At 36.7% G+C, this 72089-nt stretch overlaps 6 protein-coding genes across 6 annotated transcripts in view; 2 read left to right on the top strand and 4 right to left on the bottom strand.

The window, feature by feature from the left end:
• The window catches only part of LOC782262 (olfactory receptor 2H2), a 2763-nt gene extending 1073 nt beyond the window's left edge, over positions 1-1690 (top strand). The window contains 1 exon segment of the mRNA XM_059880481.1: positions 1601-1690. Coding sequence (XP_059736464.1) covers positions 1601-1690 — 90 coding nt within the window.
• Positions 1691-6343: 4653 nt separating this feature from the next.
• OR2U5 (olfactory receptor family 2 subfamily U member 5) lies at positions 6344-7291 on the bottom strand. The gene has a single exon (NM_001390318.1). The coding sequence runs from the start codon at positions 7289-7291 to the stop codon at positions 6344-6346; it is 948 nt and encodes a 315-aa protein (NP_001377247.1).
• A 10197-nt stretch (positions 7292-17488) lies between these two features.
• OR2U2 (olfactory receptor family 2 subfamily U member 2) lies at positions 17489-18427 on the bottom strand. Its single transcript, NM_001390320.1, has one exon. It carries the CDS (start codon positions 18425-18427, stop codon positions 17489-17491), a length of 939 nt encoding a protein of 312 aa, NP_001377249.1.
• A 21444-nt stretch (positions 18428-39871) lies between these two features.
• OR2Y3B (olfactory receptor family 2 subfamily Y member 3B) lies at positions 39872-50562 on the top strand (the record flags this gene model as incomplete). Its single annotated transcript, XM_002697421.3, has 2 exons — positions 39872-40936; positions 50544-50562. Coding segments are annotated over exons 1-2 (960 nt in total), but the record flags the coding sequence as incomplete, so codon positions are not given.
• Positions 50563-52300: 1738 nt separating this feature from the next.
• Positions 52301-53251, bottom strand: OR2G7B (olfactory receptor family 2 subfamily G member 7B). The gene has a single exon (XM_002697420.1). It carries the CDS (start codon positions 53249-53251, stop codon positions 52301-52303), a length of 951 nt encoding a protein of 316 aa, XP_002697466.1.
• A 13935-nt stretch (positions 53252-67186) lies between these two features.
• On the bottom strand, positions 67187-68119 carry OR2H19 (olfactory receptor family 2 subfamily H member 19). Its single transcript, NM_001389985.1, has one exon. The coding sequence runs from the start codon at positions 68117-68119 to the stop codon at positions 67187-67189; it is 933 nt and encodes a 310-aa protein (NP_001376914.1).
• Positions 68120-72089: the final 3970 nt, after the last annotated feature.

Below are 72089 nucleotides of genomic sequence, written 5' to 3'. Positions count from 1 at the left end.
CTTATTTCCTTCATGGTGCTGATTTAGGCACAGTATTTGGTCATGTATGGATGTGAGAGTTGGACTCTGAAGAAGGCTGAGCGCCGAAGAATTGATGTTTTTGAACTGTGGTGTTGGAGAAGACTCTTGAGAGTCCCTTGGACTGCAAGGAGATCCAACCAGTCCATTCTAAAGGAGATCAGCCCTGGGATTTCTTTGGAAGGACTGATGCTAAAGCTGAAACTCCAGTACTTTGGCCACCTCATGCGAAGAGTTGACTCATTGGAAAAGACTCTGATGCTGGGAGGGATTGGGGGCAGGAGGAGAAGGGGATGACAGAGGATGAGATGGCTGGATGGCATCACTGACTCGATGGACGTGAGTCTGAGTGAACTCCGGGAGTTGGTGATGGACAGGGAGGCCTGGCGTGCTGCGATTCATGGGGTCACAGAGTCAGACATGACTGAGCGACTGAACTGAACTGAACTGATGTGGTAGAAATGAATATATTTATTAGTCATATTAAAGAGCACATAATATAGTTGAATTGGGGCAACAAAAGAAACATAAGGTTGCAAAAAAAAGACCAAGTAAAATGTCTCGTGCCTTTGCATTTATTTCTTTTTGCTTTGGTCTATTTTCCTCCAAACCCAACCACTACTTTCATCTAACCATCTCGTCCCAACAAGGCTCCTAACATTTTCAGAGATTGTTTAATAAACACTCAGGACATCTAATCAGTGCTTCTTGGTTCTGAGTTACTTCTGCCTCCTTGCCTCAGTCTGTCCTTTATGTGTAATGTACTAGAAATCCCCACTGCAAATGTACTTGCCAAGCAGAGGTCAGTACTTATTGTTCCTGGTACTGCTGCTGCTCTACAACCCGGTGTGTCCAAGTTTCTCAGTATGGGCCACCAATTATGGGAATAGACTTCTTTTTTCTTCATTCTGAGTCTCTGTCATAATTTTTATCCGATCCAATTCTTATTCATTCATCTCAGAGATATTTATTGATTTTTTAAATTAGGCTCCTATTTTGTACTAGATCCTGGGTATATAATGGTAGATAAGATACAAATATTCATCAACGTCATGGAACTTACTGTCCAATGGTATGAAGAGATATTAAGCAAAGTATTTTTAATTTATCAGCTTAATAGAGAGACTTGTTCTTCATCTCCTGCCTATGTCTGATCACTATGCCATGTGCCTTTTGAATATTATCCACCAAAATTTATTTATTGATGCTTTTTAGCTACTGTTTATAAGTGTTCACTACTCTAGTTTATTTCACTGAAATCCAGGTATAAATTGTTGATTCTCCTGTAAGATTGTCTAATCAAATATGCCTCCTATCTGCTTATGCCTAATTCATAATAGATGGAATTAGTATTAGGCTGTATTCCATCCCATTTTCTGTACTGATAAACTGTACCACTTGTTTCTGATTTGGAGATTTCATATCAAAATTTTTTAAAACTTAAATTCTTATTTGCAAACTTAAAAAACTATTGTTGCTCAAACCAACAGTAAACTGGTTAGAAATAACATAATATTTCTCACTGTTGATAAGAGAACAATGGTTATATAATAATTTTGTTATCTTTTTATTCAATTCAAAGATTAAAAGGAGTAAATGGAAAGAAATCTAAAAGGATAGAGGTTGTTTTGTGATATTTTGCTTTAAGATTGTACAGCTGGAGCAGCTCTAGGAGTGATGAGATTTATGATGTGGACATAATAATGAGTTCCTGAGACTGAGAAGTCCTATCTACCTTGGAGATGGAAACAGGGATTCTGGCATATTCAAAAGTTCATCTTACTTGTGACACAGCCTGAAATGATACCAAGGCCTTTAGTAAGAGGAAAGCTGTGCCTCTGATGCCAAAATGTAAATGCATGTAGAGAGAGGCCATGATACCAGTTAATGATAGCAGTAAGAAGGGAAGATATACTGTTCCCCAGACTTTAGAATTCATAAGATTCACATGGTATACTTGTTAAAAATTAAAGTATTGTGTTTCATACTCAGAATTTCTGATTTAAAGCATCTGATTGTGCCCTGGGATGGACGTTTTAAATAGCACCATGAGTGATTCTTTTTTTTTTTTTTTTTCACTTTCTTTTTTTTTTAAATTTTATTTTATTTTTAAACTTTACATAATTGTATTAGTTTTGCCAAATATCAAAATGAATCCACCACAGGTATACATGTGTTCCCCATCCTGAACCCTCCTCCCTCCTCCCTCCCCATACCATCCCTCTGGGTCGTCCCAGTGCACTAGCCCCAAGCATCCAGTATCGTGCATCGAACCTGGACTAGCAACTCGTTTCTTACATGATATTTTACATGTTTCAATGCCATTCTCCCAAATCATCCCACCCTCTCCCTCTCCCATAGAGTCCATAAGACTGTTCTATACATCAGTGTCTCTTTTGCCGTCTCGTACACCGGGTTATTGTTACCATCTTTCTAAATTCCATATATATGTGTTAGTATACTGTATTGGTGTTTTTCCTTCTGGCTTACTTCACTCTGTATAATAGGCTCCAGTTTCATCCACCTCATTAGAATTGATTCTAATGTATTCTTTTTAATGGCTGAATAATACTCCATTGTGTATATGTACCACTGCTTTCTTATCCATTCATCTGCTGATGGACATCTAGGTTGCTTCCATGTCCTAGCTATTATAAACAGTGCTGCGATGAACATTGGGGTACACGTGTCTCTTTCCCTTCTGGTTTCCTCAGTGTGTATGCCCAGCAGTGGGATTGCTGGGTCATAAGGGAGATCTATTTCCAGTTTTTTAAGGAATCTCCACACTGTTCTCCATAGTGGCTGTACTAGATTGCATTCCCACCAACAGTGTAAGACGGTTCCCTTTTTGATGCAAGCTGTCTAGACCTATTGTGGGAAGTTCCAGTCTAGATAGTTGCTCAGCCAAAATGACATGAGTTTCAAATTAATCCATGTGTTTTAAATATAGGAGCAAAGGGAAGAATGGTCTAGAAGTAGAATAAAACCGATAGCTCAAATCCCGCTTTCTGAAGAAGTGAGGGTGGGATTATTTTCTCATAAGGGAGATGTGGTTGAAATGTTGTCTTCAAGAGAGGGTCTCAATTCAGTTAAAACTAGGAGGTATAGAAAATGTTAAGTAAATTATTTGAGGATATAGGTGAATTATTAATTACGGGATAGGAGATCACAATGGTAGCTTGGAAGGTTTTAGGAAGGATAAGGGCAGGCATGTGGGAAAGGAAAGGGATTCCACTATGGGAATAACAGCATGGAAAATGTAGATGATAAAAATGCATTTACGTTTTGGGAGATGAGTGAGGAAATAGTGATCAGAGGCACTGTGGACTTAGCTTTGTACTGTCTTTTTTGTTGATATGATTTTTTTTCACTCTAATCACAAATTTGTATGGAATATATACTGAGACCCAGGCACTGTTATAAAACCACAAAAAAGTCAGAAAATATTGATTCCTTCATAGATAGTCTAGATAATCAATATTTCCTTGTATAAGTGACTAATTCAGGAAAAGGCAGGCTATATTATGGATTCAGGCATTCTATTCCTTTGAAATTTAGTGTCATATTCTGGCACGTGTGTTGTAGATGGTGGTAGATTGAACCTTCTGATGGTTGCATGGTAAGTTTTGTTTATATATTGTCCTGTAATCCACCCGAAGCCCTGAACATAGGACCTGCTAGAAGGCAGGAATATATGTTCACCAGTATAAAAACCATAATCAGTAGTATGTTCATATATGTACCTGTGTATGTTTGCATGTGTGCCTTTTTTAGTGTGTAGCCATAGAAACTCAGATATACGTGAAAAAAGTAGCACTTAAAACGTGGCTATTATAAAAGTTATAAATCTTGCCCCTTTTCAGGTGAATAGAAGGAGAATTCAGTAAGAACAGCATTTGAAAGAGCAAATAAGAACAATAAAAGCAAAAGTCACTAGTCATCAGAGAAATATTTGAGAGTATAGACTCCACAGTTTTTTAACAATCGGGCTTAAATTTACCTTTTGGATTCTTTTCTCTCTCTCTACCAAGATAGCCTATACTTTAACAACAATATTATTATTCTGCAAAAACATTCAAATACCTATTTCATCTGCCTTTGAATGTTACTGGATTTTTGTATCTGTTTATTTATTGTTTATACTTAAAACCCGATTCAGCTGTGAAAATGTCTTATGCCCTCCTCAATGCATTTTATTCTTTTATTAAGGACACTACGTAGAAAATTTTATCAAAATTCACGTTTCTGTGATACTATATTGAGGATGGAATCATCTGACTCATACTGTGTGGTCAGTGCTGAAATATTTCAGCCTCTTGATAAAGCTTGAATTGAACTATAAGGAAAATGCTTAAAGAATGGCACATGATTTATAGACTAGGAATGATGAGTGAGGACGTTTTCTTTTACTTTTCATCCATTTTTAACTAAATTGAAATATAGTCAATTTACACTGTTGTGTTAGTTTCAGGTATACAGCCAAGTGATTCAAATATATATGTGTGTGTGTGTATATATATATATATATATGTATACATATGTATATATGTATGCTGCTGCTGCTGCTAAGTCGCTTCATTCGTGTCCGACTCTGTGCGACCCCATAGATGGCAGCCCACCAGGCTTCCCCGTCCCTGGGATTCCCCAGGCAAGAACACTGGAGAGGGTTGCCATTTCCTTCTCCAATGCGTGAAAGTGAAAAGTGAAAGTGAAATCGCTCAGTCGTGTCCGACTCTTAGCGACCCTATGGACTACAGCCTACCAGGCTCCTCCATACATGGGATTTTCCAGGCAAGAGTACTGGAGTGGGTGCCATTGCCTTCTCTGTATATATGTATACATATATACAAAATAACCTCTTTTCCATTAGAGGTTATAGGCTGTTATAAGATATTGAATATAGTTGCCTGTGCTTTACAGTAGGTCTTTGTTTATCTATTATATATATATTAGTGTATATATATTAATCCCAAACTCTTATTTTAGCTCCCCGCATCCCCTTTGGTAAGCATCAGTTTGTTTTCTATGTCTGTGAGCATATTTCTGTTTTGTAAAAAAGTGTGTTTGTATCATTTTTTTAGATTCCACATATAAGTGATATCATATAACATTTATCTTTGTCTGACTTATTTTACTTAGTATTATAATGTCTAAGTCATTCATGTTGCTGCAAATGGCATTATTCATTTGTTTTTACTCATTTTTTTATGGCTGAGTAATAACCTATGGACTGCAAGATCAAACCAGTCAATCCTAAAGGAAATCAGTCCTGAATATTCATTGGAAGGACTGATGCTGAAGTTGAAACTTCAATACTTTGGCTACCTGATGCGAAGAACTGACTCATTGGAAAAGACCCTGATGCTGGGAAAGATTGAAGGCAGGAGGAGAAGGGGATGACAGAGGATGAGATGGTTGGATGGCACCACCAACTCAATGGACTTGAGTTTGAATAAGCTCTGGGAGTTGGTGTTGAATAGGGAAGCCTGGTGTGCTGTACTCCATGGGGTCCCGAAGAGTAGGACAAGACTGGATGACTGAACAACAACAAGAATAACCTATGTTAGCCTATATTATAATAACCTACAACACATATGCCAGAGCTTCTTTATCTATTTTTCTGTCAATGGACATTTAGGTTGCTTCCATGTCTTGGCTATTGTAACTTGTGCTGCTATGAGCACTGGTTGGTGGAGCAGGAAATGGCAATCGACTCCAATATTCTTGCCTGGGAAACCCCATGAACAAGGGAGCCTGGAGAACCGCAGTCCATAGGGTTGCAAAGAGTCAGACATGACTGAGCACATACACATACATGAGCACTGGGGTGCATATATTTCTTTTTTTGAATTAGAGTTTTCTCCAGATACATGCCCATATAATAACTCTATTTTTAGTTTTTAAAGGAACCTCCACACTGATTTCAATTGGGGCTGCTCCAACTTACATTCCCATCAACAGTGTAAGAGTGTTCTTTTTTTCTCCACATCCTCTCCAGCATTTATTATTTATAGACTTTTAAATGATGACCATTCTTACTGGTGTGAGGTGATACCTCATTGTAATTTTGATTTGAATTTCTCTAATAATTGATGATTTTGAGCATCTATTCATGTGCCTGTTTGCCATTGGCTAGTGACTTTGAAAGGCATTTTTAGTTTAGAATCAACCCTTGGCATTATAGGACACTGACATTAAAATATAAGCACATTTTTCTAGGTATTATTTTTACTTTTAGGTAATGGCTACTACTAAAATAATTTCACAATGAATTAAAGGTTACACGAGGCCAATTTCTTTATTGGAAATGCCTTGTGAAAAGATGTTAGTGTCCTACTGTTTCTTCAGAAGGTTTTTCTTTTCTAACCAGCTTCTTCATGGCCCCCTTGAACTCCTTATTCCTTAGTGTATAGATCAGTGGGTTCAAGCTGGGAGTAACAATGGAATAAAAGATACTGAGTAGTTTACCCTCATCCTGAGATGGACTGTTTCCTGGTTGTATGTACATGTAGATAACAGTCCCATAGAAGATGGATACCACAATGAGATGGGAGGAACAGGTCCCAAATGCTTTTTGTCTCCCTGCTGCACACTTGATCTTGAGCACAGCTACAGCAATGAAGCTATATGAAACCAGAATGAGAAGAAGTGGTGGGAGGAAAATGAAAAAACACGATGCAAATAACATTTCTTCCATGACTTTGGTGTCCACACATGCAATTTTGACCATTGCAGATATCTCACAGAAATAGTGATCCAGGTGGTGGTTTTCACATCGAGGAAGACTCATAGCATAGGGAGAGAGGATCACACCATTAATGATACCAATTATCCAGGTCATGATCACTAGGCCTTGACAGAGTTGAGGGCTCATTATTGTCATATAATGTAGAGGCTTGCAGACAGCATTGAATCTGTCATAGGACATCACACCCAGAAGCATACATTCAACTGTGCATAATGTCACATCAATGAAAAGTTGGAAGGCACAACTGCTGAAAGAGATTTTTTTGTCTTTACCCCAAACATTGACCAACATCTGTGGGACTATATTTGTGGTATAACAGAGATCCAAGATGGCCAAATTTCTGAGGAAGAAGTACATAGGAATTTGGAGACGCTCATCTAGTAATGGCACCAGGATGATGGCAATATTTCCTATCAAGGCAATAGTGTAGAAGAAAAAGACAGCCCCAGAGATGATCATCTCCAGTTGAGGCCGTCCAGGGAAACCAAGGAGTATAAAACCACCAAAGTAGCTATCATTGATCATTTTCTTATTTTCTTAATATCAGCTGTGAACATAAAATATTAACATATTGGAAACCATAGTGAATATATTTTTAAAGAATATCACATGTATATATTGCTAAGATAAACATCACACAATTAAAAAGTTAGTATTTAAACCTCATCATTATTCTAACTTTCCTGTTTATCCAATTTGGTATAAAATTTATCTAAAGGGCACTTTGCCTCCAGAGTTTATACTCTCAATTACTTTGTCTCCTTCTGTGTCAAGGCAAAAACCTGCAGAAGTCTCAGAAGAAAATCCTGAGAAAAATGGTTGAATGAAGCCAGATGGACTTCCCTTTACAAATCAGGATGCTGGAAAGGGGGTTGGGAATCTGCAACAAATTCTTGCCTCCTTCATCCAAGGGTTCATAGAAAATGAAGGCTGCATAACTGTTACAACTTTTCTAACAGTTAAGCACGAAGGTTCAATCCTGCTGTCCATGTTCACTCTGCTATATCAATCTTCTGATCTTATATTTTAAAATGCAAACTTTCAACTAAAAACTTGTACTTCCAAACATTATTTTTCTTTTTCCATCACTCCCCAGAAACAGTGTTCTCCCTTTTTCATTGTGGACACAACTTTTTTTTCTTTTTTTAAAAAAAATGTTATTTGTTTTAATTGGAGGCTAATTACTTTACAATATTGTGGTTCAACTGTACTTTTGATTCCAAATTATATCATTTCCTATGAAGTAATTCTTTTAAAAGGTACTCATTTCTTAGTTTTATCTCAATCATTAATATTTATTTGTGTCCTATCCCTCATCTTGCAGGAGGTCCAGTTCTACTACTTATGCATTTAAAATGTTAAACGACTTCAGGAGGGGGGATTGTGTTATTTTTATGTTTATATCCCTACTGACTTTTCTCAGGATTAGCACAGAAAAAAGTATGTAAACATTTGAGGTTGGTCCAAAGAGACTTTGATGACCACACATGGACATTTCTTTTCCTATCTAACAAAACTAGTGTCTTTTTGCAAACTCATTTCTGCTAAGAAAATGTCTCTCAAGCCCACAAATGGATTCCTAGTTTCTAAACCTGTGGTCTTTTCTAAATTATTTTCCTGCTTGAATTCTCAATGGCAGGTTAATTTCTTCTATATTAGACCTGGCCTTTGCCTTCATAAATAGTTCTTTTCAATTTGTCACTAACATTTCCCTCAGTGGAATTTCCATTCTTTCCCGCCTTTCTTCCTGCATTTATGAACAACATTCTCTAATGGAATCCCCTTCCTCCCATATTTCCTCTGCCTCTGTGACTTCAGTTACTAATTAATTCTGTACACATAACTAAGAATTCTATTTTTTATGGTCCCTTCATCTTTTGCAGCTTCAAACGTACAAATTTAGCTAATCTGTGGGATTTCCACTGGGTTTTACTCCCATATCAATCATATATGCAAAATTGAATTCATTCTCTTTTATATCTTAAAACAAAAGCTTTTTATCCATATAGCCACCTCATAAGGTATCTCCTAAGTTCTTAACAAATGTTTGTTAAAATGAATTTATGAATTTTGGGGGGGTAGAAATTAAAAACACAAATACACATTTTCAAGTGAAATCAATTTAGGATGTAATGTATGTTTCAAACTTTGAAGAAAAGAAAATTGTTATAGAAACCAGAAACTCTTATGCAAATTCTTTAAATTGGAAATCTTATCAAATGTTTTAAATACAGCGTAATTTCTTTCCCCACTTACCCTACTTAAGCTTAGTGAGTTTTCTGTGGTGGTGATGTAACCAAAGACTTTTCTGGAGGAGAAAAATTGAACTCTTCTAAAGTAGGAAATGTTTCTTTCTCTCTTTCCCTAAATAAGACTAAATATGTAATTCTTCATTACTTATTTCATTATACCATTCCTCCCACTTGCCATTGAGATCCTATGTGATAATGGCAGGAGGCAGCCACTGCCTATCATCTTTTGCAGTTCATGTACCCATTCAAGAAGACCCTTACCATTATACATTTCAGAGAAGAAAACATCTTCAGTGTGGAAGATAACAAGTAGTTTTCCCAAACCAGCAGTGATAAAATTGGTTGAGTCTGGAAAGACCTTGGGGACATTGGGTTACTCATTAGCAATTAAATGTGTATTGTATAATTATCCAAGGAAGAAGATCATTAAAAAAAAAAATACAGGATGCTTGGGGCTGGTGCACTGGGATGACCCAGAGGGATGGTACAGGGAGAGACGTGATAGCGGGGTTCAGATTGGGGAATATGTGTAAACCCATGGTAGATTCATGTTGATATATGGCAAAACCAATACAATATTGTAAAGTTAAAAAATAATAATAATAAATAAATGATAAATGGTTAAAAAAAAATCTCCCAGGAGAAATTCCCCCAATTAATCAATACTATTAATATAAGATTAAATAAGTAACTACAATTGTACAAGTCTATACATTTCTTATATGCACTTTGATCAATAAAATACTTTTATTGATGGCCTTATTATTCTACTTTATATGGGAGAACATTGCTTGTCAAGAACTTACAGATTATCACAAGGTAACAGACATAATGAACAATACAGATGAGACGTACAAACCTACCTATAATAGTAATTGTAGTTTTTATAGTTTCTATCACCTCTAATTTGTATAACCTAACTTTCAAATATATTTTCATAACAATGAAATACCCAATTTTGGCAAAGAAGGACAATTTCAGCAATAGGTGTACCTCATAGAAGTGTACCAGACTCGCTACCATAGACAGAAAGGGTGAGAAAATTATGGTGGCAATCATTGGATAGCTTTAAGACTGAAAACCATAATTTATTATTTAAACATTTGCCTGTTACTCCCATTGAGGGCACACAGATCAATTACACGCTCCCTGGAAATTGCCATTTTATATGTATGTAATTCCAAACATGAGAAACGCTGGGCTGAAAGAAGCACAAGCTGGAATCAAGGTTGCCGGGAGAAATATCAATAATCTCAGATATGCAGATGACACCACCCTTATGGCAGAAAGTGAAGAGGAACTAAAAAGCCTCTTCATGAAAGTGAAAGAGGAGAGTGACAAAGTTGGCTTAAAGCTCAACATTCAGAAAACGAAGATCATGGCATCCGATCCCATCATTTCATGGAAAATAGATGGGGAAATAGTGGAAACAGTGTCAGACTTTATTTTTCTGGGCTCCAAAATCACTGCAGATGGTGATTGCAGCCATGAAATTAAAAGACGCTTACTCCTTGGAAGAAAAGTTATCACCAACCTAAATAGCATATTGAAAAGCAGAGACATTACTTTGCCAACAAAGGTCCGTCTAGTCAAGGCTATGGTTTTTCCCGTGGTCATGTATGGATGTGAAAGTTGGACTGTGAAGAAAGCTGAGCGCCAAAGAATTGATGCTTTTGAAGTGTGGTGTTGGAGAAGACTCTTGAGAGTCCCTTGGACTGCAAGGAGATCCAACCAGTCCATTCTGAAGGAGATCAGCCCTGGGATTTCTTTGCAGGGAATGATGCTAAAGCTGAAACTCCAGTACTTTGGCCACCTCATGCAAAAAGTTGACTCATTGGAAAAGACTCTGATGCTGGGAGGGATTGGGGGCAGGAGGAGAAGGGGACGACAGAGGATGAGATGCCTGATGGCATCACTGACTCGATGCATGTGAGTCTGAGTGAGCTCTGGGAGTTGGTGATGGACAGGGAGGCCTGGCGTGCTGCAATTCATGGGGTCGCAAAGAGTCGAACATGACTGAGCAACTGAACTGAACTGAATTCCAAAAAATATTCAGCAGTTTTTGCTGTTGAATAGTTTTAGTAACTGCATCAGAAAATGTAAGCCTTGTCAGTGATCCTAAGATTATTTGTAATGGCAGATTAAAATTCTATTACTAGTATGATGAAAAATCATTAATTCTCCTTCTCTGAAAAACTCCCTAACCAAGGAAAATAATAAAAGCATAAAAGCAAACTTCATTTTAAAATCTGACCTCTGAAACATAGATCATAAAATTGAAAAATATTCTGGAATTAGAGAAGGCCAGACAGGTGTGGAACAATGCAGAAAAAGCATACCCACTACTGCAAATAGCTGAAAGAACCCCTATCTCTCTGTGAATATGGCCTGTGGTGAATTATCTGACTCATCAAAACAACAGGAACAGGAAATGATGCATTATCAATGGAAGAGTTCCTAACCCTGAAATGACTTCTAGAAGAAGCTAAGAAGAAACCACTAGCTAAATGACATTTGAAAGATATAGTTTTTTCTTTGTTCACTGGACATGAGTGAGACTGCACTGTGAAAAAACTTAATGTAGAAAATCTTAGTTGACAACATAAAATTATATCCTAAAAAGCTCACTTCTACACACAACCCTGGGTCTGAATAAACATTTATTTCTTAATTTAATTTTTATTTTATATTGGAGTACTATTAATTTACAACATTGAATAGAATTCCCTGTGCTGTACAGTAGGTCCTTGTTGGTTATCTATTTTATATATAGTAGTGTATATATGTTAGTGCCAAACTCCTGTTTATTCCTCCCCCTGTTTTTCTTTGTCTTTATGATCATATCTTTATGACCATAAGTGACAAAGATATTATCTTATGACAATATCTTTATGACCATAAGTTTGTTTTCTGTGTCTATGGGTCTCTTTCTATTCTGTAAATAAGTTCATTTGTATCACTTGTATGTAGAATCTTAAAAAAAAATGCATTACTATTAAGTAGACTCCAGAGTTCCTTTAGATTTCACCAGTTATTCCCTTAGTGTCCTCTTTCTGTCCCAGGACCCAATCTGGCATGCCACATTGCCTTTGCTGTTATGTCTCACTATCCTCTGGTCTGTGACAGTTTCTGTCTCCTTTTTTCCATTTTTAAAATGATGTTGACAGTTTTGAGGCATACTGTGAGGTATTTTACAGAATGTCCCTCGGTTTGTGTCGATTTAGTATTTGTCTCATGATTAGAGTGGGGCTGTGGGTTTTTGGAAAGAACACTGCAGAGTGCCACCTGTCTTGGTATTCTTGTCACATCATCTCAGGGGTATATGACATAACAGCACACTCATGGAAGTGTGTAGAATAGTGAGGAACCGGAAACACATGCTCAGTAACAGGAATAAATTTAGTATCTTTTGTTGTATCTGTAGACAGGGATATTTCATAGGCATTTAAAATTTTGATGTAGGTTAATATTTTTAAGTATAAAAAGTAGATTGCAAAGCAGGAGACATAGTAAATTTTCATTTAGTAATTACAAAATATCTTTATGAATATGTGGTTTAAAAACTCTGCACACTGCCTCAAAACAACCCTACAGGAAAGACACTGTGGTCCCAGAATCTGCCTCCAAGGGCCCTGAGGCCCACGGCTGTACTAGCTGTGTACCGTTCCCCAACAGGAGCCAGTGTCCACACCCACGTGGAGGTCGACCCTAGGACCTGGGAAGCAGAAAAACATTCTCCGTCAGAAGGAGTATGTGATTTTTAAAGGCATGATCTATGTGATGGGGCTAATGATGTCTCCTAGATTTATTGCAAAGAGTTAACAAGATAACAGGTGTCAAAGTAGAAGACTGAAAAGGTAATTGTAGATGTTGGCCATGGGAAGAGTGGGTCATATGTGGGAGGGCATTCTGCTGAGAAAAATCCTGTTCTTCCCTTAAATCTTTTTTGTGGACACATGGACTCACTTTTTCAGATTTAACCCTCTGCTGTTGGTTGCCTGAGCTCATAGTCTAGAGGCCTTCCTTTCTACAAATGGGACCTAACTAAACTCAAAAGCTTTGCACAGCAAAGGAAATCATAAAGAAGATGAAAACACAGCCCTCATAATTGCAGAAAATATTTGCAAATGAAGCAACTGACAAAGGATTAATAACCAAAATATACAAACACATCAGGCAACTCAATATCAAAAAACAAGACCAATCAAAAGTTGGGTGGAAGGCCTAAATATACACTTCTCCAAATAAAGAAAATAGGACATTTCAGTGACCAGTAAAACCACCTTTACTTGTGCCAGTTTTTCCAAATTAGAGAAAAAGAATTTTACCTTTCTCAAAACAGGTGCCATGATAATACCCCCATTAGTTCAGTTCAGTTCAGTCACTCAGTCGTGTCCGACTCTTTGTGACCCCATGTTCCAGCACGCCAGGACTCCCCGTCCATCACCAACTCCAGAGTTCACCCAAACTCATGTCCATCGGGTTAGTGATGCCATCCAGCCTTCTCATCCTTTGATGTCCCCTTCTCCTCCTGCTCCCAATCCCTCCCAGCATCAGAGTCTTTCCCAATGAGTCAACTCTTCGCATGAGGTGGCCAAACTACTGGAGTTTCAGCTTTAGCATCATTCCCTGCAAAGAAATCTCAGGGCTGATCTCCTTCAGAATGGACTGGTTGGATCTCCTTGCAGTCCAAGGGACTCTCAAGAGTCTTCTCCAACACCACACTTCAAAAGCATCAATTCTTCGGCACTCAGCCTTCTTCACAGTACAACTTTCACATCCATACATGACCACTGGAAAAACCATAGCCTTGACTAGATGAACCTTTGTCAGCAAAGTAAGGTCTCTGCTTTTCAATATGCTATCAAGGTTGGTGATAACTTTTATCCAAGGAGTAAGCGTCTTTTAATTTCATGGCTGCAATCGTCATCTGCAGTGATTTTGGAGCCCAGAAAAATAAAGTCTGACACTGTTTCCACTGTTTCCCCATCTATTTCCCATGAAGTGATGGGACCAGATGCCATGATCTTAGTTTTTTGAATGTTGAGCTTTAACCCAACTTTTTCATTCTCCTCTTTCACTTTCATCAAGTTGCTTTTTAGTTCCTCTTCACTTTCTGCCATAAGGGTGGTGTCATCTGCATATCTGAGGTTATTGATATTTCTCCCGGCAATCTTGATTCCAGCTTGTGCTTCTTCCAGTCCAGCATTTCTCATGATGTGCTCTGCATATAAGTTAAATAAACAGGGTGACAATATACAGCCTTGACGTACTCCTTTTCCTATTTGGAACCAGTCTGTTGTTCCATGTCCAGTTCTAACTGTTGCTTCCTGACCTGCATACAGATTTCTCAAGAGATAGGTCAGGTGGTCTTGGATTCCCATCTCTTTCAGAAATTTCCACAGTTTATTGTGATCCACACAGTCAAAGGCTTTGGCATAATAAATAAAGCAGAAATAGATGTTTTTCTGGAACTCTCTTGGTTTTTCGATGGTCCAGCAGATGTTGGCAATTTGATCTCTGGTTACCCTGCCTTTTCTAAAACCAGTTTGAACATCAGGAACTTAACAGTTCACGTACTGCTAAAGCCTGGATTGGAGAATTTTGAGCATTACTTTACTAGCATGTGAGATGAGTACAATTGTGCAGTAGTTTGCACATTCTTTGGCATTGCCGTTCTTTGGTATTGGAATCAAAACTGACCTTTTCCAGTCCGGTGTCCACTGCTGAGTTTTCCAAATTTGCTGGCATATCAAGTGCAGCACTTTCACAGCATCATCTTCCTGGATTTGAAATAGCTCCACTGGAATTCCATCACCTCCACTAGTTTTGTTCATAGTAATGCTTTTTAAGGCCCACTTGACTTCACATTCCAGGATGTCTGGCTCTAGGTGTGTGATCACACCATCGTGATTGTCTTGGTCGTAAAGATTGTCTTTGTACAGTTCTTCTGTGTATTCTTGTCACCTCTTCTTAATACCTTCTGCTTCTGCTAGATCCCTACCATTTCTGTCCTTTATCGAGCCCATCTTTGCATGAAATATTCCCTTGGTATCTCTAATTCTCTTGAAGAGATCTCTAATCTTTCCCATTCTGTTATTTTCCTCTATTTCTTTGCATTGATTGCTGAGGAAGGCTTTCTTATCTCTCCTGGCTATTCTTTGGAACTCTGCATTCAGATGCTTATATCTTTCCTTTTCTCCTTTGCTTTTTGCTTCTCTTCTTTTCACAGCTATTTGTAAGGCCTTCCCAGACAGCCATTTTGCTTATTTGCATTTCTTTTCCATGGGGATAGTCTTGATCCCTGTCTCCTGTACAATATCACGAACCTCTGTCCGTAGTTCATCACGCACTCTATCAGATCTAGTCCCTTAAATCTATTTCTCACTTCCACTGTATAATCATAAGGAATTTGATTTAGGTCATATCTGAATGGTCTAGTGGGTTTCCCTACTTTCTTCAATTTAAGTCTGTATTTGGCAATAAGGAGTTCATGATCTGAGCCACAGTCAGCCCCAGTCTTGTTTTTACTGACTGTATAGAGCTTCTCTATCTTTGGCAAAAAATACAATCAATCGGATTTTGGTGTTGACCATCTGGTGATGTTCATGTGTCGAGTCCTCTCTTGTATTGTTGGAAGAGGGTGTTTGCTATGACCAGTGTGTTCTCTTGGCAAAACTCTATTAGCCTTTTCCCTGCTTCATTCCGTATTCCAAGACCAAATTTGCCTGTTACCCCAGGTGTTTCTTGACTTCCTACTTTTGCATTTCAGTCCCCTATAATGAAAAGGACATCTTTTGGGGGGTGTTAGTTCTAAAAGGTCTTGTAGGTCTTCATAGAACCGTTCAACTTCAGCTTTTTCAGCATTACTGGTTGGGGCATAGACTTGGATTACTGTGACATTGAATGGTTTGCCTTGGAAATGAACAGAGATCACTCTGTCATTTTTGAGATTGCATCCAAGTACTGCATTTTGGACTCTTTTGTTGACCATTATGGCTACTCCATTTCTCCTAAGGTATTCCTGCCTACAGTAGTAGATATAATGGTCATTGAGTTAAATTCACCCATTTCAAATACCCCCATGCTGACCTCTAAAATAAGAAATTTGGAAAATCAGTGGAAAAAATAAAAACATTAGTATTGATATCTTAAAGATGGTTACTCGTGTGTGACATAAAATGTCCTTCATTTGTGCTCACAATTACTTTTTGGAGTAATTATATGGGTAGAGGAAAATGTCAAAGGAAAGAAATTTTTGATGTGGTCAATTAACATTGCATCACTATGAAGATGATTGATAACTAGAACTCTTGGTCTTCTTGGTTAATAGGGGTTTTACTTCTGTCAGTAAAGAGCTGATTTTAACCCCTTAAAATTATGAGAATATCTAGTTAGCATAATTAAAGGAAAATATTACAGTTAACTGAGGAATACAAGTAAAATTTGGACATGTATAATCTAAAAGAATCAGTGCATATTGTAAATTATTTTTAGTTTTGGTGTCTCAGTTTAAAACTTATTTTAAATATGTTTTTTTGTACATGTATCATGTTAGCTATTCGATAATGCATTCTATTTGATAATATATATTGATTTAGAAAGATGGTAACAATAACCCTGTATACGAGACAGCAAAAGCATTAGTATTGATAACTTAAAGATAGTTACTTGTGTGTGACATAAAATGTCTTTCATTTGTGCTCACAATTACTTTTTGGAGTAATTATATGGGTAGAGGAAAATGTCAAAGGAAAGAAATTTTTCTATACATCAGAGACACTGATGTATAGAACAGTCTTTGGGACTCTATGGGAGTAGGAGAGGGTGGGATGATTTGGGAGAATGGCATTAAAATATGTATAATATCATATATGAAACGAGTCACCAGTCCAGGTTCAATGCACGATACTGGATGCTTGGGGCTGGTGCACTGGGACGACCCAGAGGGATGGCACAGGGAGGGAGGAGGGTTCAGGATGGGGAACACCTGTATACCTGTGGTGGATTCATGTTGATATATGGCAAAACCAATACAATATTGTAAAGTTAAAAAATAAAATAAAATTATAAAATAAATAAATAAAAATAAAAAAATAATGCATTATATTTGATAATAATTTTTTGTATATTTCATGAGTACTTCTCTCAGGTGAGAAGTGACTTCCCTGGTAGCTCAGATGGTAAAGAGTCTGCCTGCAGTGCTGGAGACCTGGGTTGTATCCCTGGGTCAGGAAGATTCCCCAGAGAAAAAAATGGCAACCCAATCCAGTATTCTTGCCTGAGAATACCATGGACAGAGGAGCCTGACAGGCTGCCGTCCATGGGGTTGCAAAGATTCAGACAAACTGAGTGACTTCACTTTCATGTACTTTATCTCAGGTGATGATGCAACATAAATAGTCGACATATAAAGGTTGTAAAGGACACATTTCCATAATAGAAACTTCTGGAAGGAAAAATCAGTGTCCTATTGTTTCCACAGAACTTTCTTTTTCCCAATCAGTCTCTTTATGGCCCCCTTGAACTCCTTATTCCTTAGAGTATAGATCAGTGGGTTCATGCTGGGAGTAACAATGGAATAAAAGATACTGAGAAGTTTACCCTCATTTTGATTTGGACTGTTTCCTGGCTGGATGTACATGTAGATAACAGTTCCATAGAAGATGGATACCACAATGAGATGGGAGGAACAGGTCCCAAATGCTTTTTGCCTTCCCGTTGCAGATTTGATCTTGAGCACAGCTACAGCAATGAAGCCATAAGAAACCAGAATGAGAAGAAGAGGAGCAAGAACTATAATCAGACACATGGCAAATGTGGTTACCTCCATGGCTGTCGTGTCCACACATGCAATCTTGATCATTGCAGACATTTCACAAAAGAAGTGATCCAGGTGGTGATTTCCACATCGAGGAAGACTCATGGCATAGGGGGAAAGTATCATGCAATTAATAACACCAACCACCCAGGCAGTGCCTACAAGGCCCTGGCAAAGTTGGGAGTTCATTATGGTCATATAGTGCAGAGGCTTGCAGACAGCACTGAACCTGTCATAAGACATCACAGCCAGAAGGATACATTCAACTGAGCAGAGAACCATATCAGTGAAAAGTTGGAAAGCACAGCCACCAAAGGTAATTCTCTTGTCTTTGCCCCAGATATTGACCAACATCTGAGGGACTATGTTTGTGGTATAACAGAGATCCAAAATGGCCAAGCTTCTAAGGAAGAAGTACATGGGAGTTTGGAGATGGTCATCGAGAAAAGATAGCAGGATGATGGCCATGTTTCCAATCAGGGCAATGATGTAGAAGAAAAAAACAACCCAAGAAATAATCATCTCCATCTGAGGCTGGCCTGTGAATCCAAGGAGTATAAATCCACCAAAGTAGCTGTCATTGATCATTCTTTTTCTTTTTTCTTAATAGCAATTCTGAAAGTAGAATAATCAATATAGTAGAAATCATATGGCTATATTCAGAAACTTCAATATCAATTCAAATCAGGATTATATAAATGATATAGATAACAGTTTTATTATCAAACACATAAACATATTTTTTCAGTGATACAAATAATATAAAATTTAATGTATGATAACAATAGATTATTACATAAATTTTTGAGTATCTAGTGAAATGTCCAAATGTGGATTATAGTGGAGAGTTTGATAAAACCTAGAAATCTACATCAATGACTGGAGTGTATAAAAGAGTACTTCGCTCAATTTAATGTAATTCTTTATTGAAAGAATTTTCTCTGTGCCTATAATATAGCATGGCAGTGCATGCTAAAAGATGAAGAATTTAAATCATTAACTATGTTTTACCTTTTAAAAGTATAATTATTTTTACATAGATCCCATTAAGAAACAAAGTCATTAATATTAAATAAAACAGAATAATTTCTGATTCTGTCTTAAGAAAAGATTCTTGGAGTTATTTTCAAATATAGAGATTCCTCGTACTTCTCTAAAATGTTTAATTAATTTATTGATTGATTGACTGGGAGATAGGTACAATAACCATTCTTATTATTCTAACAGTCACAGGAAGGTAGGAATCTGTTATTGGCCTGTTTCTTTTACCCCATTATTGTAATATAATTACAATAAAACTTGAAATATGTGTTTACACCTCAAGAACAGGATACCCTAGAATGAGGGAAATATAATAATATAACTTGTATCAACATTATTCCCTATTCTGTAACTTTATTTTAGTGAGTACTAAGATTTATAAGGACTGATGCTAAAGCTGAAACTCCAGTACTTTGGCCCCCTCGTGTGAAAAGTAGACTCATTGGAAAAGACTCTGATGCTGGGAGGGATTGGGGGCAGGAGGAGAAGGGGACGACAGAGGATGAGATGGCTGGATGGCATCACCAACTCGATGGACATAGTTTGAGTGAACTCTGGGAGTTGGTTATGGACAGGGAGGCCTGGCGTGCTGCGATTCATGGGATCGCAAAGAGTCGGACATGACTGAGTGACTGAACTGAACTGAACTGAACTGAAGATTTATAACCAGGTCTTTCTTTCTCAGGGGCCTTCTCTTCACCATCATGCGTGTCTCTTTTTGCAGATAACCTCCCACTTTCTTTCTCAAAAAAGCAAGTCTCATCTAGTTCTGTACGTACGACAGTGAAATCAAGTCTTAAATACAATGAGGAATAAAAGGACTGGAAGACACTTAATATATCATTAAGGGTCAGGATATTGGAAGTTAGGAGTGTAGGGCATTTGTAACAATAATATCTCTTTTTTAAAAAAAATTGCTCCAAAAAAAACCCTTTTATTTTTTTAATTTAATTAAAAAATTTTAACATCAAATGCATTTTGTTTTGGGGAATAGCTGATTAACAATGTTGTGATAGTTTTAGGTGAACAGCGAAGGGATTCAGTCATACATATACATGTATCCATTCTCCCCCAAACCTGCCTCCCATCCAAGCTAGCACATAACATTGAGCAGAGTTCCATGTTCTATACAATAGGTTTTTGTTGGCTATCCATTTTAAATATAGTGGTGTGTACCTGACCTTCCCAAAGTCCTTAACTATCCCTTCCCTTGAGCAATCACGAGTTTGTTTTCTGTGTCTATGAGTCTGTTTCTGTTTTGTAATTAGGTTCATTTGTATGAACATTGTAATTGGGCTTCCCTGGTGGCCCAGAGGTTAAAGCATCTGCCTGCAATGCAGGAGACCCAGGTTCAATCCCTGGGCCGGGAAGACCCCCTGAAGAAGGAAATGGCAACCCACTCCAGTATTCTGGCCTGGGAAATCCCATGGATGGAAGAGCCTGGTGGCCTACAGTCCATGGGGTGGCAGAGTTGGACGCAACTGAGCGACTTCACTTTCACTTCATCTGTATTATTTCTTTTTAGAGTCCAGATACAAGAGATGTCATATGATATTTCTCTGTCTCTATTTGACTTAACTTCACTCAGTATGAGACTCTCTAGATCCATCCATGTTGCTGCAAATGGCCTTATTTCATTCTTTTTAATGGCTGAGTAAGATTTCATTGTATATATGCACCACATCTTTTCCATCCATTCCTCTGTCAGTGGACATCCAGATTGCCTCCATGTCCTGGCTACTGCAAACAGTGGTGCAATGAACATTGGGGTGCATGTATCTTTTGGGGCAATGTTTTTCATTGCATATACTCTCTTCTAAAGCAGGGTGTTATATCACTACTATTCTTCTTTTCAGTTCATTCTTTACCTTCACTTTTCTTCACTGCATCTTCTCATTCATTTCTCCTCCCCTCCAGTTATCTCCAATGTTTTCTAACCAATTTCTGCTTTTCTCTTTGCTTCATTGATCCTTTATTCTTGTTAGCTTCAGTTACTAGCTCTGGACAGATAACTCTGCCATATATCTTTACTAATTCAACTTTCCTTCTCTACTTTCAGATAGGCAATTTTACCAATGTACTCAACATCAACACAGGGCTTTAAATCAATACCACACAGGTTTACATCTCATTTCACAGCATCATAGTTCAAAAATGAGTTCATGATTTTTATTCCTACAACAAATCTACTGCTTCTTTTGTGTGGTGCACATTAATTTTATTAGGTGAATTCTCCCTAAAGTAACTAGTAGGTTCTTAATAAATATTTGCTAAAATAGATTATGGGACTCATTAGAAAAGACCCCGATGCTGGGAAAGATTGAAGGCAGGAGGAGAAGAGGACGACAGAGGATGAAGTGGTTGGATGGCATCACTGACTCGATGGACATGAGTTTGAGCAAGCTCTTAGAGTTGGTAATGGACAGGGAGGCCAGGCGTGCTGCAATCCTTGAGGGTCACAAAGAGTTGGACGCAACTGAGCAAGTGAACTGAATTGAACTGATGGGATAAATATTTAATCATGAGCACATGAGTAGAAAGGTATAGCAATTTTTATTTATAGGATCTCCATTTCAACAGATATTAGTTTAGAGATCAATAGATGTTCTAGATGACATGGTGAGGAGATCAACTGGTGTGAAAGTAAGAGGTTGTATGAAAATCATTTTGATTTTGAGAAACACCTTATAATATTACCTATGACAACTTAATTTCTCCTCCACTTACCTTAATTCAGCTGAGTAAATTTTTCAGTACTGATGATTCAGCCAAGAAAAATTTGGAAAAAAGTGTTATTTTATAAAATAGAAATGAATATTCGTTATTAAATCTAAATAGAGCAGAACCATCCCTAGGCTTCCACTACTTCTGCCCAGTTCTCACTGTGAACCTTCATGCGTGTGGAAGGAGGTGCACCTGCCCCTCACCATTCCCACTTCATAAGCACAGTTAATAAGAATACTTTTGTCTCCTCCAGTGAAAAATAATCCAACAAGGAGACACATATGTGCTGTGAATAATAACTAATTAGATTTCCCTTAAGAGCAATGATGAAATTTGTTGAGGAATGATGAAATACCTTGGGGTCTGGAGTATCTCATAAGCAATTAATGTATATTAATGATTGCTCAGAAGCACAAAACAAGGGAAAACAAAACAAATCTCCTTAAGAGAATTTATCAGTTTCAAAAGTCAGCTCCTTTTGTCCATTTTGGATTGAGACTAACATCATCATTACTATTACTCCTTATAAGTGAGGCAAATAGGAGTGAAAATAATTATAGTGGTTTTATATTGTGCTTTACTAATCATATACATTTTTGGTATGTTATGTCTTATTGATCCTTAAAAACTTTTAAATGGATATTACTTCTTTTTTTATGTGGATGGAAACTGGGTATCATAGAAGTTTTGTGACAAGCCCTGCATGACCAAGTGAAGCACTCGTCTACATCTTCTGACTCCACGATTTGTTTTTTAGTTGAATGTATATTATAAGTAATCTAATGGTTTGAAATAAATGTAATCGACAAATACATTTATGATTTCAGCATAGAATAGCAATTTATCAAAATGAAGGAGAGGAGAAAGAAATACAATGGATATAAAAGTAACACAGACATACCTATGATAATGATCGATGGAGGTAAACTTAGAAACATAGTGTAAAATTTAGAAATGTTGCTTCTTCCATTCATAATACATTTTGCAGTGTAACCTACTGTAACTACCACTAGACATGGGTTACAAAAACAGCTTTGCCTAGTTTTCCTTCCTGAAGGTTTATTTTGTAGGAGCACGGTGTATCAGTCCTGTAATGATCTTAGAGACTGATGATCAATGAAAGTAAAAATTTCAGTGATCCTAGTTAAATAAGAACTTCCCTGTTCTTCTCTCAGAAATAAACCCAAAATAAATAAATAAAATAAAATACAAAAATCTAAGATACATCTGAAAATTAGAACAATTAAATAATGGTTTCTGAAACTAGAACAATCAAAGGGGGATACTTAAGATAATGTCCATCATCACTGAACTCAAAACCAACTGAAAAACCAACTTCCTCTAAACAAGTGGGAAGGTCTGGAGAAAACAACACCACCACCAAAAAAGAAAAAGAAAACAGTACAGCTATCTGTCTCTTGTTATAACAACAGGAGCAGAGAATGAAGATTGGTGTTATCAATTATCCTGAATCCCTTTATGGAGTCTATGAAAAGCAGAAATAGAAATCATGGAATTAAGTCTCTTTTGAAACAGGTAGTTTATTGTTGAAAGAGTGAATAGAACAGACTTTGCATTATAGCAAATCTAGGGTGGAAAATCTCAACTATCTTTGAAATATAATTGACATATAACATTATCTTAGATTCAGCTGTACAGTATGATTCAATATTTGTATGTATTGTAAAATGTTCACCACATAAGTCTAGTTAACACCTATCACTACAAATAGTTACAATTTTTTCCTTGTGATGAGAACTTCTACTGTGATGAGAAGTTGCTACTGTCTTAGCAACTTCTAAATATGCAATATAGTATATTAACTGTAGTCACTGTGCTGTACATTATGTCAATATTTCCATGATATTGATTTTATGACTGGAAAGATCTCAATTGATTGAGGAAAAGTAAAGGCCAAACCTGGTGGCTCAGAGGGCAAAGAATCTGCCTGCCATGTGAGAGACCTGGGTTCAATCCCTTGGTTGGCAAGATCCCCTGAAGAAGGGAATAGCAACCCACTCCAGTATTCTTGCCTGGAGATTCCCGCAGACAGAGGCGCCTGGTGGGCTACAGTCCATGGGGTCACACAGAGTTGGACATGACTGAGCAACTAACGCATACACACATACCAAAGGCCAAAGTAGCTCTCATACACATTTAACCTGTGTCATGGTGTTTTTGCTGTCAACAAAGATTGCTATGAGCGAGGTCTAGGACAAGGAATAGCCTCTTCTCCAACATGAATCTCCTATAAATAGTTGGTCTAAGAAAGTAAAAACTGATATAGTTAATGATGAATAATCAAAAGGAAGTCAAGATTTTATACAAAAGATTTATTACTGGCCATATGCAAAATACTAACATATGAAACCAAGAAAGTAATGACAGATGAGGAATATTCATTACAAAATACTGTGTTGGAGGTAAGAACTCTAACCAAATATAATGTCATTATTGCTAAAAAGGCATCCATAAAATTGTGACTGACAGTATGAAACTATAACACAAAAGAGAAGAGCAAAAATCCATGACAAATAAATGGCAAAATAGCAAAGTTGAGATTGTATCATGAATTGGCAGAACTCAGGTCAGAAATAGAGGGGAAAATTGAAAATCAAAAAGAAGAAATAAAAATTAAAAGTATAAAAATAGAAAGGAGAATAGACACTGAATCATAGAAGGAAATAAATAACACAGTATTGTTAAAACCAAGAAAAAATAACCAACAAAGTGCAAAATCAAAATTATAATAAACTGTGCTTTACAAATTATAAAAGAATATATAGATCTACAGACTAAAAAATTCTCACTTTATTTCAGCTAAAAAATACATTTAGTGGTAAAAACCCTAGTAAGACTACTAGATTTCAAAGATAATAATCTTTAAAAAAAAAATTGAAGCATCATTGATTTAGAATGTTGTGTTAGTTTCAGGTGTACAGCAAAATTATGTACTGACTAAGCTTACACTCTCAGTCGTGCCTGACTCTTTGCAACCCTTTGGGCTGTAGCCTGCCAGGCTCCTCTGTCCATGGGATTTTCCAGGCAAGAATATGGGAGCGGGTTGCCATTTCTTATTCCAGGGAATCTTCCTGACCCAGGGATTGAACCTGCGTCTCCTGCATGGCAAACGAATGAGCCAACAGGGAAGTTATATATGTATGTGTATCTATAGATAGATAGATAGATAGATAGATATACTTTTTCAGTCTTTTCCATTATAGATTATTACAAGACAGTTCCCTGTACTATACAATAGATCCTTGTTGTTTATTTTATATAGTAATGTGTATCTGTTCATCCCAAACTCCCAGTTTATTCCTTCCTTCCACTTTCACCTTAGTAACATGTATGTTTTCTAAGTCTGTGAATCTGTTTTTGTTTTGTAAAGTTCATTTGTATCTTTCTTTAGATTCCACGTATAAGTTATATCATAGATTTGTCTTTGTCTGCTGTACTTCAGTTAGTATGATAATATCTAGGTCTCCAGGTCCATCCTTGTTGCTAAAACTGGCATTATTTCATTCTCTTTTACGGCTGAGTAATATTCCATTATATATATATATATATATATATATATATATATATATATATATAAACACACACCACATCTTCTTTATCCATTCATCTATTGGCAGACATTTAGATTACTTCTATGTCTTGACTATTATAAATAGTGTTTCTGTGAACATTTAAGTACATGTACCTTTTCAAATTAGCATTTTTGTCTTTTTCAGATTTATGTCCATGAGTGGGATGGCTGAATCATATGGTAACTATTTTTAATTTTTTAAGGAACTTCCATAATGTTCTCCTAGAGAAGGAAATGAAAACCCACTCCAGTATTCTTGCCTGGAGAATTCTATGCACAGAAGAGCCTGTTGGGCTACAGTCCGTGGGGTCACAAAGAGTCAGACAAGACTGAATGACTAACACACACAACACATAATGTTCTCCATAGCGGCTGCACCAGTTTGCATTCCCACCAACAGTGTAAGAGGGTTCCCTTTTCTCCACAACCTCTCCAGCATTTATCCTTTTTAATAACAGCTATTCTGACAGTGTGAGGTGATACCTCACTGTAGTTTTGATTTGCATCTCTGTGATAATTAGTGATATTAAGCATCATTTCAGGTGCCCATTAGCATGTGTATGTCTTTGAAAAAGTGTTTATTTAGGTCTTCTGTCCATGTTTTGATTTGGTTGTTTTTTTTTTTTCCAATTGAGCTGTATGAGCTGTTTGTATATTTTGGAAATTAATCTCTTGTCAGTAGGATCATTTGCACCTTTTTTCTCCCAGTTTATAGGTTGTCTTTTTGTTTTGTTTATGGTTTCCTTTGCTGTGCAAAAGCCTATAGTTTTAATTAGATATTATTTGTTTATTTTTGCTTTTGTTTCCATTACTCTAGGAGACAGATCCAAAAACATATCGCTACAATTTTTGTTAAACAGTATTCTACCTATGTTTTCCTTTAGAAGCTTTATAGTATCTGGTCTTACATTTAGATTTTTAAACCATTTTGAGTTTATTTTTGTATACAGTGTTAGAAAATGTTCTAATTTCATTCTTCTACAGGTAGCTGTTCAGTTTTCCCAGCACTACTTATTGCAGAGATTATATTTTCTTCATTTTATAGTTTTGCCTGCTTTGTCATAAATTAATTGACCATATATATATGGGTTTATTTCTGGACTTTCTATTCTATTTCACTGATGTTTGTGTCTGGTTTTGCTCTGGTACCATACTGTTTTGATTACTGTAGCTTCCTGATCAATCAGATAAAAGGATTTATCATTTGAAAGGTACAAGTCAGGCTGGCCCCAGTCTTCTTCAATATAATAGGAAGAGCAAATCTTGCAAGTATTTACATGAAGATGTGTGAGTTTAATTTTATTCCTGTAAATATTCTCCTTTAAACATAGAAAGAACAATACTAGCAGAAAGAGAACAGCACAGTTACTATGAATTCATTAAGATAATGGAATAGAAAATTAATATACAGAAATCCATTTTTTCATATACGTTAACAACATGTTAGGAAAGATAATGTAAAAAAATTGCATTACAATAGCAAAACAAAAACAGCAAAACTTTATAGCAAATGTAGAATCCATTAATAATGAAACCTTTAATTAAACTATTGAAGGAAACAAAACAAAAATTGAAAAGCTGGAAAAATTACACTACACTATGTTCTTCAGTTCAGTTCAGTTCAGTCACTCAGTCGTGTCTGACTCTTTGCGACCCCATGAATCACAGCCTCCCTGTCCATCACCAACTCCTAGAGTTCACTCAGACTCACATCCATTGAGTCAGTGATGCCATCCAGCCATCTCATCCTCTGTCGTCCCCTTTTCCTCCTTCGCCCAATCGCCCCCAGCATCAGAGTCTTCTCCAAAGAGTCAACTCTTCGCATGAGGTGACCAAAGTACTGGAGTTTCAGCTTCAGCATCATTCCTTCCAAAGAATACCCAGGGCTGATCTCCTTCAGAATGGACTGGTTGGATCTCCTTACAGTCCAAGGGACTCTCAAGAGTCTTCTCCAACACCACAGTTCAAAAGCATCAATTCTTCGGTGCTCAGTTTTCTTCACAGTCCAACTCTCACATCCATACAGGACCACAGGAAAAACCATAGCCTTGACTAGACGGACCTTTGTTGGCAAAATAATATCTCTGCTTTTCAATATGCTATCTAGGTTGGTCATAACTTTCCTTCCAAGGAGTAAGCGTCTTTTAATTTCATGGCTGCAGTCACCATCTGCAGTGATTTTGGAGCCCCGAAAAATAAAGTCTGACACTGTTTCCACTGTTTCCCCATCTATTTCCCATGAAGTGATGGGACCAGATGCCATGATCTTCGTTTTCTGAATGTTGAGCTTTAAGCCAACTTTTTCACTCTCCACTTTCACTTTCATCAAGAGGCTTTTGGGTTCCTCTTCACTTTCTACCATAAGGGTGGTGTCATCTGCATATCTAAGGTTATTGATATTTCTCCCGGCAATCTTGATTCCAGCTTGTGCTTCTTCCAGCCCAGCACGTCTCATGATGTACTCTGCATAGAAGTTAAATAAGCAAGGTGACAATATACAGCCTTGACTTACTCCTTTTCCTATTTGGAACCAGTCTGTTGTTCCATGTCCAGTTCTAACTGTTGCTTCCTGATCTGCATATAGGTTTGTTCTTATAAAAGAGAAATTCCTTTAGAAACTTCAAATAACTGAGGTTATTTATCTATGAGTCAGAAACCAGAAGCCATAAAATGAAAACAAAACAAAACAAAACAAAACAAAACTAAGATCAACTTGTAATCAATCTGAAACATACAAAAGACAAATGACCAACTGGGAATTACAGTTCTATAAGTAACACCGAAACAAATAAAAATGATTGCCATTTGTATCAAAGATAAAGCACTAATTTCCATCAGAGATAAAAAGTTCCTAAAATTGATAAGAAAATCCACCCCCTCCCTCAATAAAGGGTAAAGTATACAAACAGGTAGCTTTGAGAAAGCAAATAAAATAACTCTTTTAAAATTACATATTCCTCAGTCACACTCAAAATAAGAGAAATGAGAAATAAGACTATCAATTCAGTTCAGTTGTGTCAGACTCTTTGCAACCCCATGGACTGCAGCATGCTAGGCTTCCCTGTTCATCATCAACTCCCGGAGCTTTCTCAAACTCATGTCCATCAAGTCGGTGATGCTATCCAGCCATCTCATCCTCTGTCATCCCCTTCTCCTCCCACCTTCAATCTTTCTCAACATCAGGGTCTTTTCAAATGAGTCAGCTCTTCACATCAGTTGTCCAAAGTATTGAGCTTCAGCTTCAGCATCAGTCCTTCTGATGAATATTCAAGACTGAAGAAAAGAAGAGAAGCTAAAGGCAAAGGAGAAAAGGAAAGACATACACATCTGAATGCAGAGTTCCAAAGAATAGCAAGGTGGGATAAGAAAGCATTCCTCAGTAATCAATGCAAAGAAAGAGGAAAACAGAATGGGAAAGACTAGAGATCTCTTCAAGAAAATCAGATACCAAAGGAACATTTCATGCAAATAAGACTATAAGGAGAGACAAATTCTTTGACTCTAGGTGGGAAATTTTCCACACTCATGTGTTTGGTGAAGGCTAGTGCAGCCACTGTGTAGGGCAATTTGCCAATATTTCTCTAGTGTAAAATTCATTTGTATAAGTTCGGGCCATTTTCTTTTTTCTTAAATCATTTTTTCTCTTGGAGTTCTTATTTATATATTCTGAGAACTCATCTTTTATTAGTGACTTGTAATGCAGAAATCTCCCATTTGGGGGGATTGTCTTATTATTGTAATTTTTCATAAATTATCATAATAAATATAATTCTATTTATTATAGGTGAATGTATCAATAGCATTCTTTATGGTGTATTTTTTTGTTTCTAAGATAGTCTCAAATAATAAATATATTCTCCTCCACCTAACTCTGAAAGTTAAAAAAATATATCTTTCATTTCTGGGTACTTATTAACTTAAAATGTATTTATGTATGTAATATAAGGTAGACATCCGATCTTGTGTTTTATCCAAATGGTTAAAAAGTTTCTCTTGTGCCACCAAGGTGAGTTTCTGAGAAGATAATCATTTTTATACACTTGTAAATGGAAGGTATATTGGTATAGATATATTTCAGGTTTTTGGAATTATTTAATATGCAAAATTTATATGACCTTTGATGTAAAATTCTCGTTAAGCATCCAACTGAAATACTATTACATACACAGCAATACATGTTCACAAACTGTCTACTGCAGATTTTGTAAAAGTAAAAAACTGGAAAGAACCAAAATGTCAATCATCATTGCAAGAGTAAATAATCCATTTAAGTATAAATTGTTGACATTGTTCTGTATTAAAATAATGAGATCTCTGTGTACTGATGTAGAATAATTTCCAGACACACTGGTAAATGAAGAAAGGCAGTTGCATAAAAATACATTTTCCATGATAAAATTTATTTTTCAAAATGTTCATGTGAACTTGAGTCTGTCTGTGTATGTGCGTGTGTCCATGTGAGGTGGGGCAAGGGGAGGAGAAGGAGAGATGGAGAGAGGAAGGGATCAGGAAAGCTTGGTTATAGCCAAGAGATTAAATCAGCAAGAAATAGTTTTTGTTTTTGGAAAGAATGTGTTATAGTACCAAGGCTACTTAGTCCTACAGCTTGATCTCATCAGCTCCCTCTTAGATTGTCTTCCTGCCAGTCTTCAAGTCTTCCACTTCACTCTTCTCCACAGCAGTGCTCCTGGTATACCTGTCATCCCAAGCTCAAGCTCCAAAGATTCCTAAATGTCCTTAGGGAGGTCTTACCCTCAGACCCCAGCCTAACTATCCTATCTCTTTATTTCTGCTGTGCTAACTATACAGTCTATTTTAGCGAGTGCTGTATGTGTTTTGTAAAAAAAAAAAAAAAAAAGTTTGATTCACTTCAACTAGTTGAAGTTGGCTGAGTGGTTTTCAATACATTCTGTATCGTTATTATTTTCTTGTCTAGTTGTCCTACTTATTATTAAGAGAAATGTGTTGATAGTCCCAATGATGTTTGTGCATTGTCTATTTGTCCTTTGATGTTTTCAACTTCTGCTTCATGAAGTTTGAGATTTTATTAGTTGCACACACACGTGTGACTGTTACCTATTCAAGATAGATTGCCAATTTAATCTTTATATAATATTCCACTTTTTCTCTTATAATGCTCCTTGTCTTGGAGTCTGATTTATTTGATATGAACATAGTTAAATCTGCTTTTAAAGCTTTGTGTTTGCATGATATATTTTACTAACTCTTTTAGTAAAAAGTTTTAAAAAAGTCAATTTATCTTTTATTTTTAAAGTGTATTTCTTGAAAACAAGATATAGTTGGATGTTGTTATTTCTTAAGCATAACAATCTCTGCCTTTAGTTTGGAATGATTTTTTTGTTTTGTGTAATGTAAGTGAATTAAAATATGGTTTGGTTCAAGTCTACAATTTTTTGCTTATTTTCTATTTGTCTCAACTCTTCTGTTTTTGTTTTATTTCTCCTTTTTTGCCTTCTTTTGTATGAATTCATTTTTTTTTTTTTACTATTTCATTTTATCTCCTTTATTAACTTCTTAGATTGTGTGTTTTTTTGTTGTTGAAGTTGCTTTAGTGGTTAAAATACTTTTTTTTTTTTGCTGTTTGAATTTTTAATTAATTAATTAATTAATTAATTAATTTTTAAATTTACAATATTGTATTGGTTTTGCCATACATCAACATGCATCCACCATGGGTATACACGTGTTCCCCATCCTGAACCCCCCTCCCACTTCCCTCCCCGTACCATCCCTCTGAGTCATCTCAGTGCACCAGTCCCAAGCTTCCTGTATCCTGATCGAACCTGGACTGGTGATTCGTTTCTTATATGATATTATACATGTTTTAATGCCATTCTCCCAAATCATGCCCCCCTCTCTCTCCCACAGAGTCCAAAAGACTGTTCTATACATCTGTGTCTCTTTTGCTGTCTCGCATACAGGGTTGTCATTACCATCTTTCTAAACTCCATATATATGCGTTAGTACACTGTATTGGTGTTTTTCTTTCTGGCTTACTTCACTCTGTATAATAGGCTCCGGTTTCATCCACCTCATTAGAACTGATTCAAATGTATTCTTTTTAATGGCTGAGTAATATTCCATTGTGTATATGTACCACTGCTTTCTTATCCATTTATCTGCTGATGGACATCTAGGTTGCTTCCATGTCCTGGCTATTATAAACAGTGCTGTGATGAACATTGGGGTACATGTGTCTCTTTCACTTCTGGTTTCCTCAGTGTGTATGCCCAGCAGTGGGATTGCTGGGTCATATGGCAGTTCTATTTCCAGTTCTTTTAAGGAATCTCCACACTGTTGTCCATAGTGGCTGTACTAATTTTCATTCCCACCAACAATGTAATAGGGTTCCCTTTTCTCCACACCATCTCCAGCATTTATTGCTTGTAGACTTTTGGATCACAGCCATTCTGACTGGCGTGAAATGATACCTCATTGCGGTTTTGATTTGCATTTCTCTGATAATGAGTGATGTTGAGCATCTTTTCATGTGTTTGTTAGCCATCTGTATGTCTTCTTTGGAGAAATGTCTATTTAGTTCTTTGGCCCATTTTTTGATTGGGTCGTTTATTTTTCTGGAATTGAGCTGCAGGAGTTGCTTGTGTATTTTTGAGATTAGTTGTTTGTCAGTTGCTTCATTTGCTATTATTTTCTCCCATTCTGAAGGCTGTCTTTTCACCTTGCTTATAGTTTCTTTTGTTGTGCAGAAGCTTTTAAGTTTAATTAGGTCCCATTTGTTTATTTTTGCTTTTATTTCCAATATTCTGGGAGGTGGGTCATAGAGGATCCTGCTGTGATGTATGTTGGAGAGTTTTTTGCCTATGTTCTCCTCTAAGAGTTTTATAGCTTCTGGTCTTATGTTTAGATCTTTAATCCATTTTGAGTTTATTTTTGTGGATGGTGTTAGAAAGTGTTCTAGTTTCATTCTTTTACAAGTGGTTGACCAGTTTTCCCAGTACCACTTGTTAAAGAGATTGTCTTTAATCCATTGTATATTCTTGCCTCCTTTGTCAAAGATAAGGTGTCCATAGGTGCGTGGGTTTATCTCTGGGCTTTCTATTTTGTTCCATTGATCTATATTTCTGTCTTTTGCCAGTACTATACTGTCTTGATGATTGTGGCTTTGTAGTAGAGCCTGAAGTCAGGCAGGTTGATTCCTCCAGTTCCATTCTTCTTTCTCAAGATTGCTTTGGCTATTCGAGGTTTTTTTGTATTTCCATACAAATTGTGAAATTATTTGTTCTAGCTCTGTGAAAAATACCGTTGGTAGCTTGATAGGGATTGCATTGAATCTATAGATTGCTTTGGGTAGTATACTCATTTTCACTATATTGATTCTTCCAATCCATGAACATGGTATATTTCTCCATCTATTAGTGTCTTCTTTGATTTCTTTCATCAGTGTTTTATTGTTTTCTATATATAGGTCTTTAGTTTCTTTAGGTAGATATAGTCTTAAGTATTTTATTCTTTTCGTTGCAATGGTGAACGGAATTGTTTCCTTAATTTCTCTTTCTATTTTCTCATTATTAGTGTATAGGAATGCAAGGGATTCCCATGTGTTGATTTTATTTCCTGCAAATTTACTGTAATCATTGATTAGCTGTAGTAATTTTCTGGTGGAGTGTTTAGGGTTTTCTATGTAGAGGATCATGTCATCTGCAAATAGTGAGAGTTTTACTTCTTCTTTTCCAATTTGGATTCCTTTTATTTCTTTTTCTGCTCTGATTGCTGTGGCCAGAACTTCCAAAACTATGTTGAATAGTAGTGGTGAGAGTGGGCACCCTTGTCTTGTTCCTAACTTCAGGGGAAATGCTTTCAATTTTTCACCATTCAGGATAATGTTTGTTGTGGGTTTGTCATGTATAGCTTTTATTATGTTGAGGTATGTTCCTTCTATTCCTGCTTTCTGGAGAGTTTTGATCATAAATGGATGTTGAATTTTGTCAAAGGCTTTCTCTGCATCTATTGAGATAATCATATGGCTTTTATTTTTCAATTTGCTAATGTGGTATATTACATTTAAAATACATATTTTTAACTGATAGGAGTGCACCATCAAGCTATTTTATTCTAATCCAGAAACAATAAAAGAAAGTTAAAGCAATATAATTCCATGTCCTTCTCTCTTCCTTGTGCTCTTGATGTCATCTATAGATTTTATTTCAATATATGCCAAATACTACATATGCATTTTCCACAAACATTTTTACTTTTTAAACAATTGTTTTTAAACCAATTTATACATACATACATAAAACAGACAAATCTTTGATATATTTATCCATGTATTAATACTTGTGTATCTTGTTTGTTCTATATTTTCAGACTTCCCTTCAGCCTGAAAGGCTTCTTGAACTTTTCTTGTAGAGCTTTTCTTGTGCAGACGAATTATTTTAAACATTTAAAAAATCTGAAAATGTCTTATGTTGCCTTAATTTTGAAGGTCATTTTCACTGAATATAATACTTAAGTTAATAACTTTTTCCACACCTTAAATATGACATTTTATCATCTTTTGGCTTTCATTGTTTCTGATAGTAAATCACTCATTGTTATCATTATCACCCTGTATTCAATCTTTCTTTTTCTCTGACTTCTTTCAAGCTTTTCCCTTTGTTTTTAGTTTTCCTCAGTTAGGTGTAAGTTGGCTACATTAATTTCATTTTTATTTATCTGGATTTGGGTTTGGTGAATTTTTTAAAATTTGTAGTGTGTTATTAACCAATTTTGTATTATTCCAAGCCATTATTTCCCTGATAGCTCAGTTGGTAAAGAATCCACCTGCAATGCAGGAGACCACAGTTTGATTCTTGGATTGACTGGAAGAACTGACTCATTGGAAAAGACCCTTTCCCAGTTGGGAAAGATTGAAGGCAGGAAGAAGGGGACAACAGAGGATGAGATGGTTGAATGGCATCACTGACTCAATGGACATGAGTTTGAGTAAGCTCTGGGAGTTGATGATGTACAGGGAAGCCTGGTGTGCTGCAGTCCATGGTCACAGAGTCGGACATGACTGAGCAACTGAACTAACTGACTGAAACCATTATTATCTTTTCAAATAATCTTTCTAATTCTTTTTTTCTCTTGTCATGTTATAGGACTTCAGCTACTCATATGTTAGAGGAGTTGATTTATCCTACAGAACATGAATGCTCTGTGTTTTGTTTTCTGATACTGTATTTTTTATATCTAATATTTACACTTTTCTGTATAATGCTCATCTCTTTGATGAAGTTCCCTGTATGTTCATAAATATTGTCTGCCTTCACCACTAAAAATTTAAACATATTTGTTACAGCTTTTTAAAATCCTCATAATCCTCAGGAAAATGCAAATTAAATCATAATGAGATATCCCTTATGTACCAAATAGAAAGAATACTTTTTCCCAAAAGTTGACATTTCCAAGTGAAGAGGCTATAAAGGAAAGAAATGCTCAACTTTGGAAATTCATTGGCAGTTTTTAATTTAAAATGAGTATACTCAATACCATTTACACCAGAAATTTCAATCCAAAGTACAGACCCAAAGAAATATTTGATTTTTCCCCCTTGGCTATGCATGTGGCTTGTGGGGTCTTAGTTACCCAAACAGAGTTAGAACTCAGGCCCTTGGCTGTGAAAGTGGGGAGGCCTAACCACTGAACCAGCAGGAAATTCCCCAGAAATGCATAAATTTGTCCACTGAAAGACATATCCAATAATTTATATATTGACACTATTTGTAATAGCCTTCCAATGAAACTATCCAAATGTAGGCAACAAAAATAAATTGTATTATATTCATAAATGTATAAGTATATGGTATATGAGTTTAGTTATTTAAATTTCAAAACCAAGCAAATATGACTTATGGTTTTAGTAATCAAAAGAGTGTCTTAGGGGATAGTGACTAGAAAGAGGCACAAGGGGAGCTTCTGACCTGATGGATATATTCTCTTTTGCTTCTATGTGCCACTTCACAGCAGTCTTTCAACTCTGTAAAATTCATTGAGCTTATACTTATGACTTTTTCATTTTTCTATATATGTTTTACTATTATACAATAAAAAATGTAATAAGAGAAGTTAGACCACAAGTAACAATCAAAAAAATTATATTCATATTGTTGCTAAAGGGCCAATCTCCTAATATATAAAAAGCTTCCCCAAATCAAGAGGAAACTTATGAACTCATAGTAATGGACAACAACATCTTCAAATACCAACAGCTATTTCACAAATAGGCAGCAGCATCTGAACATACAGAAAGAACATCAACCTCATTCATTATAACAGAAATACAAAATGCAATGACACAAAGATACAATTTCTTAACTATCAGGTTGAAAAATAAATCCAAAAGTTTGACAACATACTCTATTGGTGAAGCTCTGGATTACCAAATGATGTAATTCATATTAAGCTTTAATAAAAAGGTGCCAAGCCCTGATAGCTCAGTTGGTAAAGAATCTGCCTGCAATACAGGAAACCCCGGTTTGACTCCTGGCTCAGGAAGATCCCCTGGAGAAGGGATAGGCTACCCACTCCAGTATTCTGGCCTGGAGAATTCCATGGACTATTGGTCGCAAAGAGTTGGACACGACTGTGTGGCATTCACTTCATTTTCTTTCACTTTCAAGCACAAAGTAAATACCACTTATTCATTTTAAGATTCTTAAGTTTATATACTGTGGCAGAATTATGTATAATTCATTTGCTTTGTAAGCAGTTTATGATACTATTTTTTGTATTTTCCCCATGGCCCAAGCACTTTTCTCTATGAGTTTTAATTGCAACTGGGAGATTGGTTCCCCAAGGTCAGAATTTCTAGCATGCCCCATCCTAAAGTCGCTACATTCCCTGAGGAGTAAAAAACAAGGAGACCCTAGGTATCCTTGTATTCTTTTAATATGGCATAAAAAAAAAGAGGAGAGTCACTATTGTGATGAGATTTAGACACAAGGAATTTGTGCTAGGACTAGGGAGAGTGAGATGCATTACAAGCTGAACAATGCAGCAAAACTGAGAAGTAAGTGACACAGAACCTCTGAGAGGCTTCTTTCAGAGAAAAAGGAAACTTAGTTCCAAAGAGGGGAAGTTACTTTTACTCTTTGTGCTATTCTTAGTCTTAGAAACTGTTGCTTAGAAGACTGCCACTTCCACAATCAACAGGTTTGTTTGTGCAGACTGAGACTACAGACAACAGCAGAAGGGAGAGGTACAATTATGGCATGTGAATTAAAATAATTTTATTAGAGATAAAATTAATTAGAGGTAAAGAAAAAAGAATAATGATATTTAAATATTTGAATAGTAAGAGTGAGTATTTAGTTTCCATCGGGTAACTTTTTTTCTTTTTTAATTTCCAAGATTGTTCATTTTGGGCAGAGCTCACTGGCAGGTGAGGAAAATTATACTGAATAATCCTTCTAAAGCATGAACTGATCTCTCCCCCCAAGTCAGTGTAGATTTGGTAAGAAATCTTCTTAGAGTTTTGGGAAATACCCAAGTAATCAAATGGATGAGCTCCTATTTACTAAGGAACTGTATTTCTACATATTTGTAATTTGTAATCTGGAAAGAATTGCTAGTGGATTTAAGGGCAGTACAAATTCATTTCAGCAACATGACAACAGGGTACAGAAAGTTTGCTGATGTGCAACTTGCACAAACTTCAGTGAATTTACTATTAAGCCAGTTCGGTAGAATAAAATGAACAGAGAGATACTGTACTTGTTTCTAGGACCAATTTGATTACACACTTCCTGTTCACAATGTCTTATTCTGTCAAAGATAAGTAAAAAAATCCATTTTATACTATTTTATTCTAAGAATGCACACAGTAAGAAAGCATATACTAACTGTACTATATACTAAGAAAGCATGAGGAAAAATGTTTTGAATGACTGTTGTGAAGTATTTGTTTAGATTAAGTAGGATGTAAAAGTATTTTCTGAATACATCTTCAGCTTATATTTATCATATGACACTTGGTCTTCAGAAAATGTCCCTATATAGTAGTTGCTATTCTTAGCAATTGTTCTTTTCAGGAAACATTAAAATCAGAATCCCTTCCTTCCTTTCTTCTTCCTGTCCTTGCTTCCTTTCTGCCATCTAAAGGAGTAGTCAATAATATCCTCTGAGAGGTGAATATTACAACTGGCCACAGACTAATTTTTGAATTAGTTGAATTCTGACTTTGGTGACTACATTTCTGTTTCATAGTCTTACTCCCCATTATGATTCCTTCTCAATTTGGGAAGTTTTCTACACTGTCCACATAACCACCCATGCATGGAAGATTTCATATGCTGTAGAAGGACCTCTTCTTTCCATAAGAATGACTCTCATATTCATATCAAACAGATCACAATATGAATGGTGAATGATGTCTATATGGAAACAGTATAAATTTTATCAGGACCCTATGCTAATCCAAAGGGTTTAAGCTTTTATTTTTTTCCTTATTGCCTGTCAAATAATTCTGCATATTTGTATTATGGATTTGACTAATCATATGAAATGAATACTCAAGTATTCTTTCCAGGAGAATTCCATGGACAGAGGAGCCTGGCAGGCTACAGTCCATAGGGGTCACGAACAGTTGGACACAACTGAGCAACTAAAACACACACACACACACACACACACACACATATAAGAACGACCCAGAGTGATGGTATGGGGAGGGAGGAGGGAGGGGGTTTCAGGATGGGGAACACGTGTACACCTGTGGCGGATTCATGTTGATGTATGGCAAAACCAATACAATATTGTAAAGTAATTAACCTCCAATTAAAATAAATAAATTTATATTAGAAAAAGAATGCTTAATCACTGAATATAATTTGGAAAAGTGGAACATAATTATATAATGAAAATCATTACTAATCTCAAACCCAATTATTTTTTGTAGTTTCTCATTCTTTTGTAAGCATAATTTACATGTATTTTAGCAATATTAAAAAAATATGGCATATTTTATATTATACATGTTTAATATACCAAGATATTATGATAATGATGAATAGGCATTGTGTGTATGTAATTAATTTTATTGACTATAACAATCTGATCAATAGATAAATTATATTCAACATTTTGCTATTCTGAAACATTAAAGTTATTTTTTCTAATTATTTAAATCATGTAAATATACCAGCAATGCCTATCCTAGCATGTAAATATGTATGTGCATTGATTTTATATCTCATGTTTTCTTAAGGAGAAGTTGACAAATGATATTATTAATATCATTTACAATAACATTCCTTTATTCTTTTAAATTATTGGTGATGTTTAAAATGTTTCAGTATGAAATTTTATTTGCATTTATATGCTAATCTTTTGAAATTGCACCTTTATTTAGTATTAATAATCTATATGAATAGATTATATATATTTGCTATATGAACTTAGTTTTAATAGGATTTTTAATAATTAGATCTCAGGATAGTAATTATGTATAAATTATGTCAAAATATTTTATTCTTCCTAGTCTTTTTACTTCTTATTTAATTTTATTATTTCATTGCACTAGCTGATAAACCAGCTCACTGTTCTTTCCAGGACACAATCCTGCTTTGCTTAATGTACTTCACCATCTCTAAGTTCAGACAAGAGTATCCTTGAATCCAGGCATACAGGTAATTAAAGATAACAGATTTCATATCTTTACTAGCTAATAGCCAATGTGACAAATAAAATGTTATTAAGTGAATGTTTATTCACACATTACAGGTTTATTCATGAATCCTGTGGCTACATACAATAGTATTTAAAAAACAGGGTTTTATCAGAGGCAGAGACAAGGAGTCTGATGCTTACACTACCATTTACTACCTATGTAATTATAGGCCATTTACTACCTATGTAATCCAGGACTCACACCAGGGAGTTTGTATATTTTTCACAGATTTTTCCACTTTGCTACAGCCCATTATGAGAATTTTTAATCCTTAGAAGTGTGGCTAAATGGAGGGAATAGTAAAAACATCCACGGAAAACACAAACTTTTAAAATATAAATATATATATATATAGATATATAGATATCAAAACTTTTTTGATATAAATATATACTACTTGGTAGAAATGTGTTCAACATAAGTAAAATAAGTGAAAATTTTAGTCCTACTTATGTTAACTTCTACTAACCATTTCTTGGCTAAATGTGATAATAAATTAATTCTATAAGGGATTGTCTTTGGTCCTTAGAATTTTATCTGTGTTAACTTAATTACAATAAGCAGAAAGGAGACATACAGTAATTAAAAAGGAGGATTTATATTCTTTAACTGACAGTGCCTATCAAAGATGGTAAATTTCATCTGCTATAATATAAATGCATTAAGATCAGCAAGAAAGTGAACTGAATTGAAAAAAAAATGAGTTAAAAAATATATTGAGTGAATTAGAGATTTAATGAAGTGCCAATGAAGTCTCGGTGTCTCTCCATCTTAACGGATCAACACTTTCTTTTTGCAATGAATATTGTGTAATACATCTTTACAATATTTACTTTTGTAATACCTCTACTTAGTTAGCTATGTGCTTACCAAATGAAAGTCATGGCTTAAAATATGGTTGTTAAAATATAGATATATTATCGTTAACTCTCATTCTTCTAGCCTAGGTAATAGAAAGAAATACATTAATGATTTTATTTGTTTCAGCATCCCCTACCCAGTTCCTCTATTACATGTAGGTTCATGAACCAGCATTAAGTTCTAAGCAAAGGCTAATCAAGCTCCAAAATCTGCCTGTGGTGTTTCCAGCAAGTAGAGTCAGAGCAATGAGAAGATTCAATAACACTCTTCATCACTCTAAGGGCTTTGTTCTGGTGGGCTTCTCTGAATGGCCCAAACTAGAAATGGTTGTTTTTGTGGCCATCTCCATTTTCTACATAATGACTCTACTTGGGAATTCAGCCATCATTATCTTGTCGCGCCTTGATCCTAGACTTCACACCCCAATGTATTTCTTTCTGGCTAATCTCTCTTTTTTGGACCTTTGCTATACTACCTCCACTGTCCCCCAGATGCTGGTCAACATACAGAGCCACCGGAGAAATATCAGCTACGGAGGCTGCATAGCTCAACTATTCATCTTCCTTGGCTTAGGATCCACTGAATGTGTCCTTCTGTCAGTAATGGCCTTTGATCGTTATGTAGCTATCTGCCAGCCTCTGCATTACTCAGTTATCATGCATTCTCGGCTATGCCAACAACTGGCAGCGGTGGCTTGGGTAACAGGTTTCAGCAACTCTCTGGTGCAAACAGTGTTGACTTTCCTGTTACCTCGGTGTGGTCAATATCAGGTGGAGAATTTCTTCTGTGAAGTACCTGCCATGCTTCAATTATCATGTGTTGATACATGGATCAATGAAGTGGAGATGTATGCTGCTGTGGTGGTCATAAAAGTTATCCCAGTGGGATTAATCCTGTTCTCTTACATCAACATTGTTAGGTCAGTGGTAAGAATCCAATCTTCTGAGGGTCGAAAGAAGGCCTTCAACACATGTGGGTCTCATCTGCTTGTGGTCGTTATGTTCTATGGCTCAGCCATTAGTGGTTATGCATATATGGCACCCAAGAACAATTCTGCCAAGTTGAAGGGCAAGCTTCTTGCACTTTTCTATGGACTCGTAACTCCAATGCTCAACCCCCTTATCTACACCTTGAGGAATAAGGATGTAAAGGAAGCAGTAAAGAAGCTGCTAGGGAGAGAACTGGAGCAAGGGTGGAACATGGCTTAGGAGAATGTTCAGTTCAGTTCAGTTCAGTCGCTCAGTTGTGTCCGACTCTTCGCGACCCCATGAATTGCAGCACGCCGGGCCTCCCTGTCCATCACCAACTCCCAGAGTTCACTCAGACTCATGTCCATAGAGTCAGTGATGCCATCCAGCCATCTCATCCTCTGTCATCCCTTTCTCCTCCTGCTCCCAATCCCTCCCAGCATCAGAGTCTTTCCCAATGAGTCAACTCTTCGCATGAGGTGGCCAAACTACTGGAGTTTCAGCTTTAGCATCATTCCCTGCAAAGAAATCCCAGGGCTGATCTCCTTCAGAATGGACTGGTTGGATCTCCTTGCAGTCCAAGGGAGTCTCAAGAGTCTTTTCCAACACCACAGTTCAAAAGCATCAATTCTTCGGCACTCAGCCTTCTTCACAGTCCAACTCTCACATCCATACATGACCACAGGAAAAACCATAGCCTCGACTAGATGGACCTTTGTTGGCAAAGTAATGTCTCTGCTTTTTAATATGCTATCTAGGTTGGTCATAACTTTCCTTCCAAGGAGTAAGCGTCTTTTAATTTCATGGCTGCAGTCACCATCTGCAGTGATTTTGGAGCCCCCAAAAATAAAGTCTGACACTGTTTCCACTGTTTCCCCATCTATTTCCCATGAAGTGATGGGACTGGATGTCATAACCTTAGTTTTCTGAATGTTGAGCTTTAAGCCAACACCCCTTGTAATTCAAACACCACACTCCCAGAATGTCTTTACCAAGTTTCATTATTCCTTTCACTCCCAAATCACAGTGGCTTATTGTTACTATTATCACCCTAGTATTTCATAGAAAGTCAAATATTGATTATTCTCCTCATGAAATAACGAAGCAGCTTGAAAAGTTGATAATTAGCATTTATAGGTTTTAATTCAATATTTCATTTTTATGCTGTCTTTTCTAATGAAGTTTAAAAACTAATATCCAAATATGATTTCTTATACATAGAATACTAAAATTGGCAATTAAGGAAGTGATCTTGAGACTTCTTTAAAAAGCAGAAAGATGACTACTTGAAATGACTAAATTATTCTACAAAATTGGTGGAATGCACCTATAGACCATCAATAGGGCAGTTCATTTCTTCTTTTCATATACTTTCTTCAAAATGCTGTCAGTGTACCTGTTGTATATGTAATATAATTTAAATCAAACAAGAATGGAAGCTCATCCAGGAGCCAAGTACATGCTGTGGTTCTCTACACTGTTCTGAAGAAAAGGGGCATACCTGTAGAAAGCTCTGTGCCTCTGACTGTTTGTTCACTTATCCTTTCCTGCTAGCAACCTCTTACAGAATATTTTTACAACTCTGCATGCCATTCTACAGAAGTTTTTAATCATGGCACTCATCTCACACACTAGCAAAGTAATGCTCAAAATTCTCCAAGCCAGGCTTCAACAGTACGTGAATTGTGAGCTTCCAGATGTTCAAGCTGGATTTAGAAAAGGCAGAGGAACCAGAGATCAAATTGCCAACATCTGTTGGACCATTGAAAAAGCAAGAGAGTTCCAAAAAAACATATACTTCTGTTTTATTGACTATGCCAAAGCCTTTGACTGTGTGGATCACAAAAAACTGTAGAAAATTCTTCAAGAGATGGGAATACCAGACCACCTGACCTGCCTCTTGAGAAATCTATATGCAAGTCAAAAAGCAACAGTTAAAACTGGACATGAAACAACAGACTGGTTTCAAATTGGGAAAAGAGTATGTCAAGGCTGTATATTGTCTCCCTGCTTATTTAACTTATAAGCAGAGTGTACATCATGAGAAATGCTGGACTGGATGAAGTACAAGCTGGAATCAAGAACGCCAGGAGATATCAATATCCTCAGATATGCAGATGACACCACACTTATGGCAAAAAGTGGAGAGGAACTAAAGAGCCTCTTGATGAAAGTGAAAAGGAGAGTGAAAAACCTGGCTTAAAGCTCAACATTCAGAAAATGAAGATCATTACATTATATCCTGGCAAATAGATGGGAAAACAATGGAAACAGTGACAGACTTTATTTTGGGGGGCTCCAAAATCACTACAGATGGTGACTGCAGCCATGAAATTAAAAGACTCCTTGGAAGGAAAGTTATGACCAACCTAGACAACATATTCAAAAGCAGAGACATTACTTTGCCAACAAAGGTCCATCTAGTCAAAGCTTTGGTTTTTCCAGTAGTCATGTATGGATGTGAGAGCTGGACTATAAAGAAAGCTGAGTGCTGAAGAATTGATGCTTTTGAACTGTGGTGTTGGAGAAGACTCTTGTGAGTCCCTTGGACTGCAAGAAGATCCAACCAGTCCATCCTGAAGGAAATCAGTCCTGATTATTCATTGGAAGGACTGATGCTGAAACTGAAACTCCAGTACTTTGGCCACCTGATGCAACTGACTCATTAGAAAAGACCCTGATGATTGAAGGCAGGAGGAGAAGAGGACAACAGAGGATGAGATGGTTGGATGGCATCACTGACTCAATGGACTTGAGTTTGAGTAAGCTCTGGGAGTTGGTGATGGACAGAAAAGCCTGACGTGCTGCAGTCCATGGGGTTGCAAAGAGTCGGACACGATTGAGAAATTGAACTGAACTGAACATATGGGGAACATGTACGTCTTTCAGTAATGGTGTTTTATCTAAAAACATCTTGTTGCCCAAACAGTATATATTTTATTCTTGGTGCTCAATCCTCTTTATCAGCATTGTAATAGCTATTCTCAGAAAGAGAATGGAAAAACCATTTTTTCTTCAAGTTGGAATGCAGGAAATCATACAGCGTCCTTACACAGGTTGTATTTCCCTAAACCCATGTTTTACAAATTCTATGTTTTTATGTAATGACTATGGATGTAAAAGCCTGTGCTGTACTGTGCTTAGTCATTCAGTCCTGTGCAACTCTGTGACCCTATGTACCCGCCAGGCTCCTCTGTTCATGGGGATTCTCCAGGCAAAATGCTGTGTTGGGTTACCACGCCCTCCTCCAGGGGATCTTCCCAACCCACGGACTGAATCCACGTTTCCCACATTGTGGGTGAATTCTTTATCATCTGAGCCACCAGGAAAGCCCAAGAATACTAGAGTGGGTAGCCTATCCCTTCTCCAGGGGATCTTCCCAACCCAGGAATTTTTACCAGCTGAGCTACCAAGGAAGCCTGGATGAAAAGCCTACTTCTCAGCAACAGTGTCTGGGCTTGAAACAGTCGAGAGCCTCTTGCATGTACTCTGAAAATAGCCCAAATATCTGAAAGAAGTTCCTACATGGATATATGCCACTATATATTAATCACATCTTTTCTTACCTTCTTATGCAATTATGATGTTCACATTGGGAACATAGGAGAAAAAGACAGACTGAGTGGATTTAGCACAAAGTACAAAAGAGCATCCACTCTCAAAGATTGTAATGCAATCTTTGTCCTTTCCAGATATGTTTCAGCAGTGGATATATAGTTTATTTCTCCTAAAGAGTATGGAAGTGAGTTGCTTGAAGATGTTATAAAATGCCCATCATCTTTTTTTCTCAGAGTATTTTTTTAAGAGTAGTTTTAGCTACAAAGGCTTCCCTTATGGTTCAGCTGCTAAAGAATCAGCCTGCAATGTGGGAGACCTGGGTTCAATTTCTGGGTTGGGAAGATCCCCTGGAGAAGGGAAATGCTACCCACTCGAGCATTCTGGCCTGGAGAATTCCATGGACTGTATAAGTCCTTGGGGTCGCAAAGAGTCTGACACAACTGAGCAACTTTCACTTTCACTTAACTTTAGAACAAGTGTAAAAAAAAGGTTCAGAGATATTCCATATATCTGCCCCACCTCCCTCCCACCACCTCTCGCCACCCCCTCACTACCCCACAACACAAACAAAGCCTCACAATCAACATCCCACACCAGAATGCTAATCCGTTTTAACTAATGAACCTATACTGATACATGATTATCTCTCAAAGTCCATGCTTTACATTAGGGTTCATTCTTGGTGTTGTACATTCTATGAGTTTGAATACATTTTTAATGACATATGTCCACCATTGAAGTATCATACAGGATATTTTCACTGTCCTAAAAATCCTCTGTGCTCTGCCTATTCATCCTTCCTTCCACCCTAACACCTGGCAAACACTAATCTTTTTTGATCTCCATAGTTTTGCCTTTTCAACATATCATACAGTTGGAATCATTATAAACTGTAACCTTTTAAGACTGGCCTCTTTCACTTAGTGATATGCATTTAAGTTTCTTCTATGGCTTTTTAATGCTTGATAGTTCATTACTTTTTAGCATTGAATAAGATTCCATTGCCTGGAAGTATCACAGTTCATTTATTTATTCACTTACTGAAGGGTATCTTGGTTGCTTCCAAGTTTTGACGTTTATAAGTGGAACTACTGTAAACATCCATGTGCAGGGTTTTGTATGAATATAGGTTTTCAACCCCTTTGCGTAAATATCAGGAGTATAATTGCTAGGTCACAGGGTAAGCCCTCTAGTTTTGTAAGAAACCACCAAACTATCTTCCAAAGTGGGTGTACCATTTTTCAATCCCATCAACAATGAATGAGAATTTCTGGTGCTATACATGCTCACCAGCACTCACCAGCATTCAGTGTTGTCAGTGTTCTGAATCTTGGCAGTGCTTTTAGGTGTACAGTGGTATCCCATTGTTTTAATTTGCATTTCCCTGATGACCTGATATGGAGTATCTTTTCATATGCTTACTTGCCATCCGTGTTTCTTCTCTGATGAGATGTCAAACTCTTTGGCCCATTTTTTAAATTGAAATGTTTAATTATTGTTGAGTTTTAATATTTCCTTGTGTATTTTACATAGCAGTTCTTTATGTGATTTTTTTTGCAAAGATTTTCTCCCAGTCTGTGGCCTTTCTAGAGCTAGCATCTTTTAAGTTTTACCTATATAATTTATTCTTCCTCCTCTGTTCAAAGCCTCACATATTTTAATACTATAAAAATATAAATTTCCTTGTTTTCCCAATATGTATTTATATTTGATATATGCATGTGAGAGGTACAAGATGTTAAATATTTCAAATATCTTTGCATGTATGGTCCAGTAGTTTTGGGCTCTGCCTCTTGGTCACATATGTTAACTATGACTTTGGACATAGTTTAATTCCATTTAAACTAATTTAAAATTTAATTCCATTTAAACCAACATTCATTGGTTCTTCAAAATTTTGCTAGCTATTGTTAGGCATAAGTAGTGATTTTCTCTTGTAAGACATTTATAGCTACACTTTATCATATTAATAATGTTCCCCTCTAATGCTAGTATGCCAAATGTTATTATGTTTTTATGTTATCATGAATGGATGTTGAATTTTATCAAAGGACTTTTCTGCACCTATTGAAATGATCCTATGTTTTTTTCCCCCTTTTTTATTAATACAGTATATTCCATTGATTGACCTTTCAACATTAATGCAACTTTAAATTCTTGGAGTAAAATGCTCTTGGTCATAATTTATTCTCCTTTTAATATATTTTAGATTCAAATGCTAATAATTTGCTTAGAATTTTCCATTATGTTCATGAGAGAGAGAGAGATCTATAATTTTCCCCTTTGAACAAAGGGGGAAGACTTGGGAATCTTGATTTATTATTATGAAGATTTATTATTAATAATAAATGTCTTATGGGCACAAGAATAGACAAGGAAAATAATTAAACACAATGGAGAATCCAGAAAGAGACCCACATGATTTTAGACACTAGATTTATAACAAACTTGATCCTGAAGAGAAGAGAGAAAACAGTGATTTTTAAATAGTTCTTTGTCAATTGGATATTCATAAAAAATAAACATTGACATTTGCCTCACAAAAATTATTTTAGAGAATATAAACATAGATTTTAGAGACTATAAATGTGAATAGCAAACATCAAACCATCTGGAAAATAACACTGATGAATATGTTTATGATTTGGGGGTTGGAAAGAAAAGTTTTTTTTTTAAATAATGCATAAATAGCACTAATTTAAGGAAGTCATTGACAAATCAGATTTCATTAGCAACTTTTTTAAACACAAGATAGTATTAAGAAAGTGAAATGTCAAACCATAGTGCAGGATAATATGTTTATAAAACTTACTACAGCAAAAGTTAGACCAGAAAATAAAAATATCTACAAATCCAGAAGAAGAAAAAGCAGATAATCTAATATAAAAATGTCCTAAAATCTTGAATAGGTGCTTCATAAAATTTGATTCTTAAATGACCAGTCAACATACAAAAAAGATGTTCAACTACTTTAGCCATCATGGAAATGCAAGTTAAACTCACAATTTAATACTACTATAAGATTCCCAGAATACCTAAACTAAGACAGACTAATACTTCCAAGTGTTATTAAAAATGTGAGCAGAAGGAATTCTCATACATGGCTGGTGGGAGTCTACAATGGTTCCTCCACCTGAAAACTGTTAGGCAGTGCACCTACTGAAGCTTAGCATATGCATTCCATACTACTTAGAAATTCATTACTAGATACACTCATCAAAATATTTAAATTAAAAGATGAAACTAGAGCACTTTCTAACACCATACACAAAAATAAACTCAAAATGGATTAAAGATCTAAACGTAAGACCAGAAACTATAAAACTCCTAGACGAGAACACAGGCAAAACACTCTCTGACATACATCACAGCAGGATCCTCTATCATCCACCTCCCAGAATATTGGAAATAAAGGCAAAAATAAACAAATGGAACCTAATTAAACTTAAAAGCTTCTGCACAACAAAGGAAACTATAAGCAAGGTGAAAAGACAGCCTTCAGAATGGGAGAAAATAATAGCAAATGAAACAACTGACAAACAACTAATCTCAAAAATATACAAGCAACTCCTACAGCTCAACTCCAGAAAAATAAATGACCCAATCAAAAAATGGGCCAAAGAACTAAATAGACATTTCTCCAACGAAGACATACAGATGGCTAACAAACACATGAAAAGATGCTCAACATCACTCATTATCAGAGAAATGCAAATCAAAACCACTATGAGGTACCATTTCATGCCAGTCAGAATGGCTGCGATCCAAAAGTCTACAAGTAATAAATGCTGGACAGGGTGTGGAGAAAAGGGAACTCTCTTACACTGTTGGTGGGAATGCAAACTAGTACAGCCACTATGGAGAACAGTGTGGAGATTCCTTCAAAAACTGGAAATAGAACTGCCTTATGATCCAGCAATCCCACTGCTGGGCATACACACTGAGGAAACCAGAAGGGAAAGAGACACGTGTACCCCAATGTTCATCGCAGCACTGTTTATAATAGCCAGGACATGGAAGCAACCTAGATGTCCATCAGCAGATGAATGGATAAGAAAGCAGTGGTACATATACACAATGGAATATTACTCAGCCGTTAAAAAGAATACGTTTGAATCAGTTCTAATGAGGTGGGTGAAACTGGAGCCTATTATACAGAGTGAAGTAAGCCAGAAAGAAAAACACCAATACAGTATACTAACACATATGTATGGAATTTAGAAAGATGGTAACAATAACCCTGTATACAGGACACTGATGTATAGATCAGTCTTATGGACTCTGTGGGAGAGGGAGAGGGTGGGATGATTTGGGAGAATGGCATTGAAACATGTATAATATCATATATGAAACGAGTCACCAGTCCAGGTTCGATGCACGATACTGGATGCTTGGGCCTGGTGCACTGGGATGACCCAGAGGGATGGTATGGGGAGGGAGGAGGGAGGAGGATTGAGGATGGGGAACACAGGTATACCTGTGGCGGATTCATTTTGATATATGGCAAAACCAATACAATATTGTAAAGTTAAATAAAATAAAATTTTTTAAAAATGTAAAAAAATAAAATAATTGTGAGTAAAAAAAAAAAATTCATACAAGCAGTACTGATAATAAAACCAAATAGAAATGATCAAATATTTAGTAGCTAAATAATCAATAAATTGTGCTATATTCATAATATAGAATACTATACAACAATGAAAGCAAAATACTGCAACATGCAATGTTCTGGATGAATCTCACAAACAAGTGAAATGAAAAGATTATATATGGCACTATTCAATCTATGCAAAGTTTGTAAACACGTAAAATAAACTGTTTTTAGACATCTGGGTAGTGATTATATGTGGGTAAGAAAATTAATGAATGGAATAGGATGAGGGGGCCTTGGAGAGTGCATAATGTTCAAGTTTCATATCTGGCAAATGGCTGCATGTGTTTTTATTTTCTTTTTGTGATTAATCAAATTGACAGTCATGTTTAGCATTTTCTTCTTTATGTCAAGATTATATAACTAGAAATTTATGCTAACATTCTTACAAGGAGAAATACATAGAGCAGTTTTTAATGACAAAATTATTAAGCAATCTAACATTTCAAAAGAATAAACTTAAGTAATGGTAATACATTTATGTTTTCCATACATAATTACATATCACATTTAAAGACTTTAAAATTGTTCAAAAATAATGCAACTTGATTCAGTTTTATTTTATCATGTAGCCAATAATAAAAACCATTAATTAGATTCAGAAAATATTTTTGAACTTGGAGTTACAATTTGAGCAAAAAAAACATATAAAAAGTCAATCCATAATTTAAAGCAAAATAATACATGACCTTAGAAGTCTAAATTTCTTTTGCTTTAGGTTGATATAGCAGGTAGCTTATCTTTGTAAATCAGCCATAACACCATGGCATTTAAAAAAATTATATTTTAATTAATTATCTCCCTCTTCATGAAGAAAAGAAATACTGATTTGTTTACTTAAAAATTATTTATAAAAATTGAAAATTTTATCAATTCATAAATATTAGATAAGTAAATGTAGTAGAAAATGATTTAAAGTAGAAACAGAGCACTGCTACATAGTAAAGAAAAAAGAAATAAAGACATATAATTAAATATTATTAGATCTCTCAAGAGGCCTCATTGGTGAGAAATCTTAGTAGTATTATGACTCCCTTTTGAATTTGAAGAGACATTCTCTTTTCTCAGACTCCATGTCCTTTAATAATGGCATTGGTTTCCCTTAGTTTTCCATTAAAAGACTAACTTGTTTATGGTTTTGAGAATATTTTTTTTTTTGAATTTCCATGAAAAGTATTTGCTGATCACATATCATGTTTACATGTCAAACAATAGATTTTAATACATACTAGTGTTGCTCTTTTCTGAAAATACCTCACACTGATTTGATTAAACAACGTTATTTGCTTCTAGCAAATTCAGATCTGTTGCTCAGTCATGCCCAACTCTTTGTGACCCCATGGTCTGCAGCATGCAAAGCCTCCCTGTCCATCATCAACTCCCAGAGTTCACTCAAACTCATGTCCATTGAGTTGGTGATGCCATCCAACCATCTCATCGTCTGTTGTCCCCTTCTCCTCCTGTAATCTTTCTCAGCATCAGGGTCTTTTCAAATGAGTCAGTTCTTCACATCAGGTGGCCAAAGTATTGGAGTTTCACCTTCAAAAACAGCCCTTCCAATGAACACTCAGCACTGATCTCTTTTAGAATGCACTGGTTGTATCTCTTTGCAGTTCAAGGGACTCTCAAGAGTCTTCTCCAATGCCATAGTTCAAAAGCATCGATTCTGAACTCAACTTTCTTTATAGTCCAACTCTCACATCCATACATGACTACTGGAAAAACCTTAGCTTTGACTTGGACAAACCTTTGTTGTCAAAGTAATGTCTCTACTTTTTAATATACTGTCTAGGTTGGTCATAACTTTTCTTCCAAGGAGAATTTTGATTGATACTGCTGTATGAAACCCTCATTTTTCTGAATCATTTTGTCCAATTTGCAATGGCATAACTTTTTTCTCTCTGCTTTACTCAGCCTATTTAAAGAGTCTTGAAAGAACACTGATTTCAAATAATCTAATCATTTAAAAGTTTTGGCAAACCTCCAAATGTGAGAAGTTAGGGATTCAGTTTCCTTTAGTTTAAGGCTTTTAAATATGAAACTTTACTAAAGCCAAAATGCAAGAGACTCAGGAGATCCAGGTTCATTTCCTAGGTCAGGAAGAACCCTGTAGTAGGAAATGGCACCTACTTCAGTATTCTTGCCTGGAGAATTCCATGGGCAGAGGAGGCTGGTGGGCTATAATCCATGGGGCTGCAAAGAATCAGACACGACTGAGCACATTACACACAAAGCCAAAAATACATGTAAGAGAGGGTGGCATATCAAGATATACAAACTCCATTTTTGCAGACATGGACAATTACTGAACTGCCAATGAATATGTATTTAAAAAATCAGAGTGTTAGGAGGAGGAAAAAACGTTCTAACTGTTAAGATACAGGACCACTCATACTGGGGCAAACACAAAACACACAGAGAGGAATCCTTCAAATGTCAGAAAGACAAAGGACTAAAAACCTCTCAACCTTATATCTCTCCCATATCAGGAAATACAACTGCTAGAAATATTGGTACCCTCAAACACACACACTCACTCACTCATGAAATTAAATGAATTAGGTTTAAATGCCCTGTCACTTTTCACATGGCAAGGACTGGATCCTATTATCTGTCATTTGATAGAAATCATTTAATCATCTAAATGCAAAATTAAAACTCAAAATCCACATTCCTGGCACCAGTGTGGACACAATTTCTATGGACAATCAAAATATCAAGGAAAAGCTAACCTGACAACTACTCAAATTAGACTGTAAGAGTGAGAAACAAACAAACAAAAAATTTAACAGCAGACTTAAACACAATGGCCAAGGGATGGTGCGTTGCAGAGTCAAGGAGTTAAGTGCAGATAAGGTGGATTTTCAAGCTGCAGGCTTCTACTGGTCCAAGGGTGGGATCCAGATGGGCAGTACTGCAGCAGACCACCAGAAATAAGCTGCTAAAGAGTAGTAGTAGTAGTAGCAAAACTACTGGGTTTAAAAACACCTAGCTCGTGAGTATCACACAGTTTATTTATACAAAGGGACCAACCAATAGATTGATTTCATTTAACAAGGCAAAGCCAAGACTTACCTAAGAGAAAGGGCAGAGAGGGAAGAAAATTAGCCACAGAGATTTTGGAAATAGTAAGCCATGCTTGTAATTTATTGACTGACAGATAACAAAGATGTCTGTTTAGACCATTTATCCTCTAGTACTTTAAGGAAGGAAATGAAAGAAAGTAATTTCAGGCTTATGGATTCTCTAGAAAGTCTTGCAGGTTTGGTTTTGCAGCATATATGTGAAGCTGTCTCCAGATAAGGCCTTCTGGTACATCTTTCCTTCAGAACCTCAACCTTAGTCAGGCCATGTCTATACTTTTACCTCATCAGAGTTTCTCACTCTGCTGTGCCCTATCTTTCTGTACCAGCCTCCTTAAAGCCCCCTTTACATCTTTGTTTCTCAGAGTGTAAATGAGAGGGTTAAGGGTGGGAGTTACAATGGTATACAAAAGGGTTATGAACTTTCCTTGACTGTGGGCATAAGAGCTGTTGGGCTGGATATAGACAGCTGTGATGGTTCCGTAGAAGAGAGTTACTACCAAGAGGTGGGACCCACAAGTGCCAAGGGCTTTTCGCCAGGCTTGAGCTGACCTGATCCTCATTACTGCTTGAGCAATGCATCCATATGAGATCAAGATAAGTGTCAGAGGAAGGAGGAGAAGCACCAAGGAAGCCATGAAGAGCTGGACCTCATTGGCATGAATGTTTACACAGGCCAACTTGACCATGGCAGGCACTTCACAGATGAAGTGGTAAATCCTGCGGTTCCCACAGCGGGGCAGCCGAAGGGTGATGGTGCCCTGAATTAGGGTGTTGCCCACTCCACTCAACCATGCCATTCCTACCAGAGACTGGCAAAGTCGTGAGTGCATACCTGTGGCATAATGGAGTGGTCGACAAACAGCAACATAGCGATCAAATGCCATGACAGCTAGGAGAACACATTCAGTGGATCCCAGTGCAAGGGATACGTAGAGTTGAATGGCACAGCCTGTAGGACTGATTGTCTTGTATGGACCACGGAGGTTCCATAGAAGTTGGGGAGCGATGCTGGTGGTAAAGCAGAGGTCAACAAAGGAGAGATGGGTAAGAAAATAATACATGGGTGTGTGGAGCATGGGATCCAGATAAGAGATCAAGATGATTGCTGTGTTGCCAACCAGTGTCAGGAGATAGGAGATTAACACAACCGCAAAGAGGATCTTCTCAAGCTGTGGGTGGTCGGAGAAGCCCACCAGTATGAAATCCCCTGCCAAACTCTCATTAATCATTGTCATCACTCTGCTCTTGAAAAGGAGAAAGGCACATGTGAAAATATAGAAGTCAGATAGTGAGAAACAGTTAAGATCAGAAATGCAGTTGGGAGAAACTGATCCTGAAGGTGAGATAAGAGGGGTGTGGCATTTGGGGGAAGAGAGAGAACCGTTTGTCTCTAGGAGGAAATTAAAAGTGTGCAAGAACTTACAGAAAACTATTAAACATGATGACATAAAGTGGACCATATAAGAAATGATTAATCATTAATTATTGCTCTGTTCTTCAAAGTGTTTCATTTTTTCTTATAAATCCACGCTCTTATTCCCCAATAACATCCTGTAAGCTTGTAAGTTAAAGAAAATAAGGAGATGTTATCCAATCAAAAAACATCTTTGTAGACATTCTATCAGTTGTCAATAATAAAAATAGCAATAAGAGTATTTTTTGAAAAAATTATATAATTATTTCCATACTCTACAGTAACACATGCAATTCTCAAAGTCATGCTAAGGGTAATGTGAAAAACCTAAATATCATAGAGTTTTAATTAGTTATTAGATACCATCTATGTAAATAGTTTTCTCCCATTATTTTTTCATAATGAAAACAATGGGTAGTCTAGTTTAAATGGTGTTACAGAGTCTTCAGAGAGAAGCATTGTTGTAAGTTGCAAGTAAATGTTTAGCACCTCATTAAAAACATTTTGTTTTTAATCAGATGTTTTATTTTTATATTAATTAAAGGACCCAAACTTCTCAAAAATTTAATTTATTTCATAAAATTTTTTTTGGAATATTATGACTTTTTCTTTATATAACTTTGTATTATATAGTAGCAGAATATCAAGTCTGTTCGATTCCTTTTTGATATGTCACTAACTTCATAACACTTTCATTTCATAACAACTGCTGACTTGCTGCTGAAGAATTTGATGATAAGAGACAAAAAACATTTTTGGAAAGGAGATAAAGATGCAGTACATTTAAAAAATGACAGCCTTTTTTGGCAAGTGAAGTAGAGAGCAAATAAGAGCTTACTAGTGGATAAGATAAGAAAGGACTATTTTCAGCAGAGGAAGTAGCTTGGTAAGGCTTTAAACCAAAAAAGCATTGAGGAGCTGAGAAATATCTGAGAAATATCGCTGAATAAGGAACATGATGGGCAAAGTGTCTTATGGTTAGACTGCAATAGTAAGCAAACAAAATAATCAAGAGAAATGTTTAAGATTTATATTTATCCAAAGCACCTTAGAGGTTAGCCTTTGAGGGATTTATAAACAGGTCAAGGAGTAATGAATGTCAGGAGGGAGTCAATAATTGACAGGTTCTTTTTGTTCATTTGCTAACTCATGTCTGATTCTTTATGACTTCGTGAACTGCAGGGTGCCAGGCATTCCTGTTCATCACTATCTCCCAGAGCTTGCTCAAACTCATGTCTATTGAGTTGGTGATGCCATCCACCTATCTCATCCTCTGTCACCCCCTTCTCCTCTTGCCTTCAATCTTTCCCAGCATCAGAGTCTTTTCCAATGAGTTGGCTCTTTGCATCAGGTGGCCAAAGTATTGGAGCTTCAGCATCAGTCCTTCCAGTGAATATTTGAAGTTGATTTCCTTTAGGACTGACGGGTTTGATCTCCTTGCTGTCCAAGGGACTTTCAAGAATCTTCTGCAGCACTGCAATTCAAAAGCATCAATTCTTTTGTGCTCATGTTGTTTGTGTTTAAAAAACAGCTGGCCTCATATTGCAGAATGGATTGACAAGTAGTGAATGAAACAAGGAAACTGGTTAGGAGGCTGTTGCAGTACTTCAGGAAACAGATGGCTTGGTGGTAGCAGGGAAGATTTTTATTTTTAGACAGACTCTACAGACTAAGTCTAAACAAACTTGAGACTCTGGATGCAGAAAGTGAGAAGGAAGTGTCAATAATGGGTCACAGGTTTATTTCTTGAAAAATTGGATGTCATCTACAGAGAAGTATGAAAGCTGGAAAATTTTTGTAGAGAAAATTCTATATATATATATCTCTGTTGATGATTTTTTTTAATTTTTAATTTATTTTTTTAAATTTTATTTTATTTTTAAACTTTACATAATTGTATTAGTTTTGCCAAATATCAAAATGAATCCATCACAGGTATACATGTGCTCCCCATCCTGAACCTTCCTCCCTCCTCCCTCCTCCCTCCCCATACCATCCCTCTGGGTCGTCCCACTGCACTAGCCCCAAGCATCCAGTATTGTGCGTTGAACCTGGACTGGGTAAGAATGTCAAGCATGATTCAGTTCTACTTTTGATGCTTTGTCACACATCTTCCTAAGTCATCCAGCTTGGACATACCTCAGTTCAGTTCAGTCGCTCAGTCATGTCCAACTCTTTGCGGTCCCATGGACTGCAGCATGCCAAGCCTCCCTGTCCATCACCAACTCCCAGAGCTTACTCAAACTCATGTCCATTGTGTCAGTGATGCCATCCAACCATCTCATCCTTTGTTGCCCCCTTCTCCTTCTACCTTCAGTCTTTCCCAGCATCAGGGTCTTTTCAAGTGAGTCGATTCTTCACATCAGGTGGCCAAAATATTGGAGTTTCAGCTTCAGCATCAGTCCTTCCAATGAATATTCAGGGTTGATTTCCTTTAGGATGGACTGGTTGGATCTCCTTGCAGTCCAAGGGACTCTCAAGAGTCTTCTCCAACACCACAGTTCAAAAGCATCAATTCTTTGGTGCTCAGCTTTCTTTATAGTCCAACTCTCACATCTATACATGACTACTGGTAAAACCATACCTTTGACTAGATGGGCCTTTGTTGGTAAAGTAATGTCTCTACTTTTTAATATGCTGTCTAGGTTGGTCATAACTTTTCTTCCAAGGAGCCAGCATCTTTTAATTTCATGGCTACAGTCTCCATTTGTAGTGATTTTGGAGCCCCCCAAAATAAAGTCTGTCACTGTCTCCATTGTTTCCCCATCTATTTGCCATGAAGTGATGGGACCAGATGCCATGATCTTAGTTTTCTGAATGTTGAGTTTTAAGCCAGCTTTTTTACTCTCCTCTTTAACTTTCATCAAGAGGCTCTTTATTTCTGCTATAATTGGAAACCTTCAGTACTTCCCCTGACAAAAAAATTTTCACTTTGCCATATTCTATCAATTGTATTCATCATTTGGATAACATAGCTACCCAAATTTAATTTTGAATGTGATGATTACATTCATGCATTTTAACCAATATATTCTTATTTCATTCAATTTTCTAAGAAGACTTTTTAATTCATATCATCCTAGATGGCAACACATTCTAGATGATCTCATATCTTTTGGTTTGTATTCTTCATTACCTTCCTGTACATGATTGTCAGAATCATACAACAATGGGATATTTATCAAGATACAACTTCTGTTTCTTAAAATGTAAAATTGACTTTAAGGCTCTGTACTGTTTTAGTTTCCCTTTCTGCTTTCAGAATTATGTCCCTTCATTTAGAACTTGTTCTGGTCAAATTAATCTCTCTGTTTCCATAAAGTTATATGTACTGAAACTGCTTGCTAACTCCAAGTCTCCTCCTTTGAATGTCTTTGAACCCACTTCTTTCACCCTTGACAAACTCTACTTACCTGTCAATGTTCATCTCTATATCAACATCTTCTAAGATGCACTCGCATCCTTATTGTACAATACACTTGTCTTCTGAAATCCTGAATTACTTTGTAATACTGTGTCAATATGCATAAGGACCTTTTTCATTAAGCATGCCAAGTGTTATAAAATGGAAAGTAATCTCTTAATGGGCTAAGATATCTATCTTAAATGTCTTTTGTATTATCCTTAGCACACAGATCTTTTTTAACATAGTCAAAGCCAAATAAATATGTTTTGAATAAACTAATAACTTTGCTAATTCTACTAAACCACTCTTCCCCTGAACTAGCAAAAAGCATGTCTAAAACATATATTTAAACATAGAGCAACATAGTTACATATGATAATGTTAATCTAAAAACTAAGTATCTATTTCAAAGGACCTATGTTATTCAACTGCTGCACCAACTCCCCCCATTATTTAGTCAGTGAATTTAATGTCATCAGCAGCAATATCAGAAGACTCATTTTTAAAAACATAAAGCTCTGAAATATACTTCCCAGAAATGTTAGGGGATTTTCTTAAGATAGATAGATAGATAGATAGATAAAATCTCCAAGTATTTCTTCTGATACAGTGATGATGACCATATTTATTTAACTCACTCATTAACCCAGTGCCATTCATGAAACTTGTCCCTAGGAAAATAGAATACATGAGCATCACAGTTTACTGCATCCCACATTTTAAACTGCATATATTTAAATATGAATGGAGTCTCTTCAATTCTCTACCACTCTTGAAAACATAAAATGATTCCTAGACTAAGGGGAGGAAAAACACACACATACAAATACAACATAAACATACATATATGTATGAATCCAAATGTATGACTTTATCAGAAGAGTTCATATCTTCAATACCTTAACAAACTGTATAAGTGGAAATAATTTAAGAAAGCTAAGAATGAGAAGGAAATTCTTCCAAATGTAGAGAAAGCACACTTTCTTTGTTTTCTGTTTCTGCATTTACCCATCCTGAATGTACATTCTTCAAAATTAAAGGATCTGTACAAACAGCTTACTTTAAATTGAACTCTCTTCTAAAATAGTAAGAGTAAGTTTAAAATGATGTTCAGAAATGAAAACACATTATACACAATGGACATGAAAGCTGGGAGAATTATTATTGGCCAGCGTGGCTTGAGGAAGACTGACATGAGCGACTGTAGAAAGTAATTATTATTTTGTCTTTATATAGATAACTTGTAGAATATGTAAACAAGCAAGAGAAAATATGTGGTTCTCATTATTTCCTCACCTATGAAAATTTTGTCCTTCACTCTTCTAATTAGTTAAATAAGCCAGGAAAGTGATGCTTATGCATGAGCTTTCCAAACCACAGGGTTCTAAATACATATCTCTAAATCCAAGACCAAGCTGAGGTGGTAGTGTTTATTTCTGGAGCCAGAATAAACTAAAGTTTGTTACTATAGCAGGAATTGATATCAAGTCTGGAATGGAACCTTAGAGACTCTATATTCCTAATAGGACAATTAATACCAAGCCCAATAGTGACCAAGAACAAAGGTCTCATAGGAAAACCATATGGAAAGAACTACTTCTGATCACACAGATCTTCAGTCTTGAAGACTTATAGACTCCAATGTACATGCTAAAATAAGATCTTAGAAAAGTGAAAATGAAGTTCTCACTCTCAGCACAGTGTATGTATCTTCCCAACCTAGGGGTCAAACTCATATCTCCCACATTGCATGTAGACACTTTACTGTCTGAGTCACCAGGGAATCCCAGTGTATGTATAGGGGCATGATTTCCATGCAGTTATCACCATTACTTTCATGTTTAAATAATCACTATATAATCATCAAGACCTCAGAAGTGGAATACATGTACATGTGTCACAAATTGAAGCACGCCAATAGGACAGGAGACTCCAATAGAAGACTTGGTGGTAACACATTTACTTTGGCCAGCATTTCCAAAACTTTTCAAAAGTTTCTCTGGTCAAATAAGTTTGAGAAACTCAGCGTATACACTCCTTAGAAATCCACAAAATACACTGGTATGGTAAAGGCAATGCCTGTTTTCATTATATTTCTTCCAGAATATCCCCAAATTATTTGTCCACAAAACATTTTATTGAGTAATGCTGTGAACATCTTGTGTAAAGATGATAGTGGAATAAGTTTTCAGGGACATTTAAACAACACTTTACAATGAACATGGATTTTATGGAGAGTAATTATAAAATGTGAGAGTTGGACTATAAAGAAAGCTGAGCATAAAGAATTGATGCTTTTGAACTGTGGTGTTGGAGAAGACTCTTGAGAGTCCCTTGGACTGCAAGGAAATCCTACCAGTCCATCCTAAAGGAGATCAGTCCTGGGTGTTCATTGAAAGGACTGATACTAAAGCTGAAACTCCAGTACTTTGGCCACCTCATGCCAAAGAGTTGACTCATTGGAAAAGACCTTGATGCTGGGAAAGATTGAGGGCAGGAGGAGAAGGGGACGACAGAGGATGAGATGGCTGGATGGCATCACCAACTCGATGGACATGGATTTGGGTGGACTCTGGGAGTTGGTGATGGACAGAGAGGCCTGGCGTGCTGCAGTTCACGGGGTCGCAAAAAGTCGGACATGACTGAGATACTGAACTGAACTGAACTGAATTATAAAATGTCTGAAGTTAGACAGAGGAGGATAAAGGAAACTTTTTTACCTACTTATGATTCTGAGAGGATCCTGAAATTGGCCCCACTTTATTATGTCTTACAAAAAACAAGCTAATAGAAGACATTACATACAAATACGTGAAATTGCTATATATATATATATATATAAATAAACTATGATAGATTAAAAATAAGGGCATTATTATATGCAGATGAAATTAAGTTAATAAGCCTTCATGAACAGATTAACTGGTAGATACAAAATAACTAAAATTATAAATTATTTAAAAACTTAGAAGAGCATGATAGCTAGGAAATAATAAATAAAAACATTTAAACAGTCTAATATCTTCTCATAGTTTGTATAAAAATATGTTTAAAAGTGATCATTACAATTTGAGGGTAAAGGAAAACATGCACAAAGAACTAAAGCGTATCAGAAAAATAATGTGTAAACAGAATGTGAAATCATCAAATTGGTGAAATAGACGTTTTCTACCATCTTTCCCCCAGTAACGGTATTTTTGAGACTTTATTTATGGAACTCCAGGAATCCAGAGATTCTGAGGATGGAGGTATGACAAAGGTAGAAGAACAGTTTCACTTTACTTGTGTCACCTCTCCCCCGTGGTGGCCCAGTTCATACCAAGAGAGATACTCTTGGCCTGTGATTTCTCCCATGGGGAAAAGTGAGACAAGGGAGTGAGTGCCCAGCTTCCTGGGCAGTGTGGGATGCTGCCAAAGAGACCCACTTGTTTTAGAATACTGAGGGCTGTAGCATGACTAGTGGGTAGGAAAAGGCTGGGAGAACAGCAGCCAGGGCTCTTGGCATGCATCAAAGAGACAGGGATCCTACTAACTAAGTTCTGGACCCCCTTAGGAAGCCTGGCCTTGAGTCACTGAGGATGCCATATCTGAAGATCCTTCAAAGGGTCCAAAGGGATCCAGAGGCTCTGCATGCCTCACCCACACACTTCTCTAGCCAGTGGCCAGCTTCGTGTATGCACTGGAGGCAAGACTTTGTAGATGACTGCAGAGTTTGTGCAGAAAGCTGATCCAACTCTGGGACTGGGAGAAAACACATGAACTTGAGCATTCAGCACTGTCTTAGGGAAAGTAAACAGAAGACTATTGGTACCAAACCAGGCTTTGCAGGGTAAAGAGAAGGCACACAAACTTAAAATTTTGCTCCCCAAAGGAGACACTTGTCCTTACTGTGTGAGCTGCTGTGTGAGTCAGCCATCACACTGAGTTCCAAGGCAGTAGATGGATTGTTGTTTAGTCGCTGAGTCGTGTGCGACTCTTTATGACCACATGGACTGTAGCCCGCCAGGCTCCTTTGTCTATTTCCAAAGTAATAACACTAAAGTCGGTTGCCACTTCCTCCTCCAGGGGATTTTCCTGAACCAGGAATCGAACCCGTCTTTTTTATTGGCAGGTGGATTCTTTACCACTGAGCCCCACGAGGGAAGTCCTTGAGCATCTCACTCTCTTTCTGTAGACAATGATTGAAATTAAACTTTCTTTGTATGTACATAAATCTGACCTCTACTATATGGATCTCAGGGTCTCCAGACAAAGGTCAGCATAGAATAAATCCTGAAAACAGTAGAAGTGTAATGAAAAAATCAGATATTATCTGGTTTGGCATTATTCTAAGTGACAGGGACAGAGAAGAGAATTTGACTGCAGTTGCTTGTATCCTTACCTCCAGTGAGACCTATGTATTTATTTCTATATGATTTAGCATTTATTTCTAGACAGAGTATCATTATTTGTCAGTTTAAATATTGAAAAACACTCACAGACCTTAACTACTTCTGATATCTTATTTTCTTAACTGACCCTGAATTTTGTGAACATTTAGGTGGCATTTTTATGTACGTATGTATTTTCGCTTTTCTCTTTTTATCATGGAAAATGAATAGAAAAACATGAACTGGAGATGAAGATAATAAACAGGGGGGCTAATTATGGATAGTGACATCAAATTCTACAAGAGAGAATGTGTTGTTATTGTTCAGTCGATTAGTCACGTCTGACTTTTTGTGACCCCATGGACTGCAGCATTCCAGGCTTCTCTGTCCTTCATCATCTCCCTGATCTTGTTCAAACTCATGTCCATTGAGTCAGTGATGCCATCCAACCATCTTGTCCTCTGTTGTCCCCTTCTCCTCCTGCCTTCAATCTTTCCAAGCATCAGGATCTTTTCTAATGAGTCAACTCTTTGCATCAAGTGGCCAAAATATTGGAGCTTCAGCATCAGTCCTTCTGAAGAATACACAGGATTTATTTCTTTAGGATTGACTGGTTGGATCTCCTTGCAGTCCAAGGGACTCTCAAGAGTTTTATCCAACACCACCTTTCAAAAGCATCAGTTCTTCAGTGTTCGGCCTTCTCTGTGCTCCAACTCTCACATCCATACATGACGACTGGAAAAACCATAGCTTTGACTATGTGGAACTTTATCGGCAAAGTAATGTCTCTGCTTTTGAATACGCTGTCTAGGTTTGTCATACCTTTTCTTCCAAGAGGCAAGCATCTTTTAATTTCATGTGGCAGTCACCATCTGCAGTGATTTTGGAGCCCAAGAAAATAAAGTCTGTCACTGTTTCCATTGTTTCCCCATCTATTTGCCATGAAGTGATGGGACCACGTGCCATGATCTTTGTTTTTTGAATATTGACTTTTAAGCCAACTTTTTCATTCTCCTCTTTCACCCTCATCAGGAGGCTCTTTAGTTCCTCTTCAACTTCTGCCATAAGGGTGGTGTCATCTGTGTATCTGATATTTCATCTGTATATTGATATTTCTCCTGGCAAACTTGATTCCCAGCTTGTGCTTCATCCAACCCAGCATTTCTCATGATTTATTCTGCACGTAAGTTAATTAAGCAGGGTGACAATACACAGCCTTATGTACTCCTTTCCCAATTTTGAACTAGTCCACTGTTTCATGTCCAGTTCTAACTGTTGCTTCTTGACCTGCATACAGAAAGATAAGAGAGAGTGTATATGAAGGTAAATTTATCATGACAGTGTGCCTGTATTATATATAGGTACTGCTGTAGCTAACACTTATTAAGTACTTTGCCATTTTTCTAGTGCTTTTAAGGGAATTAACCCACTTACTCTTCATTGCAACCCAAATAGGGAGGTATTATTATCACATCTTTTTACAAATGGGAAAATTGAGAAACAGATATTAAAGAAAATTTTAATTTTGAACCTAGTTTAGATGGCTGTACTAGGAGCTGAACCCAGATAGAATATATCCAGAATACCCATTTCTATGCTATTCAGTATGGATTTGAATGTGTGTGCTTCTGTGAGTGTAGATGGGTTCATGTATATGCAAAAATACACATTTTATATATACTCTTTGGTGAATGCCCCCAGTACATTTGCTGTTCATAATAATTTGGAGCCTCGAAAAGCATACTATTGTTTTTTTATATTCTGGCATCAAACGTTAATGAGGAATAAACAATAATGTGTTATGAACAAATACATAAGCATAAGCTCAGATGATGCTAATAAACAGATAAGAGTCCAGAGGAATGGAGGTAAAGCCTCTTCATTCTTCTGCCATTTTCATGGAAAAAATTGTTTAGAATTTCGGTTGATGACATTTCAGAAGAACAAGCTAAGCTGTGGTACGTCCACGAAAAGAACAAGGAATATTTTCTCAGGGATTGATAATGATGATCAGATTGAGAGAAAAATAGAAATAACATTTGAGATATTTGAGGAAGAGAGATTTATCCATAATTAACTTCAGAAAACAGAATATGTGCCAATGGGCAGAATATACAGACAGCCAGAGTAAAGCTTAACATTCATAAAATGCTTCACTCTGCGTCTGTGTCTGAGAATATGCTCAGGAAGACATGAACAATTAATTGTCCTTGGGGTAGTGTAAGTGTTCAAATAGCAGTTATAGAGTGGTGGGAACACAGAGTAGAAGGGGCATGTAAGCGACTATTATGGGGGTAAGGGAGAGGAGTTGTTGGGAAGAAAGTTCAAGAGAGGAGATGAAGCTATGCTGGACTTGAACATAGGCTATTTAGTAGATGGACAAATGAGGAGGCAAATATCAAGCCCCTTACTCTCAGGAAAATAAGCACAAAGAAAAGGAAATACATGCAACACTGGGCATAACAGTGTCAATTTTTATTATTTTTTAAAAATGTGATGTCTATTTGAAATAATAAGATTTAAATTATTTGGGTAATCATATTGTTTATTAGACCTTTGGCTGCCCTAAACCATAAATGAAATAATTTATTTTGAATATTACTACAATAATAAATATTGGGATTCCCTGGTGGCTCAGACAGTAAAGAATCTGCCTGCAATGCAGGAGACCTGGGTTCAATCCCTGGTTGGGAAGATCCTCTGGAGAAGGGAAAGGCTACCCACTCCAGTATTCTTTCCTGGAGAATTCCATAGACAGAGGAGCCTCACAGGCTACAGTCCATAGGGTCACAAATTAATACTAACCAAAGTTTGTCTTATGAATAGAGAAATACAGTTTACAGAGATAACACTTAAGTGTACCTTATCAATGGCTTCTGACTTCGTCATGTTTTTCTTCTCCAATATGGTTGAATATTTTTTGACCATTTCATTTAACTTTGTATTATATTCAGCTAGAGTTTCTGATCTTTGTTAAATGATTCATTAGCATTAGCTTCTATTAAATATACTCAAAAGCCACACTTATAAAAGAATCACATGTTGCAAGTATGCCTAACAAGGCTCTAGAATTAAATCCAGTAAGAATCTAGATGATCCTGATGAAGAGAAGCGAAAGGCAAAGGAGAAAAGGAAAATATACTCATTTGAATGCAGAGTTCCAAAGAATAGCAAGGAGAGTTAGGAAAGCCTTCCTCAGCAATCAATGCAAAGAAATAGATGAAAACAATAGAATGGAAAAGACTAGAGATCTCTTCAAGAAAATTAGAGATACCAAGGGAACATTTCATGCAAAGATGGGCTCAATAAATGACAGAAATGGTAGGGACCTAAAAGAAGCAGAAGATATTAAGAACAGGTGGCAAGAATACACAGGAGAACTGTACAAAAAGGATCTTCATGACTCGATGGTGTGACCACTCACCTAGAGCCAGACATCCTGGAAAGTGAAGTCAAGTGGGCCTTAGGAAGCATCATTATGAACAAAGCTAGTGGAGGTGATGGAATTCCAGTTGAACTATTTCAAACCCTGGAAGATGATGCTGTGAAAGTGCTGCACGCAATATGCCAGCAAATTTGGAAAACTCAGCAGTGGCCACAGGACTGGAAAAGGTCAGTTTTCATTCCAATCCCAAAGAAAGGCAATGCAAAGAATGCTCAAACTACCGCACAATTGCACTCATCTCACACGCTAGTAAAGTAATGCTCAAAATTCTCCAAGCCAAGCTTCAGCAGTACGTGAACCATGAACTTCCAGATGTTCAAGCTGGTTTTAGAAAAGGCAGAGGAACCAGAGATCAAATTGCCAACATCCTCTGGACCATCAAAAAATCAAGAGAGTTCCAGAAAAACATCTATTCCTGCTTTATTGACTATGCCAAAGCCTTTGACTGTGTGGATCACAATAAACTGTGGGAAATTCTGAAAGAGATGGGAATACCAGACCACCTGACCTGCCTCTTGAAAACCTGTATGCAGATCAGGAAGCAACAGTTACAACTGGACATGGAACAACAGACTGGTTCCAAATAGGAAAAGGAGTACGTCAAGGCTGTATATTGTCACCCTGCTTATTTAACTTATATGCAGAGTACATCATGAGAAATGCTGGGCTGGAGGAAGCACAAGCTGGAATCAAGATTGCCAGGAGAAATATCAATAACCTCAGATATGCAGATGACACCACCCTTACAGCAGAAAGTGAAGAAAAACTAAAGAGCCTCTTGATGAAAGTGAAAGAGGAGAGTGAAAAAATTGGCTTAAAGCCCAACATTTAGAAAACGAAGATCATGGCATCTGGTCCCATCATGTCATGGCAAATAGATGGGGAAACAAGGGAAACAGTGACAGACTTTATGTTTCTGGGCTCCAAAATCACTGCAGATGGTGACTTCAGCCATGACATTAACAGACACTTGCTTCTTAGAAGAAAAGCTATGACAAACCTAGAGAGTGTGTTAAAAAGCAGAGACATTACTTTACCAAGAAAGGTCCATCTAGTCAAGCTATTGTTTTTCCAGTCGTCATTTATGGATGTGAGAGTTGGACTATAAAGAAAGCTGAGCACAGAAGAATTGATGCTTTTGAACTGTGGTGTTGGAGAAGACTTCTGAGATTCCCTTTGACTGCAAGGAGATCCAACCAGTCCATCCTAAAGGAGATCAACCCTGAATATTCATTGGAAGGACTGATGTTGAAGCTAAAACTCCAATCCTTTGGCCACCTGATGTGAAGAACTGACTCAGTTCTGTGACGACCCTGATGCGGGGAAAGATTGAATGTGGGAGGAGAAGGGGATGACAGAGGATGAGATGGCTGGATGGCATCACTGACTCAATGGACATGAGTTTGAGTAAATTCTGGGAGTTGGTGATGGACAGGACTGGCATGCTGCAGTCCATGGAGTTGCAAGGAGTCGGACACGACTGAGCAACTGAGCTGAACTGAACTGACTGAAGGATCTTGATAATATTTTATAAATAAATAACCACTGTGAATATATGGAAAAATGTCAATATTTAAAAAAATGTTATTGGAACAGATAAAAATGTTATATTCAATATGAGGAAAAACAGTTTTGCAAATTCTATAAAATTATATTATCTATAAAAGTGAATAACATATCAGAGACAAAAGACATATTTTGTAAAGATATCTCTTTACTTTGTCAAATTAAATATTCACATTTAATGACAACACTTAAAGCTCTATTTGCATATTTACTTAGATTCCAGATATAAAGCTAAATAATTGATCAAAAGAGATTGAGAGGTATTTTGTGCTGACAAGACATGCATGAAAGAGAAATACTCATCTCATGCCTCATAGCCCTTGGACGCTTTCCCTGTGGGTAGAGGAGATCTGAAAAATCCCAGGTGTACTTAATCCCGGATTCCTCTAGTGAATGAACTGGAATCAACAATCCTCCAAATAAGAAAAACTTTAGGTAATTGTGGCTCTTTCAGTGAACCTTTTCATTTTCATATAAACTGTGCATAGAACACATATGGCCTAGGAACTATTCAGTGTGAGACCTGGAGAGTGAAAGTAAGATCTCAGGTAAACCCCCATATCTGCAGCTATGATGTGAGCTCTACCACGATGAGGCAGAAGATTTCTTCTGTGATGAGAAAACAGATCTGTCATAACAGTATCATTATCATTAATGAGTATCTGTCACTAGTTAATCACTAAAGCACTAACTCCAGACTTATGAAAGCATAATACAATACATGTGCACATAATATAAATATTTATTTATTCATAGAATCTTTACAAAATAGAGACACAACATTTCTGAGAAGAGAATAAGAAGAATTTAAAATTGGTAACTTCAAGATGTCATTGAAAGAAAATTTCACACCATTTTATTCAGGAAATTTAGCTGTGATCCTCATAAGTGAAAGGAAAAACCAGAAATAGATGATGTTAAAAGTTCCCAGTATCTGAAGGACTGTATGAGGATGGCTCAGGTTTCTCCTTAGCTTGAATCTCTTCCCACTAACCTGCTTAGTGCCCACTTAACTTCTTTATTTCTCAAGGTGTAGATCAAAGGATTAAGTGAGGGTGTCACTACAGTGTAGAAGAGGGAGAGGAATTTGCTGTAATTTTGCGTGTATTTGTTCTTGGGTTGGATGTAGACAGAAATTATTGTCCCAAAAAACAAAACCACAACAATTAGGTGGGACCCACAAGTCCCAAATGCTTTCCTCCTGCCTTCAGTGGATTTTATCTTCAGCACACTCCTAACAATGCAGCCATAGGAGGCCAGAATAAGCCCCAGAGGTATCACCACATACAGAAAAAGAGCTATGGAGAGCTCATTTTCCAGGAAAGTTGTGTTCACACAGGCAATCTTAATCAGGGCAGGCTCCTCACACATGAGGTCATCCACCATGTGATGGCTGCAGAGAGGCAACTGGAAAACAAGGATGGTCTGAACCATGGACTCCACAAAGCCACTGATCCAGGCCAGAGCTGCTAGTTGCTGGAGGAGCTTTGGGTGCATGATCACTCCATAGTGGAGGGGTCGACAGATGGCATTGAAGCGGTCATAGGCCATAACAGTCAGCAGGACACACTCCGTGGAGCCCAGCCCCAAAGCAACGTACAGCTGGATCACACAGCCAGTGTAGCTAATGGTCTTGTCAGGCCCCTTGAGATTCCAAAGCATTTGTGGGACAACACTGGTGGTGAAACAGAGGTCCAGGAAGGAGAGATTGGAGAGGAAGAAATACATGGGTGTGTGGAGTTTGGAGTTAAAGTATGAGACCAGTATGATCGCTGTGTTCCCCATCAGTGTCAGAATGTATATGATAGAGACGACAAGAAGGAGAACCATCTCCAGGTGGGGCTGGTCAGAAAAGCCCAGTAGGATGAAACCTGCCAGAGTGCTAGCATTTGTTCCTTTCATTGCTTAATTGTGAGTCACCATTCTTGGTCATTCTTATTTTGTTCCTGTGGGAAAGAAAGTCAGATCATAATCATAAAAATATAACAAACTAAGTAAAATGAGCACTTTGACACTGATTTTTTAACATAGAGAAATGACAGAGAAAAAGTATGCAAAATAGTGTAATAGGTTGTCTTGTTACAAAGAGACACACAGAGTCTGAAAACACCAAATGCATTGCAAGGAAATATATAAACATAGAATAGACTTTAGAGCATAACCCAGAACAGATGTTAGAAGTATCCCAATTTCTCTGAAGACAAAATACACGTCAATGTGCATAGTGTGAGAAACCAAAGAAATGGAAAGTAAGGTGACTGTTACACATACACATACATGTAGATGATAGATATAAAAGAAAAATATTGACAAATACATTGAGTGAGCAAGAGGCTGAGAAAGAAGGCATGTAGAATTCAAAACATGGAACAAAATAGGAATTGTTAGAATTTTCAAAAATAAAGGGTTAGAGATAATTATAATTAATATTCATCATTTTTCTGTGAAGCAAATAATTACTGATCTAATAAGTGTGGAGGAAAACTTCTGAAATCTCCCCATTTGAGTCACAGGCCTGCTATTTTATGAATATGCTCTCCAGGAAATTCTATTTACAATCCCCAATAAGCAAGCTCTACCCTATATGATATGAATAGTTCACATGCTTTAGTGTAGTTTTATTACAAGAGTACATGAATTTAGCCTGTAATGCAAATCAGTGACCTTCTCTATAGTAAGTTATGTCGAATTTATCAGTGTCTTTACACTATTAACTTGCAAAGATTAAGAAACACAGGTATGAAAATTTGTACTTCTGAAGGGTCAATTTTGAGGTCTTCAAAACAGGTGCAGTCTTTTATCTTGGAGATCTAATCTAAACAATTTGCTTAAAAACAAACGAATAAACAACAAAATCATCCAATGACAATTACTGATCTCCCCTTAAGTATCCTACCAAGAAAATTAAACTTAATTCTAAAAATCCTTCACCTTTATAGCACCTCTCAGGCAAGTATTACACAGTCCAGAGAATAAGTGGCTTATTTTCTTTGGCATCCATAGTAATAATCAGTTGCATTTTAAATTTTGGCCAAGACAAAACTCTCATGTATTTTGCATAGAGGATGATAATTATTTCCAGAATTATAGCAAAAGAAAGAAACTGATCTTGGTGGTCACATTGGTTAGCATTTTTCTATCTGTCCACGCATTTTGGTGGTTAAATTAAAACCCTGAGAGTTATGATGCACCAAAATTGACATTGACCTTACCTGGTTAAATTTCCTCTATTATTCAGTAAAGTGTAAAACAACTGTGCTCTTGAAAGATCAAACATCTCCTGGGGAAAAGACAGCATGTGAGTGGCCTCACTTTGCTTGATGTAACTCTACAATGTTATAATATTTCCTTGTGTATTTATGTTACAAGAAAAACCAACAATTTCCAGGCAGACATCACACTGAAACTGGTCTCGCTCCCTTTCACATTTCTGTTCTTAATCAAGATGAGGATAAAGGGATTTATATCTGCAAAGAGACGAAGCTAGGAAGTATTCCATAATTAAGAATCAATGTCAGTTTATACATGAAAAACTGCTTTTGTTCGCTGCTAAAGGCAAGTAGCTCTGGATTTCTTCAAGTTTTAAAATGGATTTTCTTTTTCTTCCCCCACCTAAACAGCAAAGTACTACTTTCCAGAAAGAATGACAATCGAGCTGTGGAGATTCTCGGGGATTTTGATGAGAAGTTCATTAATGATCACAGATCTAGGACAAGCAGTGGAGAAACCGCATGTGTGCAGTTTGTTGGCTCCCTTTTTGCTGTAATCTCATGGCTGAAGTCTCTTCAAATAGATAGCTTGCTTACTCTGCACGTACCTCTGGCATTCTTCCCAGGCAACTTCCCATCATTATATTAGAGAGACAGGTCCCTGGAGAGAGAAGAACCACAGAGATGTGTGCTTCTGTTGCTGCTGGAAGACAATCAATTGCAAACCAGCTTCTAAACACTCATGTGCAAAATTGTCAGTGTTATGTAGATATTATCTTAAAAGATTTATGTTTGAAATTAGTTCATTAAAATTTTTATTAGTTAAATTTAGTTTTGAACATAGTATGGAGACATACATACATCTGGAAATACATGCTTGAAGTTTACACACAATTAATGAAGATCCAAGAATAGATCTATAGAATTCTGGGTAACAGGAAATGTTGCAGAAGAAGTGGAGTCTAGTATAAAAGGGGAGAGGCTATTGCAAATTCATGAACTCTTCTATGAAGTGGCTAAAAATAAAGTTTTCATATCAGAAAAGATTTAATGCTACACATATAGCATTGTTATTACTTCTTGAAGAATTGGCATTTTTTTATAGTTGCTTTTATTTTTTTTATTTTTTTTCAGTTTTTTTTTAAATTTTATTTTATTTTTAAATTTTACATAATTGTATTAGTTTTGCCAAATATCAAAATGAATCCGCCACAGGTATACATGTGTTCCCCATCCTGAACCCTCCTCCCACCTCCCTCCCCATACCATCCCTCTGGGTCATCCCAGTGCACTAGCCCCAAGCATCCAGTATCGTGCATCAAACCTGGACTGGCAACTCGTTTCTTACATGATATTTTACATGTTTCAATGTCATTCTCCCAAATCTTCCCACCCTCTCCCTCTCCCACAGAGTCCATAAGACTGTTCTATACATCAGTGTCTCTTTTGCTGTCTCGTATACAGGGTTATTGTTACCATCTTTCTAAATTCCATATATATGCGTTAGTATACTGTATTTACGTTTTTCCTTCTGGCTTACTTCACTCTGTATAATAGGCTCCAGTTTCATCCACCTCATTAGAACTGATTCAAACGTATTCTTTTTAATGGCTGAGTAATATTCCATTGTGTATATGTACCACTGCTTTCTTATCCATTCATCTGCTGATGGACATCTAGGTTGCTTCCATGTCCTGGCTATTATAAATAGTGCTGCGATGAACATTGGGGTACACGTGTCTCTTTCCCTTCTGGTTTCCTCAGTGTGTATGCCCAGCAGTGGGATTGCTGGATCATAAGGCAGTTCTATTTCCAGTTTTTGAAGGAATCTCCACACTGTTCTCCATAGTGGCTGTACTAGTTTGCATTCCCACCAACAGTGTAAGAGGGTTCCCTTTTCTCCACACCCTCTCCAGCATTTATTATTTGTAGACTTTTGGATCGCAGCCATTCTGACTGGTGTGAAATGGTACCTCATAGTGGTTTTGATTTGCATTTCTCTGATAATGAGTGATGTTGAGCATCTTTTCATGTGTTTGTTAGCCATCTGTATGTCTTCTTTGGAGAAATGTCTATTTAGTACTTTGGCCCATTTTTTGATTGGGTCGTTTATTTTTCTGGAATTGAGCTGTAGGAGTTGCTTGTATATTTTTGAGATTAGTTGTTTGTCAGTTGCTTCATTTGCTATTATTTTCTCCCACTCTGAAGGCTGTCTTTTCACCTTGCTAATAGTTGCTTTTAAAACATATGATGTACATTCTGCTTTGTGTGAAATGATCCCCTGGGTGCAGTATTTTTACAGTGGATATAAGTATATGTATAGAATAATACTTGCATGTATTATACATGCTACTAAGTCGCTTCAGTCGTGTCCGACTCTGTGCAACCCCATAGACGGCAGCCCACCAGGCTCCCCTGTCCCTGGGATTCTCCAGGCAAGAACACTGGAGTGGGTTGCCATTTCCTTCTCCAATGCATGAAAGTGAAAAGTGAAAGTGAAGTCGCTCAGTTGTGTCCTACTCTTAGCGACCCCATGGACTGCAGCCTACTAGGCTCCTCCATCCATGGGATTTTCCAGGCAAGAGTACTGGAGTGGGGTGCCATTGCCTTCTCCAATGTATTATACATGCATAATTATAGTACAATTTGAAAATAAAGTTCAT

This window comes from Bos taurus, chromosome 23 (genome assembly GCF_002263795.3).
Source record: "Bos taurus isolate L1 Dominette 01449 registration number 42190680 breed Hereford chromosome 23, ARS-UCD2.0, whole genome shotgun sequence".
In the NCBI taxonomy this organism is placed as follows: Eukaryota; Metazoa; Chordata; class Mammalia; order Artiodactyla; family Bovidae; genus Bos; species Bos taurus.
This window is presented reverse-complemented; position numbering and strand designations above follow the sequence as displayed.

Coding starts and splice junctions, on each gene's coding strand:
- OR2U5 (NM_001390318.1), bottom strand. CDS start 7,291: ATGATCAATGATAGCTACTTTGGTGGTTTTATACTCCTTGGTTTCCCT.
- OR2U2 (NM_001390320.1), bottom strand. CDS start 18,427: ATGATCAATGACAGCTACTTTGGTGGATTTATACTCCTTGGATTCACA.
- OR2G7B (XM_002697420.1), bottom strand. CDS start 53,251: ATGACAATGATTAATGAGAGTTTGGCAGGGGATTTCATACTGGTGGGC.
- OR2H19 (NM_001389985.1), bottom strand. CDS start 68,119: ATGAAAGGAACAAATGCTAGCACTCTGGCAGGTTTCATCCTACTGGGC.